The following is a 69,455-nucleotide window of genomic DNA, read 5'->3' as shown; positions in this document are numbered from 1 at the left end:
ATTCAATTAATGATTTTCATAATAAGGGTAGTAGTAGAAACTTCTGGATTAATTACTTACGGGATTTCGTCATATAATAGACCCCGATAACTTATCCAGCTTCATAACCACGTCAAACGTCAGATTGGAAGGACTCTATCTCGAGACTTCTCGTCATTGACATCATGAAATCACAATAGCCAACAACGAAAATGTCCGAAAGTCTGTTGAAAAGCTGACGCCAGGACAAGCTCAAATCATGATCCTCGACTAGCTCTTCGTATTCATTTAAAACAGGGAAACACTATGGCCGGCGAAAAGCCAACTGGGTTCCCACATCAGAGATTAGGCGAGGGCGTTAATTTATACAAATTTTCTTATGCTGCAACAACAAACAAGAATCTATCGAATAGGAGTGCAATTTACAGCTGTAAATTTGCTGCAGGATTACGTGGGTACAACCTCGCCAAGCGAGGGTGTTCCGTCATCATCAGGCTGAGGGGTTTTGGCCGCCTCTTGGTTCTTGCTGTCTTCTTCATCCTGGAACCCTTGCTTGAAGAGGTCGTAGTTAGTTGGCTCGGATGCCTTGAAAGGCCGTTCTCCTAATACCCTAACCAAATCGTCCTGGTGGAGGACCTCCTTCTCAAGCAGCATTTCAGCGATTTTGGCGACTTGCTCCTTGTGCTCAGTTATCAGTTCCACTGTTTTTTTGTACGCCTTGCCAACCCATTCCCTCACCTCATCGTCGATGATGGATGCTGTTTGGTTGCTGTAAGGTTTGGTCATTTCAAAGCCATCGTCCCTCTGAGGGAAGGACAGAAGCCCAACCTTTTCGCTGAAACCGTATACAGCAACCTGCGCATAGGTCATTTTGGTAACTTTCTCCAGGTCATTCTGAGCACCAGTGGAGATCCTTCCAATCAAAACCTGTAACAAGGCAATCAAAACATCTACATTAGGTATCATTCCACTGCCAACATTGTGAACGATTTGACAGCGTAATCATGGAAATATGGAATGAACAAATACCACAACCCAGCACTTGGATTGGCTTATTGTTATTTCATTATGTTATATGACAATAAGTAAAATGTATGGAAGAAGCTGAAAATAATGAGAGAGGACCGATGTTAAAGTAATCAAATGGCATGACGGCAATCCATGTCGAGTCTCGCCGTACATAAGCATATGGTCCAAGCAAAAAAAGAAAGTACCATGTTAAACATCAAAGAATTCATGCTAACCAACAGTGTAATATGAAGACACACAAACATCAATTTGCCTTTCTGGTTAGAGTCATAAATGGTTAGAAGTCTTGATGTAACCAAACCAACAAGAGTTTGACTACCAAATTGTGATAATATTACTCGTATTCACCAAGTCATCATAATTGAATGTGTAAACTGTAACCTAGTTAACCATTTTTTTTTAATTTTTTTACAGCTGTCAAATGCAGAAAAACCTTGTATTCGTTCTAGTCATAAAAACATAACACGCATGCTGTCATAAGAAGACTGAAAAGAAATGGTGTGTCAGCACTCAGCAGTAGGAATTTGAAAGATATATCCACAAAAGGTAGCTATTAACATAAATCAGTCATAAGACTGTAAAAGAATTAGTGTGTACCTCCTCTGCAGCTCGGCCACCTAATGTCATGCATGTCATATCAAAAAGCTGTTCTTTTGTCATCAAAAGATTTTCATTTGGAACATACTGTGCAAATCCTAAAGCAGCTGTTCCACGGGGAACAATTGTAACTTTCAGAAGAGGCTCTGCATGCTCTAAAAACCATCCAGCAACAGCATGACCAGATTCATGGTAAGCAACAGTGCGGCGCTCCAGTTTGCTGATGACCTGCAATTTGATTAACAGGCTAAGAGGTAAGAAAAATAAATGGGGAAACATGACTATCACATGTTGAGAACAAGTCATTTCATATAAAAGAAAGTTACTAAGTTACTAAGCATTGATCTGTGCATTACTCCCTTACTGAAAGTAGATATTTTATATATTTACTATGGAACAAGTTAAAGGTGAAAAAACAGTTATGGCTTGGGCATTCCAAAAGGGAAACATACTGCAGATATTGTGTGTGCAAAGCCACAAATTTCAGAAATCATTATTTTGCGTACACTTAAGTGACCATCCATTTCTGAGTAAGACCTAGAGTTTTTTATATTTGCATGTAGATCCACTACTTATTTTATATAGTTTACCTTGTTTACAGCACTCTCACCTAAACATTCATGCATGATCAACCATCTAGTGATCTACACGAACTATCATGCCACATTCACAAATCACTTAACTTAATTAAGGTCCACCTAGAACAGGAACTTAATGAATGCACTAGTCATTATGTACCGTTCTTTTGTTTTTGTTTTTTTAAAAAAACAAAACTTCCATAGTCATTAAACCAGCAAAAAATGTGTATCAAAATAGAGCATAACCGGTTCACATGAGAGCACTATACAGAACTACACAATGCTGGAGTAATGTGTAAATCAGGCACTAATCAGCTTTGCAGGTTGCATTTATTGCTTTAACAGTTTGGAGTAGATTATCTTCAAACTGGCACATAATCACATATTCACATTACCTTGTTTTTCTTCTCCAAACCACCAATAATTCTATCAATTGCAGATTCAAAATGTTGCATGGTAATCTGAGTTTCCTCACTTCTCGCAGCAATTAAAGCAGCTTCATTACAAACATTGGCAATGTCAGCTCCTGCAAATCCAGGTGTCAAAGCCGCTAGCCTTTGCGAATAAAATGATGGCTCATTGTCAAGTTTAAGTTTTTTAAGATATATGCGGAATATTTGATCACGGCCCTTTATATCTGGCTTGTCTATTGTTATTTGGCGATCAAATCTTCCAGGCCTTAGCAAGGCTTTATCTAAAATATCAGGCCTATTTGTACCAGCAAGAACAACAACACCAGAAGTTGTACCAAACCCATCCATCTCTACAAGCAGCTGGTTCAAAGTACTTTCACGCTCATCATTTGAACCAGAAAACCCTCCACGGCCTCTTGCACGACCAATCGCATCGATCTCATCAATAAATATAATACTGGGAGCACATTGCCGAGCTTCTTGGAATAAGTTCCGTACCCTGGATGGTCCAACCCCAACAAACATTTCCATGAAATCTGATCCAGAAATAGACAGGAAGGGCACACCAGACTCTCCTGCTGTAGCTTTGGCAAGCAGAGTCTTGCCTGTTCCAGGAGGACCCACAAGCAAGGCACCTTTTGGTATCTTAGCTCCTAACTCTTCATACTTCTTGGGATTCTTAAGGAAATGCACAAACTCCATTATTTCTTGCTTAGCTTCATCACAACCAGCTACATCCTTAAAAAACACCTGGACCAACAGAAAAGCTTGTCATTATACAGTTTTTATTGTAACTTAACAACGTTTAAGCAGTAGCTACTGCATTATTGAATAGGTGGAACTAGCAGAGCTTGAGAATCAATGTGCATGTATATATTTCATATTTGACAGTCGTTTCAAAGTAGAACAGAAGAAGAGAATGAACTAACCTTGTTTTTGGAATTTTTGTCCATCTTCGTCACCTGAGCTTTTCCAATATTAAAAATACCACGGCCACCCTTGCCAGGTCCACCTCCAATATTAAAACCACTCTGCATTCTTTTGCTCATCAAATATATTAGCCCAACAAGAAAGACTGTTGGGGCAAATCTCATTACTTCTTGGAACCAATTCACTTCAGCAACATAAGTTACTGGAACAAAATCATGTGGATCTACTCCCAAAGCTTCCTGGGCTTCCTCTAACTTTTCTTCAAAGGAATCAACACTTCCAATATTGAAGTAATACTTGTATCTGCTGGGAGTATGCTTGCTCGGAACATCATTGGTGGTAATGATGGCATCAGTGTTCTGACCTTGGCTGTTCGACTGTGGTGAACTCCTGACATAGACCTTTGCCACTGATTTATTTGAAACAACAATGCGGTCAACTAAACCAGGTTCTAGTAGCTTATTCTTGAATTCCTGGAAGCTTATCTGCAGAAATTTGAAGCAAAATATCTTGAGATTCCATTTAAGATCGAGAATAATTGTTCACCATAGATTTAAAAAGAATAAATATGCAACCACAAAATCAGTTGTCTGCTATATGTTGACTGGTGCAGGCATAAGGTGAAACCATCTAAAGAGGAGCGGCAGGTATTTTCTCTACCATTTGTCAGTTTAAGATAAAACTTCACGGTGAGAAGAATGTATTGCTGCCATCTGGATCTAGTACTGCTTGTATTGAACTATTTATTACAGAATGCTCAATAGCTGATTGCAGTAATTTGATTGGGGTAAGTACAACTTTTATAGTCCTTATAATCGCAACATAGTTTTCTTCCATCCACTTTTTTCTAGTATATAGGAAGAGATTCATGTGCATAGCAGAACAAGTGAATATAATCTGTCAGAACTCAGAAGGGAGTGAAAAATTACCTCCTTTTGGTCTGATGAGCTCGACGACAAGGACGAGAGCATCAGTCCAAGAAACAGTAGAGGTGCCAGAAAATTTTGCAATTGCTTTGAGGCAGTCTCCTGGAAATTCCATTGATCGTCTGTACTTGAATCTTCTGCATATCAAACCAGACATTAGCCCACACGCAATGATGCACTAAGAGTTTATTATTTTGTTGCCCTCAAAAGGACTCTTGGCATTCCAGCCACTAAAATCTAGGCTCCAATCTCCATCAAAACCCGTACTAATCTCCCAAAGAAATTATTAAGATGAAAGTGCTAGGTCAGCGGCACGTTTTAATTTCCAGAGAACTAACGATCTAGCAAAGACCAAAATCTGGAACTTTCTGTGCTACTGTGTTTATTTGGTTCAGCGGTTCAGCCTCTTAAGTTAGATAACCACTGAGGTTCTGAGTTTTTATACTAAATTACAGTGTATCCCTGCATTTTTTTAAAACTGAACAAGGATCTAGTTTGCATTCGTTTTTTAAGAACACTGACAAGTAAGTGGTTGTACACCATAGGCTCACAAGCCATCATTGGTTGCACTACACAAGCTATTTTTCCATTTGGCATCAGTCGACCAAGCACTTGCAGCGCAAGAAAAATAACATGTCCTGATTATTCACCTCGTTGGTTCAATGACAATCAGTACACCAGTTACATGCTATTGTATTAAAAGCTGTGCAGTGCATTCTATTAATTTCACAACATGATCACCATTCTCCACACAAACAAATGATGCAACCGAGAAAAAAAAGACGGCAACTTACGCTTCGAATCAGACTTGTTACTCCCATCCCCCTTCGGCGCCTCCTTCTTGCCCTTGGGGTAGTAGTTCTCGTAATCTAAAAATCATAAAAATACACACACACACACAAAAACACAACCACAAACTTTTAGCACCTAAAGCCATCCATCCGAACCGATCAAAAAAGGGCGGATGGGACTCACTCTTCTTGGACCCGTCAGAGAAGAGCCTCCGGAACTGCGGGTTCGCGAGGATGGACCTCCAGTCTGTCCCAGCCTTCACCGCGGCGGGCCTCCCCAGCGCCGCCGTCAGGTACCCGCGGACGAATCCCAATCCCAGCCCACCGCCCTCCCCGCCATGGAGCGATGGGAGCGGCGACGACGGCGGCGGCGGCGACCTGGTGGTCCCACCTAGCCCACCGAGGGAGAAACCCTAAAAAAAAGCCATCCACACAATCAGCCCCCCACCCAGACGCGGTGGCGGAAGATTCAGGGAAGATAAGAGGGAGAGGGCGGAGACTTGCCTGGCGCGCGCGGGAGGAGGAGGGCGCGGAGCGGCGGGAGAGCGCGCGGGCGAGCGAGGCGAGGCTCATGGCGGCGGCGGCGCCGTGGCGGCGAGCCGTCGGGGGATCCGAGCGCGCGGCGGCGGGGGGGCCGGGCCGAGATGCGTAGCTAGATTTTTTTTTTTCTTTTCGGTTTCTTTTCTCCGCGACTACTGCGTGGCCGCGTCCTGAGCAGGTGGAGGTGGAGGTGAAAGAGGGATCGCCGCGGCGGCGGAAGAGGAGGGGGAGAAGGCGTTTTACCGAGACGATTCGGACGAAGGCGACCGCGGTTTCGGTGGGGGGGCGCTCACGGGATTCCGATCCGAGCTCCGCTCTCTTGGGATGTCGTTGCGGCGGTTTGGGCCGTCGGATCGAAATTGTTGGACGGTGTGAGGTCGCCGAATCGTGTGTTGGGCTCTCTTTTTTTAACATTTTCCGTCCCATCAGCTAGGGTAACACCCTGGCTGCGTTGAAGCTCGGAGATTGAGGTTAGAAACTTCACCTTTTCGCACGTAAAACTGAATAATTTGATTAATTAAATATTAGTTAAAATAAAAAAAGGATTAATATAATTTTGAAGTAATTTTATATAAAATTATTTTTTTATAAAAACACATTGTTGAGCAGTTCAGGAAGCGTACATTTTATTTTTAGAATTACACAGTACGGTGTAGACACTCACAACGCACGCACACTCAGATAAAAAGTAACATTGTGTATAAATGATAAAAGTAACATTTTAAACTTTTTATATTGTGTAAAAAAAAGTTTAATCAAAGAGGGTTTTCGGTATAGTATTTGCAATGCCATGTTTTATTTAACACAAATTCTCCATGTGATAAACGGTATAGATCAATGATCAAGATAACACCATATGTTTAAATCAATGGTTAGATCTGAAAATCTAATAAATACTATATTTTCGTTACCAAATGTTTGACATCTACAGTTAAGGTAATTTAAACATTACTTATATATTTTGTATTTATATTAATTTGTTTAATATTATAAATAGTTTGTCAAAAATCAATAGCATCATGCATTTAAATACGAAGAAAAAATATGTAAAAATAGATAGCTTTGTAAATGAAAATTGATTATAACCACATCTCTCATGGTGCCACCAAATATATTGGAGGCTATGTAAGCTGAAGCGTGTAACCCCAACGTCCAATTGTTACAACTTACAACCTGAAAAGGCGATGGAATATATAGGCCGTCATTCATGAGGAAAAGCAGCTCATTTCAGGCTAGCTGCATATGAAAAGATATTGTACTGTGAATTCATTAATCATCGCTGCTAGTATCTCCGACGACCTTGTTTCCCAAGAAAGAACTTCACGCTGCTTAATTATAGTTTGGTTTTGGTTTTCTTTACTAGAAGAACAAGTCAAACAAGGAACGGCCGTTGCTAGGAAGGGTTTGGATAATATACTTGTTCGCCAGGGAAGCGAAGATAGCAGCAAAGCAGTGACGTCAGATGCGAGAGTGGAGGCTGGATTGCCTTCTTGTTTTGGTTTCAGTCCGTGCATCTGGGGTTGTCCTTGTCTTGTCTTGATTTTGCTAATGAACAATAATCTCAGGGGGCGGAGACAGGAGGGGCTTGGCCAGTTGGCCTCCCCAGGCTTCAAATTTTACACCGAATTTCCTATAACTCTAGCAAACATAGAAAAACTAACAATATTGGTCCCCTTGAACTAAATTCTTCTAGCGTTTCTAGCTCCGCCACTGAATAATCTTACTTTCAGGTTGACTGCTCGGGGTAATTTTGTTATCTTTTTATTTTGATCAATTTTGTCTGTATATAATTGATTGTCTGGTTTTCTTAACAAACTTGGGGGTACAAACTATTAAATTAACTATATTAAGAAACTTATATACATATAACTTTTCTTTAGGAAAAAAATAGCCATTTAAAAGTTCAGAAAACACTCTTGTAATAGTAATATATAATATGTAAGAGAAAAAAAGATGGGGCCTAACCAGGGGCGGGAAAGAAGCTCGGACTCATGAGCTTAGCTCGGTCTTGGCTCGAGCTCGCTTGGCTCGGCTCAGCTTAAATGCCAAACGAGCCAAGCCCAAGTCTCCATTTCAGCTCGTTGCTAAAATGAGTCAAGCCCGGGTTGGCTCGCGAGCCTAGGCTATTATGTAATTATATGAATGATTTTATTTTATAGTGAAGTTATTATTTGTCAATATGAAATTTTATTTGTCAATATGAAATTTATCATGTACTTTATATGGATGATTTTATTTTATTGTGAAGTTATTATTTGTCAATATGAAATTTATCATATCTAGATTTTGAAAAAATTAAATATATGGACTTATTTTAATTATATATGTCGATGATTTATTCTTGATTTTCTTAATGATTACAAATTATATATGAAGAGATGCTTCAATGGGAAGGCTCGCAAGCCAGCCCGATCTGGCTTGAGCCGAGCCGAGCCGAGCTCATATTTTAGCTCGTTTCTCTAACCAAGCCGAGCCAAGCCAAGCCTAGTTTGTTACAGGCCATTGCAAGCTGAGCCGGCTCGTTTCCACCCCTAGGCCTAACAGTTCTACAAGACTTATACTTGATTTCTCACTTGATTTGTGGAGTACAAACAAGTAAGGGCTTACTTATTTGAGTTTAATATTCAGGGAATTGATCTATAGTACTTTAAATGATACTAATGATGACATCTGAGTCCACCTCACATTTGAGCCTCCACAACACATGAATGGCCATAGAATTGATAATTCTATAATTTGTAAATGTTACATAAAAAAACCTTCAAATTCACCTGCCATCCATAGATGAATTATAAACGTCCAATCTTGTATTATTCGTTGTATGGCTTGTGAAATAGATGTAGAGAGAGAGAAAAAAAAAGAGGTGATCTAGCAACATATTTTAGTATTGATGCTTTTGTAGATGACATTATATGTTTAATCAACTAATTATACTATAAATTTATTTTTTTACTTTTGTTTTTATCTTTTATAAGATCCGCTGCAACGTATGGGTCTTTAGCTAGTACTATATCACAAACTGAGAGTGGACTAATGCCAGAAGGACATCAAAACATGATTTACCGAATTCAACGATAAAGGGCTCAGCTTGGGCCACTTCGTTGGCCCATCTTGTTCTCTGAAATGTTTCAGGACAATCATGCACGAACCACGTTCTTGTTTGGACCGGAAATCCTAATCGGCGATTGATCGCCTGGGACGGGGGTAGCGATCAATCCCCCTCCCCCTCCCTCCACCTGGTTTTCTTTTTTGGCACCGCATTACTTTTCTATTTTACTAAATTTATATACCTAAAGTTTATACACCTTAAGTTTACACATCTAAAGTTTATACACCTTAAGTTTATATATCTAAAGTTTAGAGACCAAAAGTTTATAAGTCAAAAGTTTTTATATCCGATTCAAATTTGAATTTGAATTCAATTTTTTTATATATAGTATTTCTATACATCTAAAGTTTATAAACCTAAAGTTTATAGACCCAAAGTTTATAAGTCAAAAGTTTACATACCCGATTCAAATTTGAATTTGAATTATATCTAATTTCAAATTTAAATTTGAATTCAAATATTTTCTATATATAGTATTTTTATGCATCTAAAGTTTATACACCTAAAGTTTATAAGTCAAAAGTTTACATAGCCGATTTGAATTCAAATTTGAATTCAAATTTGAATTTGAATTCAAATATTTTCTATATATAGTATTTCTATACATCTAAAGTTTATACACCTAAAGTTTATAAGTCAAAAGTTTACATACCCGATTCAAATTTAAATTTGAATTCAAATTTTTATATATAGTATTTTTATACATAAATTTTTCTAATTTTTTGTTTTTTTAAAAAATTCATGTGGTGTACTGTAGTAGGAAGAGAAGAAGGGGAGGAGGAAGAGGGGAGAGGAGGGAGGAGTATATGGAGTATAGGGGAGGGGGGCTGATCGCTTGGGCGATTGCCTGGCGATCGATCGCCCATTAGGCCCCCCATGTTTGGACAGATTGATGGACAAAGAAACCGAAAGTTTCCGGAAATGCTACTGAGCGAGGGATCGCCCTCGCTCGCCTATAGCGATCGGGTAACCCGCCCCCCCTCCTCCCCCTTCCTCCACCTGGTTTCCTTTTTTGGCACCGCATTACTTTCCTATTTTAGTAAATTTATGCACCTCAAGTTTATACACCTCAAGTTTACACATCTAAAGTTTAGAGACCAAAAGTTTATAAGTCAAAAGTTTATATATCCGATTCAAATTTGAATTTGATTTCAAATATTTTTTTATATATAGTATTTATATACATCTAAAGTTTATACACCTAAAGTTTATAGACCTAAAGTTTATATATCTTATTCAAATTTGAATTTGAATTATGTCCGATTCAAATTTGAATTTGAATTCAAATATTTTCTATATATAGTATTTCTATACATCTAAAGTTTATACACCTAAAGTTTATAGACCCAAAGTTTATAAGTCAAAAGTTTACATACTGTCACGCCCCGAACTAGCCCCGAACGGAACTAGTCCGTGACGCTCCAAATTAACCTGTCAATCGATACCAGTCCCAGGAAACAGTGCTGGTATCACAGGAAGACAGAATTTCACAGCAACAGAGGTCTCTTTATTGCAGAGTAGGAGTACAGTCATGTTGGGCTGCGGACAGATCCCGAGCTCACAACTGCATTACAAAAGGGAAAGCGAAAGCCAAGACTTGGACCATTCATCACAGGCGCGACTTGGGAACTAGGCCAAAACCCTAAAACTCATCGTAGCCGACTTGCTCCTGGAAGAACTCCTCGTTAGCGGGATCCACTTCATCTTCTTCAGCAACTGGGGGGAATTATTTATATAGAGCAAGGGTGAGTACAGGAGTACTCAGCAAGCCATGGGAATTAAGTATTTAATGCAGGCTTCAAAGGAAAGGCTGTTGTTTTTCTGCAATTGATTTTATTTAAACCCCTTTTTGAAACAACTAAGTGCTTCTCAAACGACACGGATGAGACAGTGCGTCTCGTCCGGTCGGAGTATGTGCGATGTATCAGTCTTTGAATTGATTCAAGGTTGGCACCCGGCCACCCGCTTTCAAACAGCCACCCGGGCCTAGCTGATCCCATCAGCCGCAGATTTTCCAAACATCGATCCCATTCCACAACAGCAATTTCACAAAGCAGTAGTCAAACAAAACTACGCTAGGAATCACCTCACGTCCGCCCATGACCGTGGGCACGGCTGTTCGAACAGTTTAATAACCTCTGCAGAGTGGGTACACTTTACCCACACGACATTACTAACCCGGATCACCCAGCCCGTGCAGAACGGCCACGTCTGGAGACCTTGAGGCTTTCATGACAAGGCATTTCGAAAGCCGACACAGGTTCACCATATGCCAACGAGAGGGGTCCCAGACCAACACCAGGTTAGGTCCCAGACCATACTGTGCCAGGAAACCCGGGGGTTCTCCCCGGCACCACCCCGTTGAATCCACATGTCTCTTGGCATCATGATTCCCCCGATTAGCTAATTACTCAGCCAAGGACGTCCCATTACACCCATGTGGTCGCACTTGTCTTATGTTCGGATAAAATTCCAAGGAAACGGTCCTTAAGTGCAAGAGCGGGAAACCGTACTCCCGGTACGTTTCCCGGTCCGCGATTTTGGAAATTCATTTAGTTCGCAAGCACCGACCCAGGTGTCGGGTTTTCCAAGTCTTTTTGTAAAACCCCAAGTTTTACCCATCGTTGGATTTTTTAAAATTTGAGGGGAGGTGTTCCGATGCGCGTGCCTGAGGGCCCGTGCATCGAAGCACAACAGGTGACAAAGGAGGTTTAAGTATTCAATAATTCAAGGAGGGTAATTGCAGCAATTAGGATTGGGGCCGGCAGGCTATCTCGCAAGCCGCGGCCGAAATACTCGTGATAATCCTATTTATGCAATATTTTTGTGCAAAAGAAATACTTAGATTTAAATTATAGGTGCAAGATGATCAAAGGTGACTTGCCTTGCTCGAGATCTTGAGCTTGATCCTCGAAATCCTCGCACTGCGGGTCTTTCGGGCTCCGAAACTACACGCGAAACGGAACAACTCAACAAACGGCGAAAACAAAGCCCTATTATTGACCTCTAAGCGTGCCAATAGATAGATCTCGAGATTTGGGGAATTTTGGAAGTCGAACGGAGTCAAACGGACACACGGTTGAGAAGATATTGAATTTCTAAGATTATTGGATTTTTGTCTAAAGGAAAAAGGATTTAATTAAACCCTTTTGGAAAAAGAAAAAGGAAGAGGGAGGAGGAATAGACTTCCCTCGGGCAGCTAAGGCGCGGCCCGAGAGAAAGGGGCGGCTCGGCCGAGCTTAATGGGCCGGCCGGCCCGAGAAGGCAGCCCAAGGGCACGCGGGAGGGGAGGAGAGAGGGAGCCGGTGGACCGGGCTCACCTCGCGTGGCCCCGAGTGGGACCCGCTTGTCGGTGACACGGTTCACCGTGCGGAGGGAGCACGTGGTGGCGTGCTAGGGTTCGGGGGAGGGACGCGGTGCACGCGCGCGGCTCACGGTGGGTGCGGATGTGGCGGGCCCACGCGTAGCCTCACGGCTCGCGGTGGACCGCGCGCGCGAGCGAGGCGGAGGGGAGCGGCGGACCGGGGTCAGCTTGACCCGGTCCTGGCCGAGGTGGCGCCTACGTGGCTGCCACGCGGGCCGGCGGGAGGTTGAAGAAGGCGTCGGCCGGAACGGACGGCGGACGGCGGCTGCGAACGGCGGGGCGAACCACGGCGATACAGGCGAAAGCGAGCACACTGGGAGGTAGCGCGGGACTAGAGGAGACGAGCTAACGGCTCAGATTCGCCGGAGGGAGTGCGACGGCGGCGGATTGCGGCGGCGGCAACTAGCGGCGAGAGAAGGGGAAAAGGGTGACGGCACGACGGGAGTTTGATTCCTTCGCACTAGAGCATCTACGCGACTCCGGGAATCCATTCCTTGCGCCGGAATAGGAGGAAACGCACCGAGGGAGGCCGGCGACGATGTAGGATCAAGGAGGCCGACTAGAGGGGGGTGAATAGGCGGTTTTAAAACTTAATGGCACTTAAACAAAACTAACCTAAGTTGCTAGGCAAGGTGAGGAGCAAGGTTAACTAAGCAACTAAGTTAAGTTTTGCAAACCTAAGTGATATGGGCTCAAATATGTCTCTATGAATGTAAATAGTACAAATGTAAATGCAACAAATAAATGAGACAAGAGACAAGGAATTTTTCACCGAGGTTCAAAAACTCGCCGGTTTCCTAATCCCTGTTAAGGCGAGCCCAACTTCACAGCTCAACCACGAAGCCACCGCACGCCCCCTTCGTCAAGGGGTGGGCAAGGCGGGAGCTGGCCCACGGAGAGGACTACCCAAGCCTCGATCACTCGGGGTAGTTCTTCCTTCACTCCAAAGGTGGTGAACTCCAAACCACTCACAAACGGTGCCGGGCCTCCTCCACAATCTCCTCGGAGAGGTCACCGGGCAACACCTCCACAAGCCGTCTAGGAGGCGACAACCTCCAAGAGTAACAAGTCTAGGATGCTTGCCGAGGATGATCAAGTGCCACACTAGCTATAACAATGAAGCAATGCACTTGGATTGGCTTAACTCACTCTCTAACACCTCACTAGATAAACTAAGTGCACAAGGGTGTGAGAGCTCTTGCAAGGGTTCAAGATAATGCAATGGAGTGCCAAAAACTTACCCTTGCTGGTGGGGAGTGGGTATATATACCCCCAACCACCAAAACTAGCCGTTGGAACCGAAATCCCCAACTTTGTGCTCTGCCGGTCAGACCGCCGTTGTGAGGCCAGTCAGACCGGACTACTTTGTAACGGCTAGAAAACTAGCCGTTATAGGGCAATCATTGAGCCCACTCAACCTGGCCGGTCTGACCGCAGTGTAGTAGCCGGTCAGACCGTCCACGACTCGGAACAGACCGCCGTCGGCTCGGTCTGACCGGTTGCGGCTCTGGCGGCTCTGTATCGCCACCAAAAACCAGACCAGTGCAACAGACCAGTGGGGCCGGTCAGACCAGCCTTACCACGCTAACAGACCCGGTCAGACCGGCCTAAGGCCCACGGTCAAACCGCAGGTCACTTTTAAGCTCAACCGACCGTTAGTAAAACGGTGATATCTCTTGACTCGGGTCTCGGAATTTGGCGTTCTTGGACTCTATGGAAAGCTTATTCAAAGGGCCATCCAACCCATGAAAAATCCATCCAAGAAACACAACTTAAGTCAAGGATAAAGGGCTCACACTCCAAAGGATATCCACCGGACATACCTACAAGATGTCACTCACTCCTATTGGACATGCCCACTTCTCTCTTGGTTTAGGACTTGAGAAAACTCATCACACTTGGTTAGACAAGCCCACAAAATGCACCTACATGCATATGAACTAATATGACACTAGATCATCCACAAGCTCGCTTCATAGACCCCTCTTGATAGTACAGCGCCTATCTAGCAAATCCGGTCTACACCAAACACCAAGACCGGGAAAAGACTAAGAAAACATTCTTAGCTACATTATACCTTTGCCTTGCACCATCCATCTTGGGGTCAAGCTTGAGCCGAGATCAACACTTGTGACCATCCGGTTGAACCATGTTTATGCCGAGGTCTTGTCCATCCTTTGTCAAGACTTTATTCTCATCACAAGCTTGACTTCATTCTTGCCAACATGACGATGTCCTTGGCTTGGTGACCACTAACCCATGGTGTCATTCATTAGCCTCATCGTAGTGGGACCTATTTCTTTTCACACCTCAAAGGAGAACATTAGTCTCAACAAATCGGTTGTCATCCTTCACTTGATGACCAACCGGTTGCATATGAAAGATATGGATATGTTTGTTGTGTATTCATTAACATCACAAGTGTCATATACTCGTATGCAAGCTCAAGTGCAAAGATCCGATATAAATAATAGGTGAACAACATAGATCTAGAACATGCACAATAAATGTATAGGATTTGCTCCCCCTAAATATATGCATACAAATAAATATACAAGAGATGCAAGTGTATGCATAATTATAGAATGACCAATGGGGGTTTATTCTATACATATAGAGAAGGCATATGTAGTAATGATGTAGACCAACATAAAACATATACCTTCATGATCTCCATGTTCTCAATGTAAATGAGACTAAATAAGATAACATTCGAGTAAACATTAGTCTCACACTTATATATCAATAACATGGAAATCATATATATGAACCTATCAAAAAGTAGGAGATAAGAAGTGGTACATATCGTTTTATCTCCATGCATTTCATCCTTGTCATGATTAAGGTCCATCACAAAAGAATGCATGTCTTCCACATCTCATTATCGGGAAATAACCTAGTAGACAACTTATGCAAAAGAGAGGTTAATCCCATAAACATCGGTTTATCATCTATCACCAAAGTAACAATTACACAAATTGTTTAATCCAAGATATTTCAATCTTTTCTCTCTTTGGTGATGGATAATAACCCGATATAAACAATATAGAGAGATGAGATGAAAAATGATTTCAAATCAAGATAGAAATCTTATAATAAACAAAATATAGAATAAGCTCCCCCTCAAGATGTGCATACATATGGATATGAAGGAACGCATATGCACATAATCAATAAAGATCAAATAGGAAGCTCACACTATATTTTAGATCCACAAGAGAGACCAAGTTAGAATATGTGAAGTTTAATACATACCTCTCATCATTTTTACTTCCATATCCAAATGAGACTAGTCAAAGAAAGGCTCATAAAAACGTTAGTCTCATATAATTAGATTTATCATTAATCACCGAAACCAAATTAAGGCACTTGAACTTACAGATGAGAGGCGCTACCGAGCTCGGGCAGCGACGGCGGCGAGCACACAGCGGGCGGCGGCAAGGCTTGGGGCGGCGCCAGCTGACTACGGGGAATCTACTCGTGCTACTACCCGAGTCTAAGGGGAGGAGATGGAGCGAGGAGGGAGAACGGAGGAAGGCAGTACCGTGACGGGGTGAAGGGGCGCAGTGACGATGGCCGACAGCGCGGGGCGTGATCGCTCCGGCCTCGGGCCGGGGAAGAGAAAGGAGAGGGTGCGCCCGGAGTCCACGTCATGCGTCCTCGCTCGTGCCGGCTCCTCCGACACGCGCGACGACGAACGGCGACGGAGAACAGGGCATGGCTGCAATGGCGCGGCGGCTCGGAGCGAAACGGGGGGATCGAGCGAGAGGGGGAGGGGCGGCTTTTAAGGGGTGGCTATGTCGGTTCGGGAACCGACCTCGGAGCAGTGCTGGGGCGAGGGAGCTTCGAGGAGAAGGGCTCACGGGCGCGGGGTCAAACGGCATGGGCGACGGCTGGCGCGGCGCGGCTGCTCCTCTGCGTCCAGGCGCTGGAATCGAGCGAGGGAACGGAGGGAGGGCGAGGCGTCGGTCCGAGAGAGGAAGGCGGGAAACGGGAGGGGAGAAATGAGGTGCGCACCATGCCAATTTGGGGAGGGAGAGGGATGGGAGCGGGAGCTCTGTCTCCGGGTTTTGGACGGACGAGGGCGGCGCGGCTCGGGCACGCGCGCTGGCTCGCGGGTCCGAGCGGCAGCGCGGCCACTGGTGCGGCAGAGCCGCAGGGCTAGGCGGCGCAGGCGCGGCTCGGGCGGCGACCGCGTGGGCGCGCGCGCGTGAGGCAACGGCGCGCGGAGAGCTTGCCGGGGATGGAGGCGGGGAGAAGAGAGAGAGCTAGAGAACGAGAGGGAGAGAGAGAGGGTGCTCGGCTCGGCGTCGGCTCACGCGCACGCACGCGCGCGTGCGGCGCACGAGCAGAGCGAGGGAGGGGAGAGCTGAGGGAGAGAGAGATAGAGAGAGAGAGATGGGCCGAGAGGGAAATCAGCCCACCGAACCTGAGGGAGGCAAACTAAACTTTTTCAGAGGGGATGGAATTTGGGAGATTTGGATTTGGGATTTGAATTTGGCGGAGGATCGGGGATTCGAGATTAGAGATTGGCACGGAGACTGACAACAAGCAAAGAAATGGATTTCACAATTAGGGTTTTTAGAATTTAATTTTCCCGCTAGGCGCCACGACGGAACGGGCGCTACACATACCTGATTCAAATTTGAATTTAAATTCAAATATTAGTTTATAGACCCAAAGTTTATAGGTCAAAAGTTTACATACCCGTTTCAAATTTAAATTTGAATTCAAATATTAGTTTATAGACCCAAAGTTTATAAGTAAAAAGTTTACATGCCTATTTCAAATTTAAATTTTAATTCAAATTTATATGGTGTAGTAGTAAGAGAAGAAAGGGAGGTAAAATAGTAAGGGGAGGGGCGGGTTATCGCTTGGGAGGGGAGGGAGCAATCACCCGTCCATTAGGAGTACCGAAAGTTTCTGCCCACCCGAAGGAATTGGCCATATTCCCTCCATAAACAAACAAACCCCAAGTGAGTGATCTGTGTCACTAGTCGCGGTCACAGTAATTTCTTCAGATAGCAAAGCCTCGCTCTCTTGCCAGATGTACTAGCAGTGAACTGATGATCATACGTGTACGGATGTCCATCCGTTTCAAAATATTTGACACCGTTGACTTTTTAACATACGTTTGACTATTTGTCTTATTAAAAAAATTTGTGAAATATGTAAAACTATATGTGTATAAAAATATATTTAACAATGAATCAAATGATATAAAAAGAATAAATAATTACTTAATTTTTTTAATAAGACGAACGGTCAAACACGTACTAAAAAGTTAACGGTGTCAAACATTTTGAAACGGAGGGAGTACCTTTCTGCTGCAGGAGGTATGCAGTGCTGCACTTGCTGTACAGGGTCCAAGAAAGAACACACGAAGGCTGTGTTTTTATACTGAAGTTTGGAAGTTTTGTTGAAATTGGAACGATGTGACTGAAAAGTTGTGTGCGTATGAAAGGTTTGATGTGATGAAAAGTTGTAAGTTTAGAAAAAAAACTCGTAACTAAACAGGGCCGAAAATTTAAGACAGGTTCAGAGTTCAGACTTCAGAATTCAGAATTCAGAGATCCTATGAATAATCCAGGACGGTCACCATTTGGGCAGCCTTGCTGGCAGTTTGGTACGGTTGGTGCCTGCAGAACTCCAGCCAGCACCTGGTAGCTATAGATACCATAGCTACCTCTCCCGTCACATCTCGTAATGCTGCTTCACTATTCCTGAAACAAACATACTGTTCCGTTAACTAGTGTTGGATTGGCCAGGCGTCCATATCCGAACTTCCAAAGCTTGCCGGTTTTTCATCACAACAGTCTATTTGATCACTTGCCAAACCAGGATCAGCACAAGTTCATGCAAGTGTGTGTAACGAGCTGGAAACGTTTCAGTTTGCAACTGTCAGAGACGTACACCCGTTCACCAAGAACTGCACTAGAGCACAATAAAGTTAATTATATCATTCCGTCTCGAACCTGATCATGCTCGCAAGTCGCAAATGAGGTTTGTAAGTGTAACCATCCATGTTTCGCCGGCCGGCCGGTCGCGAGTAGTTTTCCCGACTGAGAATGATGATGAGAAACCTGACTCGAGCACTCTGCACTACTCATCAATCTGAAGATCGAGAGGAGGGCGATACTTGGACAGCAACTCAAGACTGACCAAATCGCAGTTTAATACTGCTGCTCGTCTCGATCGACCAGCCAGCCGGCCGTAAGCTTGGCTCTGACGCCTCACGAGTCACGAGATCGAGTGAGAATTTCGTGGGTTCGTTGGATCCAACGGAAACGGATGCAACCACTGTCTCCATGAAGCCAAACGCCCAGACTACGAGATCGCTAGCTAGGGAGAACGGTGAAAGACTGAAAGAAGTTTAGCATGGTAATGCTTCACCTTGAAGCCAGATAGTCGCAGATGAATCAACCGGCCGTTTGCGTCGCAACTAAATTGGCTGTAATACTTTTTTTTTGTCACATCGCCAACCAACAGCTAAATCTTGCTGATTTACGTGCAGATGGTGGTGCAAATCAACCGCTATTTTTATTTCCCTGAATTGCCTACCTGGTTAAGCTGATCCTTTAACACCAAGCGTATATCTTAATCTTGGACTAAACTGGACTAAACATTCCTGTATTCTTTTTGCCCTTTATTGTTAAGTGCAATGACACCTAAATGGCTAAATCGATCATACAACATTGTTTCCTTTATCTTCTCTTTGCATTTTTCTTGTGGGTTATGAAACCTAACATCAAACTAAATTTATTGCAAGAGCAGATCTTCTGCATAAAAAAATAACAATAGCAAATCTTTTAGGGCTTCTTTAAAACAATGCGTTGAAAAAAGAGAGGAATAGGAAAAACACATATTTTTAACAAGAATACAAGTGTAAAACAGATAATTGCAAAACACAAAAAAAAATAGAAATAGAAACATTGCAATGGGATAAGAGAGATAGACTCGTAGGGAATTTTCTAAGAGGTTTGAGCTCTTGTTAACTTTCCATCAAATTCTATAGGATTGTCAATTTCATAGGAATTTCAAAGGAAAGAATAGGATAGTTTCAAATGTATTCATAGGATTTTTTTTCTACAAGATTAAAATCCTTCAATTTTCCTATATTTTTTCTACAAATGAAAGGGCATTAGTTTCTTTTTTAAATCAATAGCCATACCATTGAAGAAAGAGATGGATTACTGTGTCACCGGTAGTATCTCTTCTAAACTACAGTATGGAATACTTCTTTTCAAAAAAAAAACAGTATGGAATACAAATATATGCATTTAAAGTGGTTCTCTCGCCTTAAAGCATGAGATTTAAGTGTGTTATTCAGATATGTACTAGTTGTTGGTTCCCTAACCTCCATAGCCTCCCTTTGTTACTAAGACAGACATAATGAGACACTTTAACTGGGTCCCAACCGACAGATCATATCAGATCACAAGGTAGCATACACATCCAATCTGCCCAAAGCAACAAGCTCCACTGCAACAACCCCACAGCTCTAAGCAACACACCGAGAACCATACACACCTCGTGCTTCAATTTATTTATTTTTCTTCCCTAACAGTATCATTTCAATTTTGGTATCCTGGGAAAGAAAAAATGGCAAAAAAAAAGTTTTAAAAGATCATGAATTGACGTTGGGGTCCATAGTTTACTTGAGAAGTTCACAAAGGAACTCGCATTCTTCTGCAGAGTTGATGAAGCAGGATAGTATTATCTAGCACTCGTCTATGGAAAAGAAAAATGAGTAAAACCAGCCTTAAAAAGGTTAGAGAGTTTTGGCACTCACAGTTAAGGTCCCATGCATAATGCTTTCAGAAGGTGATATATCACCTTATTGGATTATTACTAGGGGCAAGATTATGAGATTATCATGTGTGTTCCAATGATTAATGGCACACAACAGGGTAAGCTCCGAAACAGTTTGTCCATATATTCAGACAGGGAAAACTCTTCAGTAACCCCACCAGCCCACCTTTCCGGTCCAACCTCTGCATGCATACAACTATATTAATCACCCAAGTCGATCCATAGTTCCATACATGCTAGGGACAGAAAATGTTGAATCAATCGATCGATAAGCTCTGTTCAACTTATCATCAGAAACAACAAGTTTAATTTCTGCATAATTACAGTTCATCTGAGGTTATTTCTTACTCAACAGGGAGACAAATACACCCTTTTGTGAAAACGAAAGTGATATTTCGAACACACGCCTGCATGCGCTTTGGTGCACCATCACGCACAGAGTGCTTGAGTATAAGCTTAACTAATAAGCGAATCAAGACAAAGCTGGCTAATAAAATCAACAGAGTGCTTAACTAAACATTCCTACAAGCATTTTTTTTCTCAGGTTTATAAATTCCTACATCGATAGAGACGGCAGCCGCAGAAGAGGAAAAAAAAAGGAGCGGAGAGGGAGCAAAGAGTCGGCCCGGGCGCGAATTTTTTATGAACGTCCACCAACTCAAGCCAACCACTATCACTCTGTGACCTCCTACCATGCACGACACCGGGCACGGCCGTTTAAATAGCCGCTCACTTCCCTCCAAGATCATATCGATCGAACACCCGGCCAGCCACACACACACAGAAACAGCTCGAGATCGATCAATCGATCGATCAAGCAGCTAGCTAGCTTGATTACAGCTGCTGCAGGAGAAGATCGATCACAATGGGTAGTAGTACGGGTCGTCATCTCCTTTGTTTGGCCTCCCCTGCATGCCTCCTCTTCGCCGCCGCCGTCCTCCTCGCTATGCCGGGCCTCACCGCCGCCCGCACCCGCCGCTACTCCTTCAATGTAAAAATACATAATATGCCGTGTCTTGCATTTGCTCGGGCGATGTAAAACCCATGCTCGTCGCAGTGTCACGTTTGCTTACGATGATCTTTGGCTGCTGCTACAATATGTAATGGCAGGTGACAATGGCGACGGTGACGCGGCTGTGCGTGACGAAGAGCGTCCCCACGGTGAACGGCCAGTTCCCGGGGCCGAAGCTCGTCGTGCGGGAGGGCGACACCCTCGTGATCAGGGTCACCAACAACATCAACAACAACGTCACCTTCCACTGGTACGTACGCAGCTACGCGCGCCGCCATGTCACAACGATCGTATCGCTGATTGATTAACCGAGCGGGCGCGTGCGCGTGTGCGTGCAGGCACGGGATTCGGCAGGTGCGGAGCGGGTGGGCGGACGGGCCGGCGTACATCACGCAGTGTCCGATCCGCTCCGGGGGAAGCTACGTGTACAGGTTCACCGTGACGGGGCAGCGGGGGACGCTGTGGTGGCACGCGCACTTCTCCTGGCTCCGCGCCACGCTCTACGGCCCGCTCGTCATCCTCCCGCCCCGCGGCGTCGCCTACCCGTTCCCCAAGCCCCATCGCGAGGTGCCCCTCCTGCTCGGTACGTGCGTTTCTCGTTACGTTTTTTTTTTGGTTTTTCCCCGACCGATCTGACGTTTTGATATGGGATGGGAAACGCGACCGAACGGCAGGTGAGTGGTTCAACGCCGACCCGGAGGCCGTGATCAAGCAGGCCCTGCAGACGGGAGGAGGGCCCAACGTCTCCGACGCCTACACGTTCAACGGCCTCCCTGGCCCAACCTACAACTGCTCCTCCTCCAACGGTAACACGCCACGGCCCGTATTGATCGACGTCCCAGTACTGTGACACTGTACGAACGACTCGTGGTTAATTTTTCTCGTTGCGCAGACACGTTCAAGCTGAGGGTGAGGCCCGGGAAGACGTACCTGCTGCGGCTGATCAACGCGGCGCTCAACGACGAGCTCTTCTTCGGGGTGGCCAACCACACGCTGATGGTGGTGCAGGCGGACGCCAGCTACGTCAAGCCGTTCGCCGCCACGGCGCTCGTCATCTCGCCGGGGCAGACCATGGACGTGCTCCTCACTGCGGCGGCCAACAACCCGCCGTCCCGCTCCTTCGCCATCGCCGTCGCGCCGTACACCAACACCGTCGGCACGTTCGACAACACCACCGCCGTCGCCGTGCTCGAGTACTACGGCGCCGCGACGTCCGCCGCCGCGCTCCGGAGCCTCCCGCTGCCGTCCCTCCCGGCGTACAACGACACCGGCGCGGTGGCCAACTTCTCGGCGAGCTTCCGGAGCCTCGCGAGCGCGCAGTACCCGGCGCGGGTGCCGCGGACGGTGGACAGGCACTTCTTCTTCGCCGTCGGGCTCGGCGCCGACCCGTGCCAGAGCCCGGTGAACGGGACGTGCCAGGGGCCCAACAACACCAGGTTCGCGGCGTCCATGAACAACGTGTCGTTCGTGATGCCCAGGACGTCGCTCCTCCAGGCGCACTACCAGCGGCGGTACAACGGTGTGCTCGCGGCCAACTTCCCGGCGGCGCCGCGGACGCCGTTCAACTACACCGGCACGCCGCCGAACAACACGTTCGTGACCCACGGCACCAGGGTGGTGCCGCTCAGTTTCAACACAACCGTGGAGGTGGTGCTGCAGGACACCAGCATCCTCGGCGCCGAGAGCCACCCGCTGCACCTGCACGGCTACGACTTCTACGTCGTCGGCACCGGGTTCGGCAACTACGACGCCAGCAATGACACCGCCAAGTACAACCTCGTCGACCCCGTGCAGCGGAACACCATCAGCGTGCCCACCGCCGGCTGGGTCGCCATCCGCTTCGTCGCCGACAACCCCGGTTGGTTACCCGCTCTATACTTATACCTTCATTTAAAAAGGGAATTTTTATGATCGAGAAAACATCTTAAGATAACTAAATTTTACACTAATTTTTTTAATATATCTAATACCTAGCGATATTAAATTTTATATAAAACTAGAAAAAAATACCCGTGCGTTGCAACGGGTAAATATATTTTTTCAATGAAACAACAACTATTAAGAGCTAAGTCATTGGAATCATTATACACTATAATTAAAAAAGTAAATGATTTTTTTTCTTGGTTTTAGACCGAAAGCACAATCTTTTTTTCTTTGTTAGTCCTAGTCCTAGCCCAGTCCGCTACCTCCCTCCATTCGCCCTGTCTTTCTTCGGTCATCAACCTCCAAAAGGTAGTCCCTTGCTTGTACAATGCCAAATTTGGTCAAATTATTCTCGATCTTCCAAAATTAAATTGGTTGAGGACTTTTTGATCCACCCAATCTCCTCTTCTCTTTTTTCCCCCAAAATCGAATCGAATAAAAGCTTATCGACCTGCCATGATCAACGACTTTTAAATAGAGATTAAATTCAGTAAATTAAAGTCCAGGAAATCATGGGAAAATGATGATGGAGGAATGTGAAATCGATTTTTACAATCAGTTAGAGTAGAAAACATACAGGAGGTACATCGAACGTGGCAGCAACGCTAGGGTTTGGCTTAGACCAGACGAGATCGAAAAAAGAAAAAAACGCACTTACCGTGTGCGAAGAAACAAACCATATGAAAAGAAGCGACAAAAAAAAACCGCACGGACCAACGAAAGCGGAAGCTTGGCGGCTGAGGCGGGGCTCGCTAAGCGCGTGCAGATCGGATCAAAGATCAGGGAAAATGGAAAAAAAAGAAAAAGAAAAAAAAGGGACTTACCGCATACGTGGAAAAAAACCGTTTCGTGTAGGACCAAGAAAACCGGAAGATCGGTGGCTGAGGCGGGACGCGCTATGCGCATGCAGATAAGACCAGAGAACGAAAAAAAGACAAAAAAGAAAAGGCTTACCCTGCGCGGGAAAAAAAAAAGTTCCGCGTGAAGAAAAAATGGCGACAAAAATATAAACCAGACGAACCAAACTAAAACCGGATACTTTTTTATTTGATCATAGGCAAAAACCTAGGTAGGTAAAATAGACTTATTCCTTCCCCTTAAGTTGACAGCCCATATTGTTAGTTGGGCCAGCTTTCTACAGCCCAATTAGATTTGCATACGTCAAGCAAAAAAAGAATCCTCGTCTTCGTATCGCTCGATTCAATTTTCATATTCAGTCCGAGCGAGCAAACGGCGGCTGAATTGAAACCGATACGATAATGGAAACGGACAACGTACGAAACTTTTAGACAAAAACACCTTTAATTTTTTATAATATTAGAGAAATATGGTACCTCCCAATTTATTCTTAACGAAGGTAAAAATTATCTTTTAAAAAAAATACATTTCTGACTATGCATCCGTACAGGGGGCATTACCTTCTTTGTTCTCTTGGTTCTATTCGTTGACTAGGATTAATTTGCGTTGTCTATGCCATAAACTGTTGGCTTTGTCATGTGTGTCAGGTGTTTGGATCATGCATTGCCATTTAGACGTGCACCTGAGCTGGGGCCTGTCCATGGCGTGGCTCGTCAACGACGGGCCGCTGCCGAATCAGAAGCTGCCGCCGCCGCCGTCCGATATCCCCATGTGCTCGTAGTCTACGGTGCGGATTGATCAGCGGTGTTTTTGGTCAGTGGGTGCTTGTACAAGTTCGTGGCGTGTGGAGAGGTATATCGACTCTCGATCGGTTTGGGATGAAAATCGTGTACCCATCTTGTGCCTGTTGGTTTGTGCTCTGATTTGTCTCTCAAACTAAGCTAGAGGTAGGGACAAGATCGATGTAACCTCACATTGGATGGTGTTGTGCAATTCATGTTTTTATTCTTTTATTCTACTTGCCCCCCCCCCCCCTCTCTCTCTCTCTCATCCTGTATATATATGCTTCTTTTTTATTTCCTTGTCGGCATGAAATTTGTGGATAGCGTTTTCAACTCCAGCACAGGACCAGCTAATGATTTAATTATTTAGCATGCAAGTGCGTTTGCCATGCCTACTTTGATCCTTTCCGCGTACAATGGTTCCTCAACTTGCGTGTATTATTCAACCATTAGATTAGCTTTCATGTCTGGTTCTGGTTTCGATCTTCCAATTGAAAACGACGATTTATCCCCTCGTTTGAGTTGAAATCAGCCGCATTCAGTCTCTCGCACTGTCGTAAATTCTTGCACAAACAGCCACAAAATGCACGATGGTACAACACTTGGGTTCATGTCTCCCGTCTCTCCATCCACTATAGTTAGATCATGCTAAGTGTGGGTATATATGCTCAGTATGTGTATATTCTCTTTAATTTCTTCTTATAAATTTCATCCCTTTCTTGTACATAGTTTCATCTATAACGGGTAATCTACTTTTTACCCAGATTCTGATAATTCAGAAAAGGAAAATGAACTAAAAGTCACAACCTGAAAAATCTAGCCTTTTCAATTTCACACTAACTGACTAATTAATTATCAATTGCTTTTTAGAGTACCTAGCTCCTCCACACAATGAATAATCATAAAATAGAACAAAGAACTGAGAAAACAAAAGCCATCAGACATATAATTAATGCTCCATGTATCCATATCTACTCCTATACTTATTATATGCTTGGAGTATATTTTATACTAATTGGTATTCTGAGGAAAATTTTACATTAATCTATCTCAGAGAAATACTGAATATATCTATCATCCATCAACACTGGATGGAGTTATAACTAATATATATTATATATTCCATGCCAACTCAATAGCTATTAATATTGAATTGTATATTTATTAAATTAACAAATATTAAATAATATCACAAAAGAATACAACCCTGATACTCCAAAATTTAAAATTTTCAATTCCTCGTTATGAAATTATGAAATAAAAATAGAAAAAAAAATCTAGAAAGTATGTATACGATAGATTCTAAATTTTTGTAATTGCTAATTCTGAATTTTAAATGTATTATTGAAATTTAATTGTTTTATTCTTGAGTCCATTACATGTTACTTCAATAATATTATGGTACAAAGCGTATAATATAAATAGAAAATAATATGTGTGATGGTGAAATTTCCACCACATATTTTTCCTGGTTGCGTGGCTCTATTCACCAAGGTTTTCAATTCAGAGTGTCCGTAATGCAAGGTTTGAGTAGGAAGGCAGTGGGGTCAAAGGTTTTATGTGTAGGTGTGTGTTACGAAGAACACCGTAGAGTGCATGGTGTGGTATGTGTGAGCACGCGTATCTTCTATATAATTAAAAAGAACTTTGCTAGTTTTCAAGCACCTGCAATTTTGTAAATCTTCAATCACCTAAAGTTACATACTGATAAACATAGTTTTACAGTGCTATAAAATGACCAATCATTTAACTCTAATTTTGTTGTTTTATATGGTTTTACTTTTATTTTTTTATCTATATATGTTTGAATTGTTTTGATCTAATTATTTAAAATTTCATGAGCTATAAATTTATTTCATGTAATTTTATAAATATTCGTAGGTTACAATAATTTATCATTCAACGTTTTTTTTTACATGGGAGTAACTAGAATCATTGTATTGCCATCTAAAGAACAGGATTTTTCTTTTTGAAAATTTCAGGCGCTTGTGATGTCTAGATACTTCCAACTAAAAAAAGGTAGTACTCGCACGTGTACAAACTAGTACTACAATACATACTGATACAATTACAAAAGGCCCCGGCCGGTGGGACATATACCAAAGGTCCTGCACTGCACGCGATGCGTGCAACACCACACACCTCCACTCCGCGATGATCTCCGTGATATATAAGATTGGCAAAATTGGTTATATAGCATCGAAAGTTCACGTTTTTTGTTTTATAGCACCGAAAATTACCGGTTCACTTTAATAGCATCCAAAGTTCACCATGTTTCTATTTTTAGCACTTCTGTCAATTTTTCCGCCGTCTTGATTGTTATTGATCCAGCCACACACATGATATGACATTTCTACCCCTCATTGACATGCATTATACTTGTACTTGTGAGGGGTAGAAACGTCATATCGTGTGTGTGGTTGGATCAAGACGGACGGAAAACGATTGAGAATTGACGGAAGTGTTAAAAATGGGAACATGGTGAACTTTGGGTGCTATTAAAGTGAACCGGTAACTTTCGGTGCTATAAAATAAAAAAACGTAAACTTTCGATGCTATATAACCAATTTTGCCAAGATAAACTCACGATGCAGAGCTCGCTATAGCTATAGCTAGCTAGCTACAAGTCGCTTCCTTGCCGAGAGCTAGGTAGCATTGCCAGTTTGCCACCCATCTCGCCGCGAGCTATTTATAGCTGATCGATCGCTTGATTTCACCCGCGGCGCTCTCCACTGATCACAACACTAACTGAGCTCACGCGCACCAAGCAGAAGGCCGCGCGCGCGCGCGCGTTTGGTCTCGTCCATGGAGGCGATGGAGTCGCGGGCGGAGGATCAGGGCGTCAAGCGCAGGGAGCCGTGCAAGAAGAGGATCGGGAGAACCGCGGGCGCCGGCTCGGAAGCCGGCAATGGCAGCAGGCATCAGGCATCCTGCTCGCCGCCGCCGCCGCCGTCGTCGTCGTTCCCGCGACGGTGCGCGCGTCTCGTGAAGGAGCAGCGCGCGCGGCTCTACATCGTGCGCCGATGCATCACCATGCTCGCGTGCTGGCGCGACGTCGACTACCTCTGACCGTACATTTTTTACAAGCTTAAGCCGGTCTCTCTTCTGCTTAATTCTCTTCACGTTCCGATCGAGAGAAATGCAACCACGTCCGTAGCACAGGGGAGCTCTATATATGTATTGCTAAATGGAGTTCGAAAAAAAAGTGTATTGCATTGCTAGATGGAAAATGTAAGGGACGAAATATGTGAAACTACGTACTCCTCATATACATTCTCTGTAATTATATATATGCCTCGTTCTCTCGGTTCGTATTTGTACATTTTCTTTCTAGTTCTTCTTGACGTTACAGAAACGAAATGAAATCACGCAGGTTTCAATTCACAACTTGTGAGAGGCCGGCCAAGAGCAGATCGAGCGCCGTTGCTTTACTGTTCTGATCAGGCCAGCTATGGCTCTGCATGCTGCAGCTGAGCGTCTGCACTGTTGAGCACAGCACAGTCGTCGTCGTCGTGAATCGTCAATCGTCGCACCCTAAACGACACGTCCGTACCTGAGCAACCTGTTGCCATCGGCAGCAACTTGCCAGCCCAGCCATCACAGTCCACAGACTAGCTTCTTCGGACAGTAGGACAAGATAAGAAAAAGGTGTACTTTTACAACCTTAGCCTGCTCCTCTGTTTAAAAAAAAAGAAAAATACTTATGAATTTGAACATAGCCTATATAGAGGTTCAAAGCCCAAACTTTTTCTTTTTGGACGGCAGGTATATCTGCGGGGGCGGGGGCAAAGCCACGTTAACCTTAGTACACAGGACAGGTGTTATCACTGCAAATTACTCCACCTCTAATGCCTATTATACAGGCTTGTTCACTTTGCTAACATTTTCAACCTTACCTTTTTTTTTGGGTAAAGTTATAAAAAAGTGGCTACATTTAGTTTGTTGCCAAATTTTAGTAAATACATATAAAATCTTACTAAAATTTGCAACTTTGCCAAAATTTTGACAACCTTACCAAAATTTGATAATGCTAAAACTTGGTAATGTTGAGAATGTTAGCAAAGTGAACAAGCCCTACATGTTAAGTATGCGTATAGATACCTGATAATTTTTGTTCTAGATTCACCATTTTACCGTTATACCTGGCCACTGTTATATATTTCCTCAGTCCCAAAATAAGTGCACCTAGGTATCTAGATAAGAATGTAACTATTCTAAGACGATCCAGATTTGTAGTCTTATTTTGGATAGAGAGTAGTAAACTGCACTGTACATTCTATCCAAATCGTCTTACGCACGGGAAAAGAAGTTCAGGCCTTTGTCTAGCAACTTAGACTGTGTTTAGTTCTTTCTAAAGTTGAAAGTTTGGGTTAAAATTGATACGATGTGACTGAAAAGTTATGTATATATGACAGATTGATGTGATGGAAAAAGTTAGTAAACACAGCCTTAGCAAGACGTCAAATACCTGCCCGTACCCATGGACAGGCCAAAAGTTCAGTTCAGTTTCATTGCACACCTCTCAAGATGGGCCGTGAATTTAGCCCTTAGGAGTTAGGTCGCGAACTTCCATAGTGGGCCGTGTCTCACTACTCAAGGCCCCAAAGCCCATACGAATATTCCCACCCGTACTTTCTCCCATGGCCCACCACTCAGCAGGCATCATCACTGCTCGAGTCGAGAGTCGAGTGTCGAGACATCCACCGCTACGGGGAGGCATCCCATTCGCATCACTATCTTCCCAATCTCGCGAATAATCGAGAGAGAGAGAGAGAGAGAGAGAGAGAGGCGACGAGACGGCGATTGCTCGGTTCTCCCGCGGGCGGCGGCGAGCCGGCGAGGGCTTCTCCGGTGGGGGGCGGCGAGCTATCCTAGCGCCCGCCTTGGGAGCGCTCTCGCGGTACGTGTCTGCTGTTGCCCCCCAGCTGGCTCGATTGGCTCTTTTCGATTCGGGCGTGTTCCAATCTGGTGTACCTTGAACAGTTCGATTTCGCGAGCGATCTTCCGTGAGGGTATATGCCGCGAGACCCCCGCTGTTTGGTCTATCCGGCTTGTTTTACTGCCCCGAATGATGCCCAATGGAACTTTGCAACGAGGGATTCGCGGTTCTGTATCATGATAACACGCATGGAATGCTAGAAGGTGTAGGTCTGTATTAGGCTTGTTGGTTGGGGAGGAGCAGCAACGTCTGATCACACGTCCACAGCAGTGGCAACCTTTTGGTTGCATCAATGCAGTCCCAGTTAGGCGATAGTTGGATTGGGTGTATTTAGGAGAGACTGGGATTGGTCTATGTGTTTTCCTTCAGAAAAGGAAAGTGACATACCTGATTATGCTGCTGTGGGGAGTGCAGAATGAGTGTCATGCTTGATTACCAACGTTTGGTTAGGATATTTCCACAGCTGTCCCTCTTCAAGTTAAAGGTCATTAGCTGTGGTGTCCTCTTCTGTGGAATTCTGGAACGCTAAGGTTCAACTTGAAAGTACGGGGCACCTTTATATTGGCTTGAAATTGTGAAAGCAGTGAATTTAAATAAGTGGAGAAAGTGATTTTTCCCCCAATTTTCTAGATGCCTGTACTTTATGATTTGATGAAGATTGGATCTGTTATAATACATACTCTAATACTATGATGAATAATCACCCAGGATCTCCTTTGGAGCTTTGATAGCATAGCAAGGTCATGGCAGAGGTTGCAGATTTAACTGGGGATGGAGGTGTTCTTAAGACGGTGGTCAGAAAAGCAAAGGATGATGCTATAGCTCCAACTGATAGTCTTCCCTTGGTTGATGGTACTGCAGTTCATATATTTATTTCTCAATCCAATCATTTCCATGAAATTCCTTCTGCTTGATTAGCAATCTCTAGGCAGTTGAGTTACATTTATAAGTTGGTTAATTGGTCCTAAATCCTAATAATTTCTCATTCAGCCGTGTTTCCACTCTTTTTATCAGTGACAGTACCACACAGTGAATGCCTGTGTTTCGTTTGTCATGTCGATGTGTAAAACTATTTATGTATATTACTAGTAATTGAGTATGTGCATAATACAAGACATAACACAATACTTAGCCCACTTACATTTATATCCTTTCACAGTTCATTATGAAGGCACACTCGCTGAAAATGGTGAAGTTTTCGACACCACTCATGAAGACAACTCTATTTTCTCATTTGAAATTGGGCAAGGAGCTGTCATTAAAGCATGGGATATAGCTTTAAGAACTATGAAGGTATAAAACTTCTAAATTCTTATTGCTAGCTCGTTCTGATTCTTTCAAAGATTTTGCTGATATGGAGTGACATATTGGAATATTGAAGGTTGGTGAAGTTGCAAAAATAACATGCAAGCCAGAATACGCATACGGAAGTGCAGGGTCGCCGCCAGAGATTCCACCCAAGTCTGTTGCTATTTCTCCTATGCGATGCAAATTTGAGTTCCTGGTGTCTATAATTGAATCAGCTTTGTCTTTGCAGTGCAACACTCATTTTTGAGGTGGAGTTAGTGGCTTGTAGGCCTAGGAAAGGTTCAAGCCTGGGCAGTGTTTCTGATGAGAAAGCCAGGCTAGAGTAAGATGTTTTCAAATGTCTTCTTGTTATGATTACAATATGAAGTTCCCAGTTATTATGTTAAATAGCACAGCTGTACAAGATACAGAAAACTGGTTAATATATCACGTGCATCATAATTTAGTCAAAACTATAATGCTGGAGAGGTAGGAGTTAGGAGGAATGCAGTAATCACTTTATGGAATCAACTGTTATGCTGATTGCCTGTGAAATTATCTCGAGATAATTGCTTATTTTCTACCTTCTTGAGCTATGAAGACTAATATCTGCGGAATACATGAATTTCCTTAGGGAACTAAAGAAGCAGCGAGAGCTAGCTGCTGCCACCAAGGAGGAAGAGAAAAAGAAGAGGGAAGAAGCGAAGGCTGCTGCAGCAGCTCGTGTCCAAGCCAAACTTGACGCGAAGAAGGGGAAGGGAAAAGGAAAGGGAAAATAGATGACTAGTATTTGCTTCTGACTACTGTAACCTAGAAATAATCCGCAACAAATCATCATCTGCAAGATTGCTTGTTGGCTACTGTTCATCAGATGCTGCGTTGTTGCTCCTGTTTGACACCATGGCTGTACTGATAGAACAAAATTGTAGTTAACGTTTTCACAAATCATCACATGCAATCATTGACCGGTTATTGGTTAATGATTGCATCTTCATATCTGATGATATACCGCGTCTCTGTAAGTTAATGCTCAACTTACACGATTTTATCGGATATTGAGGAGTTGCCCTTTAAACAATGCTGCATAGTAACAGAATTTACTGGCTAGGCTACGCATCAACCTCGAAAAAGGTGTTGCAGTTTGACATGCGCCATTTTCACACAGGAAGACTATAGCCATGCAAGAGTGATGAACCACAATATGCATTATTGTGCACCTTATACGGTGACTGCTTATGCGATCTAACATACAATGCAGAAGAATTTGAACCAGAGCTTTGAAGAAGTAGAATCATCCAAACATTACCCAAACATCGTATCATCGTGTTAATATTAACAAGCATATGTCAGCAGTGTATACACAAAGAAACTGCGTCGATGTATGACAAATAAATATAAGTTCTGTTCTTAATAAACATGTATGCGAACAATCTCAGATGATTCCTATCGTGGCCTTTCGCTGCCATAAGTGGCTCTTTAAGAGAACAAAGTATGGATGTTGGATTTACAGCAGCCCCCCATTTTTTCCTGCCGGGGAGATCTACAACAGAATTGACTACATTCAAATCTCCTAATAAACGCAATCAGAGACTACACTAAATTACAGGCGAGGCAGCATGTTCTGCCTCATCAAGTATGTAAAATAACCACCACGAAAACAAAGGAGCAGCCTAGCCCATGTCCTAACTTGGAGCCGTGGGGAGGTCCTGTACGTTACACTTATAGCACATTTCATAAAGGAGCTTCAAGACCTTGACAGATTATCTGTACTGCTCCAAAACACAATGCTTCAGTAAAAAAAAAAAGAGGCACATATGGGCAATCTAATAGGAAGCCAGAGGTCTATGTTCAGATTAGCAACTACCTAATGAATAAATAAATAACAGTATCTCGTGTTAATCACATCGATGGTGTAGATAATGGAATATCATGTGATGTACGGAAACGGAGGCCATTTCCCGTATTAGTCGATACTGGACAAAGCCAGCAGAATATGTTAGGTCCCAGCACCTGTATAAAATAATGACAATAGTTGGGACATCAATAACAAGCAATACCTCCCCTTGGTCAGGAAGCATGAATATTAATGCACCGAAATATGCAACCAATTTTGAATTACTGAGACAAATGCAATGTTAAAGCAAGTACCAGAAGGCTGCATAAGATGACTACGCTGAAATTTAATGGATTGACATTCTCATGTTCTGTTTCCTTTCTGTTTCTACTGGATGAATGGGTAGTGGCAAAAGCTTTGATGTCTTATACAGAGGAAAAGGGGACAATCTTCGACATTGTTTCTCAAAAGTCAAGTATTCGGTTGTTCCCTTATTGCCTTCTATTAGGATATGTAGAATGTTTATGCTCTGAAAGAAGATACAAATAGCAACGAACAAAATAGTTCTTACTGAAATAAGATTCTCGTAGACACCAAGATGATACGGATGATGATAAAGATTTCCACCCTTTTCTGCTAACCACATTGCTCTCACACCTTCATGATACTGCAAATTATATTAACGACAGCCACTGTTAAAAGCAATCCTCCATCTTTAAATAGAGGTTGAGATTGATTTTGCACAATTAACTTCTCAAACTTTGACAACTAATATATGTATAAAAATCATATAGGTTAACTTCACAAAAATAATCGTTGAATTTGCCTTGCAAAATACTTCCATGATATGCAATATTTATTATTAATTTTAGCATATATTGATAAATATTTTATTCAAATATTGCACAGACGGAAAAGTGAAAAAAGCAACCTAATTTGTGAATTGAGGGAGTAAATACCAACCTCAATTGTAGTTTTATTCTGTAATATGAGGTAGATATGCCAACCAAAGAGCACTGTCAAAGCCAAAGTCAGCGGGCATAGAATGATCCCACAAATGATCTGTCAATTTGAAAAATCCTTCAAAGTTTACAACAATCCTAGTGATGGTTCAGAAAAATAGGGAATATCATAGTACGGACTAACTCAAAATTACACTCCCAGCACACTTACAATCGATGTCCTAGAAGAATCATTGCTTGAATGTTCATCTACAGGAACACTGTACATGGCGCTCCCTATGATAAGAATCTGAAATAAACATGAAACTTTCTCAGTGCTCTATACCCAGACAATCATGGTTGCAAAGGTAAATCAAAGAAACTTAAGTATACCATAGCATAGAAGCATGCAGTTACAGCATACAATACAAAGATAAAAAATATTTTGTAGTTCTCATGTCCAACACAGTTATTAATCCATATACAGTGATGGTCCTGCACATAAGAAGTTGCTGAAAAAGTGTAAGTGGGTAATTAACAGAAGATACAAGACAGATTAGTACTGATCAGCACCATTTTTAGAACACATCTTTTGCAAGCATGGCAATGGTGTGCACGAGGGGGTTTATAGTGGCCACATTTCTGGCAATATCTCAAGTCCCCACCCTGAAAAAAAAAAGTATAGATACAAAATGTTTTGTCAGCAACATCAAGAATATAACAAAGGTCGATGCGTACAGCATGAGTGATCAGTTGTTCACCCTCTTTCAGCTTACTATCTTTTTGTCCCCATTCCATAGCACATACACTTAAAAATTACAAGACCGCAAAGGTCAATTACCCTAAAGAACTGTAATGGTCTAATAGGCACTATCCACTATCAGAAAGGAGCAATTCTCTCAATCAGATTCTGAAGTCAGAGTCGTTGGTTTAGTTCTAGCTTATTTTTTGCCAGGCCAGCGGCGAAGTGCCCCGACTAATTTTATTAAGATTGGAGAAGTTTAAAATATTTGGACAACAAACATGGTTGTTGTTTTACAACCCCAGCCCCTAGGGGTTGGGAAAACTACGGACTCCACACCGTCCTACACTCGTTGAGCATTAAACACATTGCCCCAACACAGAGGTTATTAGTGATCACTCGGTAATTCTTCTATCACCACGCCTCCTAGGTTAGCTGCACGCCAAGCCCACCATTCTTCAACAATTGCCCAGGAAACTTCAGAGGTGCTCTAGCTGATTCCGTCAAAAACCGGTGAATTCCGCTCTTTCCAAATAGTTTTAGCTTACTACTAGTTTTTGTAATGAACGTATTTTGAAACTGTTCATCTCAAACGCACAGAAAATCCATGTTGGTGTGGCCAAGGCACCATCAATCGACAAAACCTTAATATTCAGGTTAGATCCACTCATACTGTGGATGCACTTGATTACTCAGATCTTAAATTGCCTGTCGGCGTGTCAGCGACAGTGCGAGACAGTCCCTCCTCCAAATGCTTCAAATTTCACGAACTAGATTGCATATTTGGCTATTTGCCGCATTTCTCAATAGAAATGCGAAGATATATAAAGCAGAGATGTCCCAATGTAACTCCTGAGTCAAACAATGGCCATAACCGAGCAAACCTTCTACTCCAGAAATCCAAATCCTATAATAGGCAAGCCTACCGATGGGACAGCGCGAACGCACCTTGCGCTTGATCTCGTGGAGGGGGCTCTCGGCGTCCTCGACGTCGGGCGCGAAGGAGGGCGGGACGCGGCCCGGGTCCCGGCACACGGCGACGGCGTAGGTGGCGACGCAGGCGGCGGCGAGGGCGGTGATCGCCGCGGCGTTCGCGGCCCCGGCCGCCGTGGCGAGCCCCAGCCACCGGGCCACGGCGACGAACACCGTGGTGTAGTAGACGTACCCGATGGCCGCGAGCACCGAGAGGATTGGCAGCGTCAGGTAACCCGGCCGCCCCATCGCCGAAGCCGGAGGCAGCCGCAGGTGGGCACGCGCCTCCTTAGGGTTCCGGCCGGTGGCGGGAGGTGAGGGAGCGCATCCCTTGTGCGGCCGGCGCAGGCGGGTCCGGGCGAGCGGAAGCGGAGGCGGAGGCGGCGGGCCTGCGTTCGGTGACGTCACTTTATTTCGCGGGGAGAAACAGCGTCGCGAGGGAGAGAACGGTGTCAAAGAAAAAAAAAGCCAAAAATGCATGTGTAGACTTATAAATCAGTTTATTATAAGGTAAAAAAACTAAGCTTAAACAATCAAACAGTTTTTTCGTTCTGTTTTTTATGCCATAAGTCATTCTAGCTCTATTAAACCAAAGATTAGATTGGATAATATTTTTGACTTATATGAGGTGAAGGTATGACTCTACTATTAAATTTAGACATTAAATTCATCGGCTTATAGATCATATAGGGAATCATATAAGCCAATAAATTAACTTATAACTATATATAAACCAATAAATCTAAGCCTAAACAAAGAGGTCCTAACAAGTTTGTTTGTTTGAAGGTACTACAAGTTCGTTTGTTAAAAAAAAAAAGTATAGATGCGCTTACAACATACACTCACACCTATAAACGTGCATACACACATTCTATTTCTTTTGAACATCTCAGTAAGACTGGTTTGGTATATCTTGAAGTTGATTAAATCACCACGGATGTCTTGCTGTTGACGGGTATATCATCTACGAATGAAAGAATAATTAGCTATAAATACAATCACCTTATTAAAAGTTTAGAACTCGAACTGTACTGGTATCTTTCATCACTCTATAACGGATATGGTTGGTGTAATTAGTAGCTTCGTTAATGGTGTGTCTCAATGTACTACCTCCATCCCAAAATAAGTATATAGATGGGTATTTGTGTCTAACGTTTAACTATCCGTCTTATTTCAAAAATTTATAAAAAAAATAAAAATAATAAGTTACACATAAAGTATTGTTCATGTTTTATTATCTAATAACAACAAAAATAATAATTATAAAATAATTTAAATAAGACGAACGGTCCAAATCCAATGTTAGATATGAATAGTATAGAACTGTATTTATTTTAGGACGGAGAGAATATCTTTGGTGAATCTTTAACCATTGCCGTGTTGTATACGATTAAGAGATATTTTTTAAGATAATGATATGATTATAAGATATTGATAGTAGGGGTGTTAGTGTGTAAACAATCTTTGGCTTGGAATGTCCGTGGAGGAGGTTGGTTATAGCTACGTCGACTATGGTTTCGTGCAAACCGGCAAGGTTTGATTAAACAAACGCGGTGACTGGCTCAAGCGTGGACAACGATCGAGTGATTAATTGTTGATAATACTCAATCACGCATGGCTGTTGAACCCGGTGAGTGGTGATGGCGTTGGTGCAAGTAGGTGGTCTACTATGATGTAATCTTGTTTCACGATAATTAAGGAACTAATGGAAACAACGGTTGAACTTGCTTGGAAGTAAAATGGCTTTCAAGGGGTCTCCCGTTTGCTTCACACATTTTTATCAGACGTGTCCGCAGAGATTTGCGTCCCAAATTTGATTCGGGGTTAGCACGGTGCCTACGCAGAAATTGCCCGTGTCATGTTCCCATGATTAAGTTAATTGTATTTAAATGTTAAGTGTTCGATTCCTGATGTGGGTCAAGATGGCCGAGTTGGTCTAAGGCGCCAGTTTCAGGTACTGGTCCGAAAGGGCATGGGTTCGAATCCCATTCTTGACATTTAATTTTTTTTAATTTTCCAGATAATATTTGGTGATTTTATTTATTTATCTTCTAGACATTTACTTTTTAAATTTCCCAATTAATATTTGGTGATTTTATTTACTTTTCCCATTCTTGACATTTATTTTTTTAATTTTCCAATTAATATTTGGTGATTTTATTTATTTATCTTCTAGACATTTACCAATTAATATTTGGTGATTTTATTTACTTTTCCCATTCTTGACATTTATTTTTTTAATTTTCCCATTAATATTTTGTGATTTTATTTATTTATCTTCTAGACATTTACTTTTAAATTTCCCAATTAATATTTGGTGATTTTATTTACTTTTCCCATTCTTGACATTTACTTTTTGAATTTTCCAGCTAATATTTGGTGATTTTATTTATTTATCTTTTAATTTTCCAATGAATATTTGGTAATTTTATTTATTTATCTTCTAGTTACTATTTTCCCATTCTTGACATTTACTTTTTTAATTTTCCAATTAATATTTGGTGATTTTATTTATTTATCTTCTAGACATTTACTTTTAAATTTATATTTGGTGATTTTATTTACTTTTCCCATTCTTGACATTTACTTTTTGAATTTTCCAGCTAATATTTGGTGATTTTATTTATTTATATTTTAATTTTCCAATGAATATGTGGTGATTTTATTTATTTATCTTCTAGTTACTATTTGGTCTTTTTAATTTTACAATTAATATTTGGTGATTTTATTTATTTATTTTCTAGATACTCCATTCGTCCCTAAATATAAGGAATTTTGGTTGGATGTGATACATCCTAACACAATGAAAAGGAATAAATGTCAAGAATGGGAAAAGAAATTAAGGTAATAGTTGGTGATTTTTCTCGCTAAACAAAATAAATCAATTTGGTATTCCTCGCAATAGAAAATGAGTTAATGTGATTTTCCTCACAAAAGAAAATGGATATTTGGTGATTTTCCTCACAAAGGAAACAAATTGTTGTGATTTTTCATTATTATTTGGAATTTTATTTTATTTTTATTACATGGTAGACGTACATGCACACACATCAGTAACACATATCTGCGAATGTCTTGCTTAACACATGCTCAAAGATATAGAAATTAGCGATACATCTCTAATCTTATTAAATTATTATCGAGAACCCACTTAAAAAGGAATACTTGTGATTTTCCTCGTAAAAGAAAAGAAATACTATTTGACAATGTATACGCCTGTGGCACCGTGCACCCAGCAGGTCACTCGCAGCAATAAAACCAAAACTTGATTCATGTCCTTTTTGCCTCCTTAGTATTTAATACTATCACAAATGTTATTCTGTTCTATTCACATGGGTGCTTACTCAAACACAGTAAAATGATGTGCTTCCGAAAATTCAGGCATATATGCGTGGCTTTCATATTAGGGCCGGGAACGTACGTGGCCTTTGCTAAGTCCATAAACCACCGCAAATTCTTAATCAGTCTCACGTCTATTAACGTACGGTTTTTATGATAAGTACGTGTTGCCGACGCTAAACGCATATGAACGAGGGAGGGCGATCCTTTTTCAAAAGGCAAATACGATCTTAATTGCAGCTTACCGTCCTGCTGATAATTAAGTTTCGTACATGACCAGCTGAACATATTATCCCAAATTAGTTGACCTTAAAAAGGAGTCATCTCATGCATGTCGCGTGTTTTGATAACCTCAGAAATTAAAATTCAGTTCTGTTTAGGTGGATCAGAACGGCCAACCCATAGATCAGTTAACTATTTGAGTATAATGATATAATTCATTCGACTATTTTTAACACAACGAAATTAAAAGGGTTTTAGATCAAGGGTTAGGGTTGACAATCCACATCATAGAGGTTTACAGCCATAATTGAGGTGCTGACTTTATTTTTACTAATGGAATAAATTTTTCGGCCTCTGCAAACACAGCCAATAAATTGAGGCGTTGAGTAAGGTCTTAATTATCAAAGCGGTAAATCGCGAACTTTCATTTGTCATGTCAAAGGAACAAATTGGAAAAGACTCTGCGTGCAAAACAAGCTGGTTTTCCAAAGAATCAGTCGCTATTTTTCGTAGGAAGAATTTGCTCACCTAATAACTACTGCCTCCGTTTCGAAATGTTTGACGCCGCTGACTTTTTATCACATGTTTGACCGTTCGTCTTATTCAAAAAATTTAAGTAATTATTAATTCTTTTCCTATCATTTGATTCATTGTTAAATATATTTTTATGTAGGCATATAATTTTACATATCTTACAAAAGTTTTTAAATAAGACGAACGGTCAAACATTTGCTAAAAAGTCAACGGTATAAAATATTTCGAAACGGAGCAAGTACCTGTTAATCAATGAACTCTGTTGTATAAGATAAAAAAAATGGAATTAATAGGCACTAGCTAGGGAGGACTGATCAACAACTAGACCAACACAAAATCTACGTATGAGTAAAATAGATTGAGCATGCAACTTGTGATAATGGATGTGTAAATATATATATACAGCAGTATAGTTTGATTACAACAAAAATAAAATCAAATGAATCATGAACAAATTTCGTAAGAAAAAGCAAGGAAAAGCAACCGTAGGTGTAGGTTTGATATCTAATGGTGGCTGCTGTCTTCATTTACATTTCTTTGCGTACATACATGCACACGCATGTAAATTAAAACTCGCAATTTTTTTGGGGGGTATCGCAATTAAAATTCGTCAAATTAATCTTGTGAGCAGAGCACTTTGGCCACGAAAGTATTGTGAATTTGTGATCGATTAGTGGAGCAAGAAGCCGAGAACCTCCTTGAGGCGGCGCTGCCACGGCGCCGGATCCGCCGCCGCCGGCGGCTTGACGTTGACGATGCCGTCGTTGCCGGCGAGCACGCGGTACTTGTCCTTGCGCGTGAAGGTGGTGCACTCGAACCCGAGCTTGGCGGCGAGTATCCTCTGCACGTAGTTGGCGACGTCGACGGCGCTCTTGCCGGCGGCGCACGTCTCCTCGGCGGGGAGCTGGTTGAGGAAGGTCACCTCGTACACCGGCCTCGGGTTCATGAAGAAGAAGATGGGGTCCATGGCCTTCCACCCCCTCGCCGTCGTCGGGTGGAAGAGCCCGACGCGGTAGTTCATCGCCACCGGCACGATCCGGTCGCTGAGCTCGGCGAACAGCGCGGAGAAGCGGAGCAGGAAGGGCTCCCGGCACGTCGTCCCCTCGGGGCACACCGCGACGTCGCCGCGCGACAGCTCGGCGCGCATCTGCGCCGCGTCCACGCCGCGGTCGCGCGTCAGCCGCACCGTCGGGATCGGCGAGAGGACCTCCGAGAGGCGGGAGATGGAGTACGTCACGGCGGCCACGCGGCGGCCGAGCACGGTGGCGAGCACCACCGGGTCCATCAGCGTCCGGTGCGTGCACACGAAGAGGACGCCGGACGCCGGCCCGCTGGCGGCGGCGGGCGGCGGGGCGCCGTGCACGACGACGGCGCCGCCGAAGTAGGGCGCGATGCGGGGGATGATCTGGATGGGCACGGAGATGCCGACGGCGATGCGGACGAAGGCGACGAGCGCGCCAAGCGGAAGCCACAGGAGGATGACGAGCGACATGAGCGGCGTGGGCCGGCACACGAGGCGGCCGTCGTGGAAGATGACTGGCCGGAACGGAGGGCATTTGTGCTGCTCGCCGGCGGCGGCGACGTCGTCGCCGTCGTCCTCACAGAACGGCGGCCGGAGTTGCTTCTGCATGCACGTAATCAAATTACAGGTTTAATTCGCGGTTTCTCGCCATGTTGGTCCCAACAAAACTATAGCATGATAATTAACACCTGAACGAGCCACGATTTAACATAATTATTGGAGAAAAGTGATGCGTATTTGGCCACAAATTAAAACCACAATAGCGATGCGCATTTCAATTTTCAAACAGAGTTATTCAGATGAAAGCTATGGCTTAGCGCGCACACACAGAGACACACACTTCTACATGTAAGGTTCACGTGATCACTCACTATGTACGAGTATACGTACATAGTAATTTCTACAGTCAAATTTAAATTTTGTGACACGAGTACTAAACTACTAATTTATTCGTCTAAATTTGTCCCGACAACTTGGGTTATTTTTTAAAGAACTTTTGCCGACTATCATGACATCCTTTCATGTGCACCGAGTTGCATGTTGTGGAGTATATCGAACACAGATTTGGAGATGCATCATGGATTGATGGGTTAAGTTTGACTCTTGTGGCTGTGGCGGTCACATGCGTAAACGACTTTCAGAATTAATCTAGCTAGGCATTTAGTTGTGGTATGGTTCATCCTCGTCCATGCATGCATATGCCCAAATTCCATGCACATATTAGACGGGAACATGTACCGACGCGCATGCTTATGGGCAAGCACCTCTAAAGCTCTACTCCTAGGAAAATATACACATTATTTTTTCTTCCTAGGAAAATGGCGCACATTAATTGCTCCATCGATCAAGTGCGTGTTCTAGTATACTACTACTCCCTCCATTGACACTTTTAAATCACTGTCAAATTTATGAAAAAAAATTGCTGACTATAATCAAATTCAGTAGTTTTTTGCTATATGATGCAGATTAATTAGTGGTTTGGACGAGTTCCGGGAGTGTTCGTGCACGGTGTGTACGTGGTAGTACCTTGCAGAAGGGCAAGAAGGATCGCGTCGCCGACTCGGACCGCGCGATCCCGACGTCCGGCCGGTCGCCATCGGCGAAGAGCGCGCGCACGCGTTCGGCGACCGCGCGCTCGCCGCCGCCGCCGCCCCTGACGAAGCCGGTGGACCGCCTGAGGCGGCTGTACTCGAGGTCGCAGCCGACCACCTCGTGCGCGCCGAGGTGCTCCCTGGCGAACCGCTCCACCATGACCCGGGGCATGCGTGTCACCACGACGCGCCGCCCGCCGCAGGACCCGAACGCCGCCCACGCCGCCGGGTCGACGTCGTCGGCCATGAACTTGGGCAGCACGGCGCGCGCCACGGCCTCCACCTCCGCGCGCGGCACGCCCGCTGTCGCCACGAACGCCGCGGCGCGCAGCGCCAGGTCGCCCCGCCCCAGCGCCCGCTCCAGCGCCCACAGCAGCGGCCACAGCGCCAGCAGCGCCGCGAACCGCGGCAGCCCGGACGCCTCGAACGCCACCAGCATGAAGTACGGGAACGTCGCCGCGTCGCGCAGCAGCGCCCCCTCCAGCTCCGCCACCACCGACCGCCTCTCCCGTCGACTCTTCGCCTCCGCCGACGCCGACATGGTCACCATCGATGACACAAAACACAGTTCACCACCACTTCAAAGTACGTGAAGCGAGAGATGCAGATTAATGAACACGACTACTACTTGATGAAGCGAAGAGAAAGAGGAAGAGAGTATGTGTTATATGGGAGGCGATCGCAGTGGGCAGGGTTTGGCTTGACCGGCAACTGGGGGGTTCTGGGTTCAGGTAAGCGGCTCGCAACCACCAAGAAATCCTAAAAACAAAGAGAGAAATCCTACGCTTTGCATGCGAAAAAGTGGCGTGATCCAGCGAGAGATGATCGATGGCCAACCTCGCACCCAACAGCTACCGAGGTTTAACCTAAGCGATCGAGTTTCACCAAACTTAAAAAACCAGCGGAATCGAGGAGACGTGTCGCGTCGGGTTTCCCCTTCCCTCTCCCGTATTTATGCCTCGCGTTGGAAATAACCGGGCGAGGTGTGATGTGAACCGGTTGTAGTAGTAATACACCGATGGCTACGTGCGGGGGGGTTTCGTGGTGGACGCGCGCGCCGCCCGCGCTAGCTAGCTGTGGATTGCGCGTGCGTGAGGGGGGAGGGAAGCCGAGAACGTTCTCACCGAACGCTCACCAACACCGCACACACCGGCGAGTCGGCGACGGCCACCTTTGTGCCGCGCGCGGCAGCGATGGTGTTGTTGAGTGGCGATGTGGACGGTCGTGATAGACTAATATAGCCGGTCAATAGTGTAACGCAGCAGCTTAATTTGCTCCGGTTCCGTCGTCCTAGCTAGTTGTACTTGATGTTATGAAGTTCTTTACGCTGGTTTTTTCAACGGTAGACGATTCAGGCCCTGTTTCTTTTAGTTTGGAATTATTATAATCTAAATTATTGAGTCATATTACTATAAGCTAGATTGTTATAATTTGTAGTAGAATAAACGGTTAGCTGTTTCTTTCCTAGATTATTAGAGCCTAGATTATTGAGTTTGCAAGTCTAAATAGAGAGTGGGGGTGGCATGGTGGGTAATTTTTCACCCAATAATCTAGAAAAAACTCACCTAAATGAGCTTATCAAATTATAATAAGTTGGGCTCCAAATTATAATAAGCTACTTCAATAAGTTATCTGTTTCTTTCAGCTTACTCCCAATAATCTGGATTATAATAATCCCAAGCTGAAAGAAATAGAGCCTAAGAAGTTATGACTTTGTGGATATCGAAAGTTAACTCACCTTTGTCTATCTTTTGGCTTGCCCTGTAAATATTTCCCTATCTGATTTTGTTTTGTTTTTTCTCTATCTCTATTAATATACGAGGCAAAGCTTTTGCCCTCCTTTAAAAAAAACTCACCTTTGTCTAAGTATAAGCACTTTTGGATACATTATCAAAGAGACTTAATTAGGGTCTATTTTGTTTGTAACTAAATTTGTCACATCTGACATTAGTCGTTAGGGGTAAAAACGGTATGAAAACTTTTCAGATCATAAAGCTATTTTCGAAAACGGAATATATCGGTCGGATTTTTTCAGAAACGGAATTGAATTTGAAAATATTTTCTCCGAAACAGAATCGAATGATAAGAGCGGTTTCGTCGGAACTCGAAATCGATTGGAAACTTCTGGAAATTTTCTCGGAATTTCCAGACCCATAGCATAGCCCATACAACACAATAATAGCCTGACCTAAATTTCTGTATTAGGATTTATCAATATGATTCCTATCTTAAACATAGATCATTTATTTCATAGATTATGTTTTGTCATATACTGTTGAGACTGATATGATTGTGTTTTATGATGAATTGTTGACTTTTGGGATTTGAGAATTGGACTTGATAAAGTTTGAAGTTCAGTTTGAGGGTTTTTTTTATTCCAATAAATTTTCGTTACCGTATCCGCAGCAGTTCACTTTCGCTATGTTTTCGGTTTTAATAATATCCGATTCCATTTCTGTATCTGGGGTTTCCGATTTCGAAAAAAAATGATTTACAATATCATCACGGTCATAATAGAGGATAGTACTCCCTCCGCCCCTAAATATTTGACGTCGTTGACTTTTTTAAACATATTTGACTGTTCGTCTTATTGAATTTTTTTTTGAAATATGTAAAACTATATGTATATATAAAAGTATATTTAACAATGAATCAAACGATAGAAAAAGAATTAATAATTACTTAAATTTTTTAAATAAGACGAACGGTCAAACATGTTTAGAAAAGTCAACGGCGTCAAATATTTAGGGACGGAGGGAGGCTATATTAGCTAAGTAGATGGTGAGACTTGAGAGGATATTTATACAAGAAGTAAAGATGTAGCATCGCAACAATCTGTGTCAGGTCCCCTCCTGTGCTGATGGTCTTATACTCTTATTACAATCTGATTTTTCTTCTCTTGGCTTTGGACTAGCATTCTGACTTTAGGACAGTTGACCAAGTCACATATGGCCTGATCAACGTATCTCTCTCTAGCCTTTATGTAGATTGATTATTGATGCAGCATCTGGGAAGCTGCAAATGCAATTAGCCGACACGACAGGAACAATCACGAGTAAAGGGTCGTTTGTGTTCGTCCATGCATAGTATCTGATGGAGGGTCCGATCAACAAACAGTTAACATGACTCAGCGTACTAAAGAACAGTATCCAACATAGAGAGGGGGGAAATAGATCGGTCATCGAGACAACAAGCCGCATACTTTGCTCATTCTCATAAAAAACGTATAGACTGGATATAACACATCCTAATACAATGAATCTGAACAGAGATTTCTGTTCAGAGTATTACATTGATTTTTATGGAACGAAGATAGCATCTTTAAAAAAACACGAATATTAAAAAATAACCTAATATAAATAATTAGAAGATGTGAGGCTTTGAACCCAAATCGTCTTACTACCTTACGGAGGAGTAGCACTGCGCGTTTCTCCGAGTATCTCATAAGAGCACCCGCAATGGTAAAGTAAGGTGCTCTCTATAAAACATGTACATCTCAGCTCAATTGTATGTCTACATGGGTATCTATAGCTCTCTAATCCATTGCCTCGTTTTTTTCTATAGACTATCTTCGGGTTAGTAGATAGCTTTAGTCTATCTCTTCATTTAATCTCTTCTAAGAAAAATATGCTGACATGGATCTTTTATAGAGAGCCTATAGATAACCATTATGGGTGCCCTAAGCAACTAACGGTTTCAAATAATTCAAATAGTGATATTAGCAAGCATTTGCAGCACCCCCCAAAACCCCGGCCAAGTCTGCGAGTCTCCACGGAAATTAATTAAATGCAGTTAGCCGATCTAATCTGGAACACGAATTCTCCGTTTCTTTTTCAAACATCTTCGATCGATCGCTCTCGAATTTACTCTCTCTCTCTCTCTCTCTCTCTCTCTCTCTTAACCAGTCTTTACTTAACAGACAAGTTTCAAGCAATTAGGGCAAGCTTTATAGTAGAGATGACTACCCCATCCAATTTCTACATGATATACACTATTAATTAAGAGGTAACATGTATTAGATCAATCTCAACTCAAGACACTACACATAGTTTCTATAAACTTCACGTCATAAAAAAATAGTACTATACACTACTCTTTCAATGCAAACACCACTCTTTCATACTTAAATTTAATGCTACTTATCTCACATGATGCATTGTATGTTGTGTAGAAATCATGTCTCATGCAAGATCTGGTTTCCTTCTCTTTCTTCATTTATTCACTTGCCACATCATTTTTTATTTTAAGTGCAGTGACATCATTGTAGTCATTGGGTTGGGAATGACCTGAGGTTATCTCTACCACACAATCTCTAATATCTCTAGCACTCTTACATATTTATTGTAGTTTATGTAGGGGTAGCCCCTTACATGAGAGATGACTATCTCCCTCCCATCTTTCTTCTCTCCACCTCATCGTTTAGTCACTCCTGCATTGCTAGAATTTGATTGCTCTGAAAACAACCTGCTGGATCAGATCAGCGTCGCGGTTTGATTTGCCACACAGCTTCCGACGATCTCGGGAAGGATGACGCAGCTACCCACGTGGCGCGTGACGTGCCATCTGAAAGCGGAAGCGCCAAGCTGCTGCCTCTCCACATCATTTTCCCGGTGGTAATAATTCTGGTCAGCTGGGTCAGATCGATGAGACAATTCGTGCCTCTGAGATTTTTAACCCATGACGTCGTCGACTTTGCCGATCACGCGTATTATTTAAAAATTTTATATAAATATATAAGATATAAATTATATTTTAAATATTAAATAAAATAAATTATAGTTATATATCTTTTTAATAAAACGAATAGTTAAACGAATGACGTCATCTATTAAAAGATTAAAAGGTAATACTCCATATCGATCGGTAGCCAGATAATTTCAATTCAGGACTTTTTTCGCTTATGATTTTCTGGGTTTGGAGATATTAATTACCAGCACTGTTGACTTACACACAGGCTTAAGCTCTTGATTATATGTCATTGTTGCTGGAGTGGTCGAGTGCGACATGTTTGGTGTCTGATGGTAACTGATATCTGTACGTATGGCTGCTATAACTGTCCAGTGTATAGTGTTCCATAAAATCCTTAACGAAAAGAAAACTAAGAAGACGCTCACTCTCACTTAATCGCATTATCAAGCTAATCTTTCAAAGGTTCTGTTTGATAAGTTTATGTCAACCATCTCTTTTGAGTCTTGACAACTTAATTTGCATGCGTGCACATGAGCTTAAATATTCCGGTTTCGACATATGGCATTTATAGCATCTAAATCTTGATGACACACCATAATTATTAGGGTTCATCTCCCTTAATCTCACGTCAATCTCCCCCCTTCTACTGCTGAACAGTATTTGCAATATTTGTACGGCAGGGATTCTACAAGTTTCTATAGTAATTCAGTTAGAAGCTGGTTGGTACAATTTGGATTATTAACCGGAGGAGATGAGTAAAAACACAAGAGAAGTTGGATACTAACTCATGCATAAGCATAATGTTCATTGTCGATACTAAGAATATGAAATATGAAAAGCGATACCACACGAGAGCTAAAATAGATGGGTTGTGACAAGAGGTTTAGACAGATTTAAGCCCTTTCGACGAGAGGTAATACTCTATTTCTATTTGGGAATTATAATATGCCAGGTATTGTATCGATTTGACGATCTTGGATGTGGTTATGTCCTCGAGAGGACTCCTACCCGCTTTACATGGATAACTTATCAACTAAAACCCTGATGAAATCTTTATTGGCAATTAAAAAGCAAGCTAGAAATTATGGTTCTAAGCACGACTTAGTAGATCAAACTTAACTGATGCATCACTGACAATCAAACATTTGACTGATTTTCAGGGTTGTGGATATCTTAGTTAATCTAATCTAACAAGTAATTTAGCCGATACCAGCATAAACCCTAAAACGAATTCTATCCGATGTTATCAAATTAATATGCTAAGCTAGATTAACTAAGATATATGATAACCAGAGGCTGTAGAAGATAGATTAGAACATCTAAAACGATGCCCTAATCCACCAATGCAAACCGCTAAAACAAGTCATACCTCTTGTCAGAAGATCGAAGCTGATGCCTAACTCGAAGCAAGAACTCGTCGAAAAAGTAGAAATGTAAAAGGTGGCGATATGCCGAAGTTGTATTTATCGAGGATATTTTACAATAACCCCGGGTGTATATATTTATACCCATGGGTAAATACTAGTCTTTATTGGACATGATATAAACTTTCCTAAAGATAAAAAGAAAAACATAGGCCTTATCGAATGCTAAACACACTTCCCTAAAGATGAAACGAAACTAATAGACTCTTCCTAATTAATATATAAACTGTCGTGCCGCATCCTTGATAAACTTACTTTAATTGATTAATTTCCTTAACCAAATTTACCAAGAATCCAACTATTGAAGACTTGATAATTTCCATTGGATGATTCCAAGACGCTAAAGCCGATAGTGACTGTAAGCTGATGATAACTCTGGGGCTTGCTAAATTTTGACGTTAACAGTACTGTATGCGATATATCACTATTCTGAAGCTAGACTGCAACTACGTGCAACTTGTGTTGTCTGAGTTTGACTTCCTAAAAATGCTCTGTAGAAAAATCAGGCTTAGTTAATTTTCTTGGAAGTCATTATCGAGAATTAAGAGATTGGTTGTACTGTAAATCATCACCACCAAGGATGGTCATGGTAAGTTCATTATTGGAGACGGCACAATGCATGGAATTAAAGACGGAGTCCCCGCGATGGGTGCACTTGCTGGAGTCAAGAAACTATTTACTGTTCGATTTTCTTGTCATCTGTTCATTTCAGCCGTTTTATGAACAGCACCATCTGAAGGAATCGACTTCAGACAACACTTGCTGCGTTTAAAAATACCTGTTTATTTTAAGGATAAGATAATTAATCCCCACTTGATACTACACGGGCTGTTTGGAAGCAATTGATACTTCAAGGAACGGAATATATTTGTTTATCATCAGTTTATCTTTCAAGAACAAATTTGTATGGACTTCTATAAATGGTGTGTTCGGACCAGCAAGCAAAAAATTATGTAGGAGAGTTGCAGCGCTGCGGTTGTACACCCACAACCCAGTTGAACTGAACGGCCTCAATATATCTGTGTGTATCTTTATTTAAACTAGACTTGTGATATTAACATATATTAACATATGACACATGTATATTTCTAACGCACACTTTTCCATACTGAAATTTTCTATAAAGGTTTTTAGATAAAAGTCCTCACCATAAAAGTGTTGGGACATAATTAAGGAAGATATCGTCATGGCAGTAAATCAGGTTGCTAATCACGACACTCATAGTCTATGGCTATTAAACTCAGCCTACATTGCCCTTCTACCAAAAAAGACTGATGCTCTAAGGGTAGGTGATTACAGGCCAATCAGCCTCATACATGCCTTCGGAAAGCTCTTCTCCAAGTTACTAGCAAACAGATTGGCCCCAAAATTGCAACAGATGGTCTCAACAAATCAAAGTGCCTTCATAAAAGGCAGAAACATCCAAGACAACTTTCTATTCGTAAACAACATGGTGCGTGAGTTCCAATCGTCCAAAATCCTCGCGATTCTGCTAAAACTCGACATTGCAAAAGCTTTCGACTCGATCAGCTGGCCTTATCTCCTAGACAGACTCAGATATTGGGATTCGGAGACAGATGGATTGGATGGATTATTTCCATTCTAGCAACATCCTCATCAAAGATCCTCCTAAATGGGAAGGCAGGAAACATCTTCTTGCATGGACGAGGATTACGTCAGGGAGACCCTCTATCACCCATGCTCTTCATTCTAGCGATTGATCCTCTGCAAAAACTCCTTGCCGCAGCACAGGAAGCAGGTCTCCTCCAACCGCTCCACAGGCCGACTGCTCGTTTCAATATGGCCTTATATGCAGATGACGTTGTAGTGTTCCTTAGACCAGATAAACAGGAATTCCAAACGGTCCAAATGATTCTTCAAAATTTCGGCCTCGCGACAGGCATGGTGACCAATTTATCCAAAAGCGAAGTCTATGCCATTAGATGTGGCACCCTCAACTTACAGGATATTCTCTCCCCCTTCCCGGCACAGATGAAACACTTCCCTTGTACCTATCTAGGACTTCCACTCCACATCAGAAAACTCAGAAAATCAGATGTTCAACCTCTCATCGATAGGTTCTCGGCTAGGCTCCCAACATGGAAAGGAAAGTTACTAAACAAGACTGGCTGGACGGTTCTGATAAAGTCTACCCTCTCTGCCCTCCCGACCTATCACCTCACTGTTTTCCCCCTTAAAAAATGGGTTGAAAAAAAGATCGACAAAATTCGTAGGGGCTTCCTCTGGACAGGGTCAGAATAGGCACAGGGGGGACACTGCCTAGTTAACTGGAGGAGGGTCTGTAGACCAAAAAACATGGGAGGCCTTGGTATAACAAACCTCGAACTTTTTGGTCGCTCTTTAAGACTCCGCTGGCTTTGGCAGGAATGGACCGCCGTCAACAAGCCTTGGCAGGGATCGAGTCTTCTTTGTGATGAAACAGACAAGCAGCTGTTCAGAGTTTCGACCACGATAACCCTTGGAAATGGCAACAAATCAAAATTCTGGCATGACAGATGGTTGAACGGATCACCCCTGAAAGAACTTTACCGTTCCCTCTATCAGTTAGCCACGAGAAAGAACAGATCAGTGGCACAGGAGATACAAGGGAACAACTGGTTGAAAAAGATGAGACAAATGAATACCACAACACAGGTTAGGGAATTCATCCTTCTATGGCACCAAATCCAATAGGTGGAGTTGCAGGAAGGCATAGACGATGCGATAGCTTGGAGATGGACTCCAAATGGACCATATTAAGCAAACTCCGCCTACAGGATCCAGTTCGTTGGAGGCATACAAGACAATATGTCTGATTTCTTCTAGAAGGCGAAGGTAGAAAACAAATCCAAATTCTTTGGTTGGCTCATGATCCATAGAAAGATCCTCACAGCCGACAAACTCCAGCTTCGTGGATGGGACAACAGCCACATTTGTCCTCTGTGTGGAGTAGAACCGGAGACAACAACGCACCTCCTCATGGAATGCGCCTTTGCTAAACAGGTATGGAGACACACCTGGCAAAAGGCGGGCTCCACATGCATGTGGCTTCCACCTTCGATGGAGATATGCTACGATGGTGGTCAGCCTGCAGAAGAGAGATGGCCAAAGAACAAAGAAGAAATTTTTATGACCTCTTCATCTACATAGCTTGGGGCATTTGGCTACAGCGCAACGCAAGAGTCTTCAATGGCATTTATAGTACAGTGATGCAAGTGGTTGATTCAATTATCGCTATGTGCAAAGCCTACGTTGAAGCACATGTTCTAGATGAGTAGTGCCCGTACTCTCCTTCTAGTTGCTTCTCATTTTCTTAAAATTTTAGCCCCTTATCTCCCCGGTTTGCCTTGATAGAAGAATACTTGGGATCCTTTGTAATCTAGGTTTGTAAAAAACCTTTGTTGCTTTTTCTCTACTCTCCTTAATGAAATTGGCAGAGCTCCTGCCATTTACCCCTAAAAAAAGGGTTTAGAAGTAGAGATTTTATAGTTCTTGAAGAGGTACCATAAGATAATATAAAATTTGATACCTCACATTATCTAGGTATCAAGAGATACCAAAAAATGGTACCTCATCGTATCTACTCAACGACTGTAGTATATGCGCTAGGGAATAGGGATCCGCAAATTCGTGCCTACAAGGCCTGTGGATTCAGTAAAAGGGCCCATGGGCCGTGGCACGGGTGCTTTGAACACGTGGACCCTGCCACTCTTCTGGACTTCTCCTACGGCTTGTTCGGTAACTTGTGAGGGAAGGGGATTGGGAGTTTACACAAGGGAATTTATGATGAGATTAAGATAGAAATTTGATTTTTAATCCTAATATCATGTTTGGTTGGGTTGATGGAAATTGATAGGGAGTTTAGTTGGAGATTAGGTCATTAATAAAAACAGATGACTGAGATTTGCTTAGACAAAGTAAAGGAGGAATTCCCTCCCAATTACCTGCCCCTACCAAGGTATTAAAAAGGAGGGAGTTCCTTTCTCAATTCTCCATCCCCATCTCACCAAAATTCTCTCCCAACCAATCAAAACACTTAATAGTCTCTTCCCTCTAACCTCCCAATCCCTGCTAGAAACTCCCTCCAACCAAACGAGCCGCTAGCCTCCTAGGCACTTCTTCCCCTCGGCTCTCGCCGCTTAACTCCTCCCTCCTCAAGCGGCGACTCGCGGCGGCCGGCGGCGGCGCAGGCGCAGGCGCAGCCATGAACCCGATCCGATCGGCCCTCGCGAGGGCGCTCCTCTCCCCGAAGCCCCGCCCGCCGCGCGCCCGCCACTACGCAACCTCCTCCACCGGCGGCGCGACGCAGCCGGAGAGCGTGGCGGCGGAGATGGTCCGCTACGCCCTCGGCGGAGCCAGGCCCGGTAGCTCGCCAGGTTGTCCCCCCATTGCTGCGTGGTGCCGCTGAGCGCTAGGGTTTTTTAGCCTCACTCGGTCGCTCCGTCGTGTGAGCTGAATTGCTGTTGCTGTTGTGCCAGATGAGGCGATGCGGATACTGGAGCAGGGGGCCTCGAACCTGCAGGGAGGCGGCGAGGGGTGCGGTGAGGCCGTCGGGATGCTCATGCTCGCGATGTCTACGCTGCTCTATCGGAGGTCCGGTGCTAGACATCTGGATTTTGTAATCCAAACACTTTATATTGAGCAGTTTGGGTCGTTTCTATCTAATCTGCTCGTAAATTTGCCCTTTAATAGGATTCAATTTGGTCCCTGATCTGCATAGCTGGTTTTAGCCACTCGTTTTTTACCTATATGTTGACATTTAGGAAGGATTTAGACATAACAAGCATTACAGAAAGGAAAAGAGGATTGTGCATATAGATAATCTTGCGAAACGTAATACACTACACCTCAGAATCCTATGCTAGCTAGCAGGATTGGTATCACTTGTGGGAAATTAATATCCATTTCCTTTAGATAATGATGTTTAACTGCCCACAACTCCCATTTTATACTGGATTTAACTTTTCTAATTTTACCTTCCCAGTTGAGTAGTTTGAGTAACATCATGTTAGTTTCTCGGTACAGTGGAAGACGCCAAGAAGCAATGGAAAAACTCAAGGCAACCAACCAAGTTGCTCCTGCAGCTTTCAGAGGTGCTTTTATAGTCCTTTCTGTAAATACTAAAGTTTACTAAGTAGCATTCTGTATTGGGAGCAGGCTGAAATACTAGCTATGTGAACTTCTCAAACAAATGGGTCTCCCAAGTCTCATATTTATCTTGTGATTTTAGCAGCCACCAGAGACAAGGAAAAACTACAGATATTTGGAACTTATCATTTGATGATCTGATGGTTATTCAATTATTGTAGCCTAGACCCAATAGAAAAATTGCCGCTCGGGAGCACATTTTAGTGCCACATTGTTAATTGAGTAGATAATACCAACATACTAAGTTATGAACACACGGACAAATGCATGTCTACCATTGTGTTAGCCCTTCTATATGAAGTGGAAGGGTGTTGGTGTGTGTAATTTGTCTAGCACTCAGTTAAACGGTGATATATCTTTGATCTGGAACATTACAAGCTTACAATTATCTTTTGTCGAGTAAGAATGTAAATCATCATTTGATATGGAAAGAGTTGAGGAGAGGGAAGCTTTTGATCTTAACTGATGTTATATATTTTGGTAAATAATGTGCAGTTGCAGCATGGGAAGCAACAATGGGGCTGTGCATGGAAGCGGGCCAGGTTTTCCACAGCACTCAAGCACATTTAGCCTTGTATGGTTTTAGGTGAATTATTTTCATGATTACCTTAAACACAGGTTATCAACACCTCAGTGTCCCCAGATGATTTGGTCGATCTATCAATCAAGGATGATAATATCAAATGGTCAGATCAGGGCCATCTGAAATGTCGGGTTAATGCTATCAAAGGGCTTATTGCACTTCTAAATGGAGAGACGGAATCAGGTTATTTTTATTTACAATGGCCTATCTCTTGTAGATCATAGGTAAGGCATTTTGTCCAAAATGATTTACAGCTGTTCTTACCAGCCCAGCTGTTCTTCGACGGGTGCAAGGACCTATGTGCTGGAGTAGGCAATAAACAAACTGGTATGGAAGTCTCTGAGACAATTTGGCCTTTCACATTCTTCCCTGCAATTATTTCATACACAATAGTGATGTTCCTTACAGAAAATGCTGTACTTTCATATTGTGAATATCTGCACTGTGTTGGGGATTTTCCTTTGGCTACTCAAATGTATGAAAGGGTTCTGGAGGCATTAACCATGGAAGACATGTCTGGAAATTTTTTAGCCACATGTAACATGGTTCCTGAGGAGGTTTCTCTTGGGGCCACCTGTTCATATGGCCAGCTTTTATCACATTCAGGGTAAGATGACAATTTCTGAATCTTTTATGTTGTCCTTTTTAGTCCTAATGTTTGCTTGATAAACTTGGGAGCATTTGGCTTTTGAAATGTAGCAATTCTGTGTTCCCCCTTCCCTTTTGTTCCATCTTCCAACTGAGAGCACTTGCCTTTTCCTTTCAAACCAGGAAGTTCAGTGAGGCAGAGGATTATCTCACAAGGGCGCTAAAGAAGGCTGAAGATCAATTTGGTTTGTCAAGCTAATTTATTAAATAATATAATAATAAATAATGGCAGAATCAATTGCCTATAAGTTACCAATACTGCAAGCTTTTAATCCATGCAGGGGCAAATCACCCAAAGGTTGGCATTGTATTGACTTGTGTAGCTAGAATGTACAAACTGAAAGCAAAAGCAGAAGGTTCTAGCTCAATAATGGTTCAGGAGGTCAGTAAATATCTCATTCCTGTTCTGCTTGCCCTGTTGTCCATCAGTAGAAACTATAATGGCCTTGTTCCTTTGATCTTTAGTTTTAATGATGAGACAATTCATGTACTTTCTCGAACGAGTTTGCTCGCAGTTATAATTATCACTGCTCTACAGACTACAGAGTACAGATGCTGTGAGTAAACTTTTTTCAGTCTGGGTGGGTTGGGACTTTGAGCTTATCAAACCAGCTGTGTATTACAGGGGTTATACAGGAAGGCCCTAGAAGTATTAAGAGCCCCTGCCATTAACTCTGAGGGTAAAACAATAATCTCTTATGATATGGCTCGTTTTAACCACTTGAGGATTTTATTATTTTATTTTATTTTTTAGGTGTGAGCAAGCAGATGGATTGGAGGGACATCATCTCCCTTGCTAGAGGTTACACTCTGAACTATCGCTCCTATTAATCCCTTCTTTAATTTATTGCACCAAACTCTTAAATAAGATCATTACATCAAATGCAACTTTTAAAGAACTAGTTGTGTGGTGCATCCAGGATTATGGCATATATATAGTTTAAAATTGAGAAAATTGTCACCATGATTGATTGACAGCTAACTTCACTATAACCTAACAATATGGCATCCAAATCTGCCCTGCCTGTTTGTTTAGTAAAGTAGGATTTCGTGATATATTACTTCTGTTGGAGCTCATCAAGGGATGTGTCATGTGTGAACACAAATTTCTAATAATTTTTGTATCGGGGAAAACAATTCTTAGATTTGACAAACAGGCGTAGTGCCTTCTTGCGCACAAATGCTAGACCGAGCTGCGATTTTCTAAGCCCCAACAAATATAACATTTTTTTATATAGTCGATTGGACGCAATCATATGCTGATTGTTGTTTTAAACTGGCAGCAATCAAATAATCAGCAATTTTTTTTCAACTCATTGATTTCTATGTTGATGTTGCTTGTATGGATGCTTCTACTCCCATAGTCCCATTCTAGTTGAGGCCATACTGAATTTGTCTTTACATGTTCAACTTTCAGGAGAGTATGCAGAATTGTTGCTTATTCAGTCAAATAGAAGAGCCGAAGGTGAACGGATGAAAGAATGGGCAGAACATGCTTGGAGGAATAGTAGATTAACATTAGCTGAAGCCTTGGAATTTTCAGGACCTTCAAAACCAACAGTTGTTGATACCCGGATCGGCAGGGTCATGTAGCCTCCACAATCTAACGAATGGTACTATGCAATAATCTGCGGTTGTAAGCCTGTAAATGCACCAATATATATATGAATTTCTCCTTCAGAATTTTGCGCCTAACTGTTTTTAGAAGAATTTAACATGCACGGACCCTAATTGCATAAATGAGATTTATTGCTCTAGAGCATGTACAACAGTGCTTAACGGACTTTCTCCGTTGCCATGCAAAATAAATTTGAATAAATTTGGTAACATGGATGAGAGAAAGGGGAGGAAAGAAAAATATGGTTGCTACGCATGAAAATGGCTCAGTGGTGACTTTTAGCATTTATTAAAGAAAAAAATTATTGCATGGGGTGGATAAAAGGAAAAAAAAGTAATAAAAAAATTCATGGGCATTAATGGTTTAGAGCTTTTATTGTCTTAGCTATTGCAGAAAAATAGTATGTATTAACTAAGGATGTGTTTGGTTCACGGTCATGCATGATGGGATATGGCCATCCATATTTTGTTGGATATGGCGATCTAATTTTTTGTTAGATTTGTATGGATATGGCGATCTAATTTCTTGTTTGTTTAGATGGATATAGTATGGATGGGAGAAGCCATAAGTTAGTGGGATCCATTTGTCGTATATATATTTTAATCATAATATAATCATTCGAGATCTTGTTTTAAAAATTTAATTGTAACAAATATAATGGTGTAATCAAACCATAAATTAGATAAACGGTTTAGTAGAAAAAATCATTTAAAGCTTGCTTAACAGAAAATCAAACCAACCACAGCCAATTAGAATATGACACATCACCCAGACTAAAACTGGATGGCTTCATCCAACCAAATAGGCCGGATGCACTCATCCAGCATATTGAGGGAATATTCCCTATTCTGGGCCGCCCCATCCACCCTGCCCTCCAACCAAACACCACAAAAATTCGGACGGCCATCTCCCATCCAGGCTCATCCACCCAACCAAACACACCCTAAGAGCTCGTATCAGACTTAACGTTTGTACATGCACTTAACGTTTGTACATGCCACAATAACTGGCTGCGTTCGTTCATTGGGTGATTGGAGAGAAAGACATTGTTTTCCATGCGCATGTTTCCCAAACTACTCAACGGTACGTTTTTTAAAAAAATTTCTATAGAAAGGTTACTTTAAAAGATCATATTAATCCATTTTTTAAATTTAAAATAATTAATACTCAATTAATCGTGTGGTAATGGCTCATATCGTTTTGCATATCTTCTCTGTCTCCTCCTTCTCCTCGAACTCAGCCATAGTTTTTTATTTGTTTCACACATTTGTAAATGACAGCAGGTGATTGAAATGTTGAACTAATTATGAAGATAGCCATGGGTAGATTTTGCTTTTAGAACTATTTTCGGTAAGTGAATCAGCGAATTTGGTGAAAATGTATGTCGCCTTTTGTAACTAGCAAATGGAGTGTGTTTGGTAATGAATTATTTTAAAATATAGATAATGTTAAGCTCTATTATTTGCGTAGAACATCACCCGCTAGGCCGCTACTTCCATTGAGCGACCAAATGGAGCTGACACTTATCATTTCTATATCATTTCTAGATTTACTCCTTTCGTCCCATAAAAAACGAATTTAGTACCAGATATGATATATTTTAGTACGATAAATTTGAAAACAGCTAGAATATGTCACATCCGGTATTAGATTGTTTTTTATAGGATGGAGGAAGTAGAGATAAAACTATAGAGGCAGTAAGTTTTACTCAAATTACTCGTAATAGTAATATCGACCCTGAAGAAAGCAGCAATGAGCAAACAGTTAAACGGCCGCTACCCAGTGCTGACGAGAACTAGAGAGAGATGCTTGTGAACGCGTCGACTTCGAAGTGGCCATCAACGAAGTGCTCGGACTGAGAAGTGGGAACAGCCTAAAAAGTCCAGCAGGCAAGGCGGGACACAATTTCGTGGTGTTACTCTTGGAACTCGTATATGAACAGATTATTATACAAAGAATCGAATTAAAAAAAATACTAGTATTTTACAAAGAATCGGTCCCATTTGGGGCAAACTAGTTCTTCTAAATTTTTTCACCGTTCCATGCACGTACCTACGTGCCGTTGCCGGTGCTGCGCCGTTGCGGCGAGGCCACCGGCGTGGAAGCCAAAGAGGCGGCTAGCTCAGAAACGGAGCGACGCGACCCGCCGCCGCTCGTCGTACCAGCCGACGCAGCTGAGCGCGACGAGCACCTCCACCACCGCCGCCTCCGCCTTCTCCGCGTCGGCCCACCGCAGCGTCTGCAGCGCCCACGCCCGCGCGCTGCCGCCGCCGCCGCCGCCCACCTCGAACCGCCGCTGCCTGTCCAGGCTCCGCTCCGCGTGCCACCGCGCCGTGTCCCGCGCCATCGGCGCCAGCCACGCCAGGATGCGCCCCGCCGCCGACCTCCACCCCTCCGCGAGCCCCGCGTCCAGCTCCACCGCCACCGCCGCCGCGGCGCCGCGCTCCCTCCACCATCCACGCAGCTTCGCCCGCACGGCCGCACGCAGCTTCGACGGCAGCATCGCGTACAGCTCGGCGCGCGCCTCCTCGTGGCGCTGCCGCCCCTCGGCGTGGTCCGTCTCCAGCAGCAGCCGCTCCGCGGTGGTGATCACGTTCGCGTACTGCAGGTCCAGCCCCGCGCCGCCCACCGTGCCCGGCGGCGGCTCGAGGAGCTTCCTCCAGTCGACGCCCGGCGGCGACGTCTGCCATGGCTGCTGGCAATGCGAGCGTATGATCGGGCACGAGTTGCTGCTCATCTCGATGCGCAGCGGCACGTCTCGACGTTGGATGGGCCCTGACAACGACCTGGGCTGCGCCGCCGCCGACATTGGGTGGAGCAGAAGCTTGGAGAGGCGGCTGTGGACGGCTTCGGCGGGAGGGAGCGGCGGGGGCAGGCCGGGGACGTGGGCGCCGAAGACGACGCAGACGCGGACGAACACCGCGCAGGCGGCGCGGGCCATGAGGATGACGGCCTTCTCGTAGCTCTGGCTCCAGAGCGATTCCTCCTTGAGCCGCCGCACTCTGGCGCGCTGCGCCCTGATACCCAGCCGGAGCGAGTCGGAGCCCACCGCGTCGACGGCGGCGGCGGCCGGCGAGGGGATCGGCACGCTGAGGCGGCCCCACCCACGTCGGGCGAGCTTCTGCTCCGCCGCCTCGAGCTTGTCGAGCGCCTCCATCTCGGCGCAGAGCTTCGCCGTGGCGGCGACGAGCCGCTCCATCCTCTTGGCCTTCACCTTGAGCCCCTTCGCCACGAACTGGTCCAGCCGCGCGTCGGGCGCGCCGGCCTTGAGGCTCGCGTACGGCCCGGCGAAGTCGAGCCCGCACCGCGCGCCGAGCCGCGCGACCGCCGCCGCCGCGGCGTCCAGCGCCGCCACCGCCTCGGCGCAGGCCAGCCGGAGCAGGAACGCCTGGTCGGTCGAGCTAAGGTACTCCACGCCGGCCGCCCGCATGGTGTTCGACCGCAGCCTCGCCACCTCCTTCTCCGACAGCGACCGGTGCAGCGACAGGAGCTTCGTCATCGTGGACGCCGCCTCGAACGCCAGGATGCCGAGCGACGGCGAACGCCTCCCGGCGCCCGGCAGCCGGAGATCGTCGTCGTCGTCGCCTTCGCCGCCGTCGTCTGCCCACCGCATCTTGGTAACCACCATGGACACACCTCACCTCGGCTCGATCGCCGCCCGACCGATTCACGCGCGCACGTAGGAGGAGATCTCCACGAACGATCTCCACTAGGCCATGGCGACGCGGCGCATCTGGTCTCCGGAGTAGCGGGAGGAGAGGAGAGGAGAGGGGAGGGGAGGAGGAAGATGAGGGTGGGAACGTTCGATCTGGGAAGGTAGGCGTCAAGAGAGATTCTTGCGGCGTTCGCCTCGCACTGATCTCGCTGTTGGATTCCACGGTGTAGACGTAAGACGTGTGTAGTGGTTACATGGAGTCTTGGAGATGCGATAGTACGGTTCCTTTTAGATTATGGATTAGATAAACCTGGCCAGTGAAAGTAGTACATTTTACAATCTTTTTTAGATACACTAAGGGAAATTGACTGGATAAAGCACAGGGCTAGACCATTGCTGTGTTTAGTTCCTAAAAAAAATTAGAAGTTTGGGGAAAATTATAAGCTTGGAAAAAAAGCTGGAAGTGTGTGTAGAAAAGTTTTGGATGTGATGTAATATGATAGAAAATTAGAAGTTTGGGGTAGTTGGAAGCACGGTCCATATAAGGTCTTGTTTGTTTAATCCCCAAGAGAGGGGGAACTGAGGCGAATAATTTCACACTATTTTTTTTCAGATCCCCTTCAAGGCCAGGATTAACTTAGGTGGGTGATAAAGTATAGCTAACAGCACCCCGAAGTGAAACCTAATTCTAAATTATATTTTGTTTTAACAAGTTGCTCCAAATTTTCTCTTATAGATGTGTGGGGATGGAATGAATGATTTCTGTTTTTTATCTGTTACTATGGTGGGTTCACTTTTTATTATTGGGAGTTAACTTTAAGATGTCTGTTGGAGATAAAAATAATAATTTACACCTTAAAATCAAACCAGGAATTTCCAAAGACAATATTTTAGAGATGGATTTTAGGTATTTGTTGGGTATGCTCTTAATAATGAGAAGATATATATTTGGTTGCTAATCTTAATAACGAGTACTAACCTAGGATTGGATGGTAGATTTATATGAAGTAATTTGTATCTATGTGCAAATGCAACTAACAAGGTCCTTCAATTTGAGACATGTGAACGTGATCTTTCTTTCTAGTATCCGCATGAATGCAACTAACAAGCTGTTTGTGTTGACATATAAGGGGTCTAATTTGGATCTTACTTCTACAAATATAGCTTTTGGCACATGAATACTATCCTCATGCATATTCTATCACCTTTTTTTAAAAAAAAGCAATGATACTCGTTGTTTTAAACAAGATGTATGCCCAAAAAAAAATATGTTTCTGGTATACATTGCTAACATGAGCCCAATCAAGTTGTGTTTTGGCACGGGTTTAAATTGCTGTCGTTGTTTTATGCTTCCCAACGTAGTCGGAGACGTGTGATGGTGATGATGTTGGGTTGTGGCCGGGGTGTGGGGAGTTTTCTTGTTCCTTCAGCTTGGTTGTGTCTTGCTTCCATGTTGGTAGTTATTAGCTTAGTTGGTTGTTGTTTTAGTTATGGTTTTCACTCAATTTTTTTTAATTAATGACTCTATCTCGTTTCTTCTAAGATAAGGTAATTTTTTACGAGGAATTTTATAGTACTTAAAAAAAGTAAATTAAGGTATCTAAATTTTACATTAAAATTTTTAATACCTTGAGATAATTAATACTCAGAGGTATCAAATTTTACACTATAAAATATGTTACCTCCAAATAACTCTTAAGGATATAAAATTATCCTATTGCTATATAAAAATGCTGAAAATGGTCAGCTCAGTATATACATTGCAAACTGTGCCTTTTAGAAATTTGTGTTGACCGCCGGCCATTTTCCATGGGGCTGGTCCATTTAGGGCCGTGATCTGACAAAGTTTCGATCGTTAAATCGTCGAGCCCTGTTTTGATAGTTAAATCGTCGAGCCCTGTTTACGTTAAGCTGTGTAAACGAAAAGGCAAATGTCAGCCAACATTTATGAGTTTAGACCACGTACAAACAAGCAGGCGAGATGAATACTGGAGTATTCCGGGTTCCAATTCGAAGTCTACAGTCCACTCTCCCCACCTCACTAATTAATGCCTTCCGGCTTTTGCTGCCCTGTCAATGCAACTAGACGAATAGTCAATCATCGTACTCCCTCCGTTCTAGATTTTCAGTTTTTCTTGGAACGTTTGACCACTTGTCTTATTTAAATTTTTTTTACAAATATAAAAAAACGAAAAGTTGTGCTTAAAATACTGTAGATAATAAAGTAAGTCATAAATAAAATAATTAATAATTTTAAAATTTTTTTGAATAAGACGAGTGGTCAAATGTTGCAAGTAAAATCTTAAAATCACTATTATAGGATGGAGTTATAGGATGGAGGGAGTAGGTTACTGCTGGGTGCTGGCTGATCATTTGCATTAATCTGTCAATGTATGATTGAGCCTTTACTTCGTCATTGCCGATTAGATAATTCGCAGCGTCTATTTTGTTCATATCAGTTTGGATCCAGATGGCTATTTAATAGCCCTCCGAAATCTTGTTATTTAGGTGTATTAAACGTAAATTACTGACAAAACCCATTCCATAACCCCTAGGCTATTTTGTGAGACGAATCTAACGAGGTATATTAATCCATGATTTGCTACAGTGATGCTACAGTAATCATTCGCTAATCATAGATTAATATACCTCGTTAAATTCGTCTCGCAAAATAGCCTAGGGGTTATGGAATGGTTTTTATCAATAATCTACGTTTAATACTCCTAAATAGCAAGATTCCGGAGGGATATTTAATAGCCCGAAGGATCCAAACAAGCCCCAAGGGTGACCCATTTCACACAATTGTTCAGACTTGTTTCTGTAGTACTCCCCGTTTCCTAGATATTTAATATTTAGAATATAATTCGGTTAGCCTTTCAAAATTCCGATCATCAATAGCTCCTCAAATGCTTAGTTTTAAAATAAAAGAAATTATACACATTGACTTGTAAACTTTTGATTTTATATATGTATTCTATTATATAAAATTGATGTTTGAAATTTTAAAAGTTTAATTTAATTTTATTCTAAACATCAAGTATTTATGACAGTAGAGAGATAACCGTATATACTTGGGCTGCATTCGGCAGCTTGTGCTCTCAACCACACCACGTTTCGTTTTCCGTGCGCATGCTTTCCAAACTTCTAAACGGTGTTTTTTTAAAAAAAATATATACGAAAGTTGCTTTAAAAATATATATTAATCTATTTTTTAAAAAAATTAGCTAATACTTAATTAATCGCGTACTGATGAACCACCTCGTTTTACGTATTTGCGTGTTTGGAGTAAAGTCTCATGTGTAACGTGGTCGATATGGACAAATGAGAATCGTTCAGTTCCGATCATATGCGTTTCTGGCTTTCTACTGCTATTATTGACGTGTGCCCTGCTAGTCCATTTTACAGCCAAATCTGAAGACTTCTAGTCTAGGGATCACTTCGTTTGTCAGAACGCGAGAGCAAGAACAGTTTATCTTTCTCGATTAAAGAACAACAGTTCAGGCGTTGGGGGTTCTGAATAATTAAATCTCCGTGTGGAACTAGGATTTTATGTATGATTAGGGTGACACGGTTTTAATAATCAGGGAGTTGGATTGCTGCGAAATGAATTGATGATTGGTTGCTCCTCCGCTTGTTTGGAAGGAGGACTGGAGCTAGATAAGCGTGTTGACCACCCCCAACCGCTTCAGTCGAGTTGAGTCGGCATCGGACGCCTCCGCGGGATGAACAGCGAACCCGGTTGTTCGATTTCGTTGGGTGGAATGTCAACTGTTCATAGCAAAATTGCACCCGTACTGTGTCAAAGATGTTGCTCTTTCGGCATGCATGGGGCATGCGATATTTCTGGTCCTCACGTAGTGTAGATTCTCTTTATATCATATATATACTCTACTTTATCCGATTAAATAATTTTGCAAATAATATTTTTCAAAGAAACACAACATTATATTAGACGCTTCCATATGTATGCGCATTCACCACTATAAATTCAAACGTATACTCTAGCCATATAAACATCTTCGAAAGACCGTGTTAGCTTGTTAAAAGTCATATTACCGTAAGATCATTTCGGATATCAGAAATAGAAATGGGTAATGTTTCCCTCTCTGGCACAAGGAAAACAGAATTATTTGTTGGTAGCATAAGCAAAAGAAAAAGCCTCGTACGTGATCAGTTGATCACAACCGGAAGTACTATCGATTTACCATTGCCATTGATCCACACACTTTTCCCCCTCACAGACAGGCCCAGATCACACCGAATGTTTTTTACCTGAGGAAGTGCCGTACTGCCGTCTGACTGACGGGGACTAGAACGGTTGCATTGACACGAGCCGCGGCCGAATCGACGAGGAGGCAGGCTCACATTCTGTCGTCGCCGTCGTTCTCTGCACCGCTCTGCACGGAGTCTGCACGTACGTCGTCTTACTCCCTCCGAATGCGACGGCGTCCCCGTGCATTGACGCACGGTGCCATACTTCCATGCACCTCAAGCGAGCGATCCGTGTCATCGGGATCCAACGAACACATGTGACACTGACAGTATGACACATCGATCGTGACGGTATATATGTTCACACCGACCGAACAACCGATATATGTGGTTGTAATTGCCTTTTTAAGCTTTTTTTTAGATTATAAGTTGTTTTGAATTTGGTTAAAGTTAAACTATTGTAGAAAAAAGAAATAAAAAAATTTCAACCCAAGACAAATGTATTATAAAAATATATTTAATTACTAATTTAATGAAACTAATTTGGTGTTTGTGTTGTAAATTTAGAGTAGTTTAACTTTGACCAAAGTCAAAACGACTTATGATATAGTATTTCGAAATGACCGTCTATTGCAGATGTACTCTTTTTCTCTTCATATACTGAATTGATGGAAAACTTCCGCGCTAGCTTTTTTGCGTTTGAAAAAAAAAAGTTCACTTTAGGTCCCTTAGCTTGACAGCGAGTTCGATTTTCGTACTTCAACCGCAATATCAGATATAACGGGTCCCTCAACTATTAAAATCAGTGCAATATAAGTCCCAAGGCGGTTTGGATGGCGGTTTCAGCTGACGTGGCGTCTACGTGGCTAATTTGATTTGGTCTTCATCTTACGTGGTATTGACATGGCACATTAAGCAAAATTTAATAATTTAAAAATTAAAACAAAATATATGGACCCATATGTCAATCAAACAATAGTGGGAGCCACGTGCTAGTGGGTAGCGTCAGCTGAAACCACCATCCAAACCGTCTTAGGACCTATATTGTACTTGTTTTAATAGTTGAGGCACCCGTTGTATCTGGTATTGCGGTTGAAGGACAAAATCGAACTCGCTGTCAAGTTGAGGGATCTAAAGTGAACTTAATAAAAAAAAATCACTGCTTCCATCATGGAAAAACCACATGGAATAAGTTCATCTGAGGTCCCTTAACTTGTCAACGAATCCGATTTTCGTCCTTCAACCGCAAAACCAGATACAACGGGTCTCTCAACTATCAAAACCAGTGTAGATGAGGTCCCTCGGCGGTTTTGACGGTGGTTTTGGCTAACGTGGCGCCTACGTGGCAAATTTGACTTGGTCTTCATCTGATGTGGCATTGACGTGGCGCATACGTAGCAATTTGATCCGGAAAAATAATAAACTTCGTGGGACCCACATGTCAGTCTCACACATAAATCAATAAAAGAATGGTGGGGCCCACGTGGGCCCCACAAGTCCCTCTCAACTCTCGTTTCTCTTCCTCTTCGCTCTCCCTCGTCCTTGCGGGGAGCGGCGGCGAGGCGGAGGGGCGGGCGGAGCGGCGGCAGGCCGCGGGTGACGGAGGTTGCCGGAGGAGGAAGAGGTAGAGGAGGAGGTCGCCGGCGAGCGCGCCAGCTACACTCCGTCGGCCGCTCCGCCCGCAATGCCCAGCCGGACGGCGCCACCCCTCCTCGCTCGGTAGCCGCACGCGCCACCTCCCTCCTCGCCCGGCCACCTCCGCCGACGTCCTCGATTGTCACATCCGGGTCGGAGCTACCCTTTGTCGCCCGGCCGCCGAGTGCCGCCTCTCTCCTCGCCCGACCGCCGCGCGTCGCCTCTCCTCGCCCGGCCGCTGTGCGCCGCCTCTCCTCGCCGGGCCGCCGAGCGCCGCCTCCCTCCTAGCCGGGCCGCCGAGCGCCGCCTCCCTCCTCGCCCGGCAGCCGTGCGCTGCCTCTCCTCGCCGGGCCGCCGAGCGCCGCCTCCCTCCTAGCCGGGCCGCCGAGCGCCGCCTCCCTCCTCGCCCGGCAGCCGTGCGCTGCCTCTCCTCGCCAGGCCGCCGAGCGCCGCCTCCCTCCTCGCCGGGCCACCGAGCACCGCCTCCCTCCTTGCCGGGCCACCGCGTGTCGCCTCCCTCTCCTGGCCGCCGCGCGCCGCCTCTCCTCGCCAGGCCGCCGAGCGCCGCCTCCCTCCTCGCCAGGCCACGGCGCGTCGCCTCTCCTCGCCCGGCCGCCTCGCGCCGCCTCCCTTCTCTCCCGGCCGCCGCGAGCTGCCATCCCTCACCCGGACACCGCCCGCCGCCTCGGGGATGGGAGAAGGGGGAGAGAGGAGGAGGAAGAGGGGCTCTAGTTGAAGAGAGGGAGATGCTGAGAATGACATGTGGGGCCCATGCGGGCCCACCATTTTTATATTAATTTATGTGTGAGACTGACGTGTGGGTCCCACGAAGTTAATTATTCTTCCAGATCGAATTGCCACATCAATGCCACATCAGATGAAGACCAAGTCAAATTTGCCACGTAGTCGCCACGTCAGCCAAAAACACCCTCGAAACCGCCGAGGGACCTCATCTGCACTGGTTTTGATAGTTGAGGGACCCGTTGTATCTGGTTTTTCGGTTGAAGGTCGAAAATCGGATTCGTTAATAAGTTAAGGGACCTCAGATGAACTTATTCCAAACCACATTGGGCATGGCTACGCGGCCCGTGTATTTCCGGCCTGGGATCTCATGCACGGGCCGTTTGGATTATGGGCTGAGCTTGCAGGCTGGCCTGGACGGATATCTGGGCCGCTGTCGAGTTCAACTCAGAAGGGTCACGTACACCCTAATTATGGTACGTGTTGATCGTGCCACTTCTTCCTCTCTTTCCCTTTTCTAATTCCTTTTGGAACTCTCGGGTTTCGTAGCGGTCGAGTTTCGTACGCGCTATATAAATTGAGATGACCACGAACACTACCGAAAATCTCCAGTCACCACCACCAGTCGATCGAGGAGGCGAGAGGCAAGATGCAGATCTTCGTGTGATCACCCTGGAGGTCGAGAGCAGCGACACCATAGACAACGTCAAGGCCAAGATCCAAGACAAGGAAGGTATACTAACATACAATATATCGAAAATGCTGCCGCTCGGTCGCCCGGGGGAGGGGGAGAAAATCGGGCGCTCCTCCCCTCCCCCCCTCCACAACGTGTTCATGTGCTTCTATTAGGACCCCACCATGTGTCCCTACTATTTGCCACGTATCTTCACCATATACTCTATTGCAACAAAAAAATCACATATTTTGAAACCTCCTATTAAGGGAATTCTGTTTATTTTTTATTCCAAAAAAAAAGTTTTATCTAGTGTACCCACAATGTTTCACTATGTATAAATCTAATGTTACAGTGAACTGAAATACTCCATTGCAACAAAAAAAAACCCCACATATTTTGGAAACCCCCTATTAAGGGAATTCGTTTTATTTTTTGTTCTACCGAAAAATGTTTCACCTAGTGTACTTATAATGTCTCACTATGTATAGATCAAATGTTGCAGTGAACTGAAACATTGTTTTTATATAAGGTGAAACAACACCCGATTTAAACGAGTGAAACATTTTCGATTTACTTAGTGAAACAATTCCGATATACCCGGTGGAACATCGTGCAACATTTAAAAATAATTCAATAATAAGCTAAAAAAATTTCGTCGGAATATATCCATGTGTGGTCTTGTTTTGAAGATTTAATTGCAACGAATTTAATGGTGCAATCAGATCATGATTTGGATAAGTAATTTAAGAGAAAAATCAGTTTAAAGTAGTTTTTGCACGTAAATCGGACGCTGACGTTAGCATGACGTCAGCGCCCGATTTTTCCCCCAAAGCATCGGGCGCCGGAAGCGTAGGGCCTTCCACAATATATACATAGTTACATAGGGCTTCCTCCGTTTCAGATTATAAGATGTTTTGACTTTGGTTAAAATCAAACTATTTAAAATTGAAAAAATAGTAATATTTCGACCTAAAATAAACTTATTATGAAAATATATTTAATTATTAATTTAATAAAACTAATTTAGCAATGTAAATATTACTATATTTTTCTATAAACTTTGTTAAAATTGAAGCAGTTTGACTTTAAGCACATCTTATAATCTGAAACGGAGTAAGTATAACTCTAGCAGTAGTAGAGCATTGGAGCATCGTTCGATCCTCTTATCGTGTTCTTTCGGTAATTCAGTTGATCATCATCTCAATCCACTGTCTGGAACTCAAATTTTTGCAGGGATCCCGCCGGATCAGCAGCGGCTCATCTTCGCGGGGAAGCAGCTGGAAGACGGCTGCACGCTGGCCGACTACAACATCCAGAAGGAGTCGACGCTTCACCTGGTGCTCCGCCTCCGCGGCGGCGGCAGAGGCGGCTACCCCCCATGATCGAGCCCAGACTCCAGAACCTAGCCCTCAAGTACAACGAGAAGAAGATGATCTGCCGCAAGTACGCACGGTTTCCCATTATTGCCTTTCTTCAATTGACCGATCTGCCGATGATTTCACCATACAGACTCGAATATTGATGCATACTTAATACAATTGTGTGGCGTACTGGCGTTCGTTTGCACTTTCAAGTTTCAAATTAACATGGCCTGAATTTGCGTTTGGTAATGCAGGTGCTATGCACGCCTTCCTCTCAGGGCTACCAACTGCCGCAAAAAGAAGTGCGGCCACAGCAATGAGGTGATAGAGAGCCATATATAAGTTCTTCTCATCGATCTCAATTCATGCATCAAAAGTGTTTTATTCCCCTTTTCTTTATGTCCATGCATGTTCTTGGCTTTAGTTGCAACTTAAGGCTTTCAAAATTAACATATAAAAAGAGAAAGATAAAGTTTAATTATATACCGTCAGATTATACATCATTTATGGGCATATGTTATAATTATTTTTGATATGAAGATGTGTGGCAGCTGATAGCCTGATATGATTCTTTCATTCTATTATATCTGATCCGTTCTTTTTTTTTTCCCAGCTGAGGCCGAAGAAAAAGTTTATATCCAAGTTTACAATGTGAGCCATTGAAGACGTTACCATACATCACTCGAAACAACTGTGGCGCTGTGTTTATGTTTATTTCCCTGTGAATTAAATCGCACAGAGCATGCGTGTCAGTGTGTGGCAATTTTTGCTTAAAATGAAATTAAGTTTTCTGTTGGATGTTAAGTTCTATCGCTCTTTCTGAATAAAAAAAAATATTCGCTAAATCTTCTAGCTTCGCTTTACTTTCTGCTTATTTATATGCTCAACTTGTCTCGGTTGGTGTTGGTTAGACTCAACGAAAAGAAAAACACATGGTCGTATGGATCACGGAAGAGGATCATCTGATGTTACTATTCACCGTGCCTGACATATGGACCC

At 43.3% G+C, this 69,455-nt stretch overlaps 8 protein-coding genes, 1 non-coding gene and 1 pseudogene across 11 annotated transcripts; 6 read left to right on the top strand and 4 right to left on the bottom strand.

Annotated features, from left to right (window-relative positions):
• Window positions 1–178: 178 nt before the first annotated feature.
• On the bottom strand, window positions 179–5,992 carry LOC4339002 (ATP-dependent zinc metalloprotease FTSH 8, mitochondrial-like). The gene is made up of 8 exons (NM_001420523.1): window positions 5,748–5,992; window positions 5,428–5,656; window positions 5,247–5,321; window positions 4,456–4,589; window positions 3,526–4,011; window positions 2,579–3,346; window positions 1,606–1,833; window positions 179–906 (listed from the first exon to the last, which is right to left on the bottom strand). Exons 1-8 carry the CDS (start codon window positions 5,814–5,816, stop codon window positions 427–429), a joined length of 2,469 nt encoding a protein of 822 aa, NP_001407452.1. The 5' UTR covers window positions 5,817–5,992; the 3' UTR covers window positions 179–426.
• A 14,829-nt stretch (window positions 5,993–20,821) lies between these two features.
• Window positions 20,822–24,874, top strand: LOC4339001 (putative laccase-11). Its single transcript, XM_015782870.3, has 6 exons — window positions 20,822–21,059; window positions 21,179–21,330; window positions 21,419–21,663; window positions 21,755–21,886; window positions 21,973–22,938; window positions 24,509–24,874. The coding sequence occupies exons 1-6, from the start codon at window positions 20,934–20,936 to the stop codon at window positions 24,640–24,642; spliced, it is 1,755 nt and encodes a 584-aa protein (XP_015638356.1). The 5' UTR covers window positions 20,822–20,933; the 3' UTR covers window positions 24,643–24,874.
• A 2,473-nt stretch (window positions 24,875–27,347) lies between these two features.
• On the top strand, window positions 27,348–27,956 carry LOC107278465 (small polypeptide DEVIL 11). Its single transcript, XM_015783563.3, has one exon. It carries the CDS (start codon window positions 27,449–27,451, stop codon window positions 27,710–27,712), a length of 264 nt encoding a protein of 87 aa, XP_015639049.1. The 5' UTR covers window positions 27,348–27,448; the 3' UTR covers window positions 27,713–27,956.
• A 1,414-nt stretch (window positions 27,957–29,370) lies between these two features.
• LOC4339000 (peptidyl-prolyl cis-trans isomerase FKBP20-1) lies at window positions 29,371–31,875 on the top strand. Its single transcript, XM_015782300.3, has 6 exons — window positions 29,371–29,543; window positions 30,291–30,434; window positions 30,742–30,875; window positions 30,964–31,043; window positions 31,120–31,212; window positions 31,504–31,875. Exons 2-6 carry the CDS (start codon window positions 30,326–30,328, stop codon window positions 31,646–31,648), a joined length of 561 nt encoding a protein of 186 aa, XP_015637786.1. The 5' UTR covers window positions 29,371–29,543; window positions 30,291–30,325; the 3' UTR covers window positions 31,649–31,875.
• Window positions 31,876–32,171: 296 nt separating this feature from the next.
• LOC4338999 (probable protein S-acyltransferase 16) lies at window positions 32,172–35,812 on the bottom strand. 3 transcript variants are annotated; one of them, XM_015782364.3, is made up of 8 exons: window positions 35,335–35,812; window positions 34,218–34,310; window positions 34,038–34,139; window positions 33,877–33,954; window positions 33,667–33,765; window positions 33,275–33,370; window positions 32,734–32,879; window positions 32,172–32,638 (listed from the first exon to the last, which is right to left on the bottom strand). In XM_015782364.3, exons 1-7 carry the CDS (start codon window positions 35,605–35,607, stop codon window positions 32,769–32,771), a joined length of 852 nt encoding a protein of 283 aa, XP_015637850.1. In that variant the 5' UTR covers window positions 35,608–35,812; the 3' UTR covers window positions 32,172–32,638; window positions 32,734–32,768. The 3 variants fall into 3 exon arrangements, with proteins under 3 accessions (XP_015637850.1, XP_015637851.1, XP_015637848.1); XM_015782365.3 differs by having other exon boundaries at window positions 32,172–32,633; XM_015782362.3 differs by having other exon boundaries at window positions 32,172–32,879.
• A 1,462-nt stretch (window positions 35,813–37,274) lies between these two features.
• TRNAL-CAG (transfer RNA leucine (anticodon CAG)) lies at window positions 37,275–37,355 on the top strand. Its single transcript has one exon. It is a non-coding gene; the product is annotated as a tRNA-Leu (tRNA).
• A 2,469-nt stretch (window positions 37,356–39,824) lies between these two features.
• Window positions 39,825–42,993, bottom strand: LOC4338997 (glycerol-3-phosphate acyltransferase 5). The gene is made up of 2 exons (XM_015782410.3): window positions 42,002–42,993; window positions 39,825–41,077 (listed from the first exon to the last, which is right to left on the bottom strand). Exons 1-2 carry the CDS (start codon window positions 42,614–42,616, stop codon window positions 40,124–40,126), a joined length of 1,569 nt encoding a protein of 522 aa, XP_015637896.1. The 5' UTR covers window positions 42,617–42,993; the 3' UTR covers window positions 39,825–40,123.
• A 9,288-nt stretch (window positions 42,994–52,281) lies between these two features.
• On the top strand, window positions 52,282–56,241 carry LOC4338996 (uncharacterized). Its single transcript, XM_015782197.3, has 12 exons — window positions 52,282–52,555; window positions 52,658–52,772; window positions 53,205–53,272; window positions 53,823–53,869; window positions 53,946–54,093; window positions 54,178–54,237; window positions 54,319–54,517; window positions 54,682–54,743; window positions 54,840–54,940; window positions 55,184–55,238; window positions 55,313–55,360; window positions 55,976–56,241. The coding sequence occupies exons 1-12, from the start codon at window positions 52,384–52,386 to the stop codon at window positions 56,149–56,151; spliced, it is 1,251 nt and encodes a 416-aa protein (XP_015637683.1). The 5' UTR covers window positions 52,282–52,383; the 3' UTR covers window positions 56,152–56,241.
• A 1,832-nt stretch (window positions 56,242–58,073) lies between these two features.
• On the bottom strand, window positions 58,074–60,085 carry LOC107277688 (protein PSK SIMULATOR 1). Its single transcript, XM_015783284.3, has one exon. It carries the CDS (start codon window positions 59,802–59,804, stop codon window positions 58,299–58,301), a length of 1,506 nt encoding a protein of 501 aa, XP_015638770.1. The 5' UTR covers window positions 59,805–60,085; the 3' UTR covers window positions 58,074–58,298.
• A 6,916-nt stretch (window positions 60,086–67,001) lies between these two features.
• Window positions 67,002–69,238, top strand: LOC9266345 (ubiquitin-ribosomal protein eL40A fusion protein-like; annotated as a pseudogene).
• The last annotated feature ends 217 nt before the right edge of the window (window positions 69,239–69,455 follow it).

Source organism: Oryza sativa, chromosome 5 (genome assembly GCF_034140825.1).
Source record: "Oryza sativa Japonica Group chromosome 5, ASM3414082v1".
Classification (NCBI taxonomy): Eukaryota; Viridiplantae; Streptophyta; class Magnoliopsida; order Poales; family Poaceae; genus Oryza; species Oryza sativa.
The sequence above is the reverse complement of the archived record's forward strand: the minus strand, read 5'-3'. Positions and strand labels throughout refer to the sequence as shown.

Coding starts and splice junctions, on each gene's coding strand:
- LOC4338997 (XM_015782410.3), bottom strand. CDS start 42,616: ATGGTGACCATGTCGGCGTCGGCGGAGGCGAAGAGTCGACGGGAGAGG. Junction 41,078..42,001: donor CCTTCTTGCCCTTCTGCAAG/GTACTACCACGT, acceptor ACGTGCATGCAG/AAGCAACTCCGGCCGCCGTT.
- LOC4339000 (XM_015782300.3), top strand. CDS start 30,326: ATGGCAGAGGTTGCAGATTTAACTGGGGATGGAGGTGTTCTTAAGACG. Junction 30,435..30,741: donor TAGTCTTCCCTTGGTTGATG/GTACTGCAGTTC, acceptor ATCCTTTCACAG/TTCATTATGAAGGCACACTC. Junction 31,213..31,503: donor GATGAGAAAGCCAGGCTAGA/GTAAGATGTTTT, acceptor GAATTTCCTTAG/GGAACTAAAGAAGCAGCGAG.
- LOC4338999 (XM_015782362.3), bottom strand. CDS start 35,607: ATGGGGCGGCCGGGTTACCTGACGCTGCCAATCCTCTCGGTGCTCGCG. Junction 33,766..33,876: donor ATTCTTCTAGGACATCGATT/GTAAGTGTGCTG, acceptor TCAAATTGACAG/ATCATTTGTGGGATCATTCT. Junction 33,371..33,666: donor AGAATAAAACTACAATTGAG/GTTGGTATTTAC, acceptor TATAATTTGCAG/TATCATGAAGGTGTGAGAGC.
- LOC4338996 (XM_015782197.3), top strand. CDS start 52,384: ATGAACCCGATCCGATCGGCCCTCGCGAGGGCGCTCCTCTCCCCGAAG. Junction 54,518..54,681: donor CAGCTTTTATCACATTCAGG/GTAAGATGACAA, acceptor CTTTCAAACCAG/GAAGTTCAGTGAGGCAGAGG. Junction 54,744..54,839: donor GAAGGCTGAAGATCAATTTG/GTTTGTCAAGCT, acceptor TAATCCATGCAG/GGGCAAATCACCCAAAGGTT.
- LOC107277688 (XM_015783284.3), bottom strand. CDS start 59,804: ATGGTGGTTACCAAGATGCGGTGGGCAGACGACGGCGGCGAAGGCGAC.
- LOC107278465 (XM_015783563.3), top strand. CDS start 27,449: ATGGAGGCGATGGAGTCGCGGGCGGAGGATCAGGGCGTCAAGCGCAGG.
- LOC4339001 (XM_015782870.3), top strand. CDS start 20,934: ATGGGTAGTAGTACGGGTCGTCATCTCCTTTGTTTGGCCTCCCCTGCA. Junction 21,060..21,178: donor CCCGCCGCTACTCCTTCAAT/GTAAAAATACAT, acceptor ATGTAATGGCAG/GTGACAATGGCGACGGTGAC. Junction 22,939..24,508: donor CTTCGTCGCCGACAACCCCG/GTTGGTTACCCG, acceptor CATGTGTGTCAG/GTGTTTGGATCATGCATTGC.
- LOC4339002 (NM_001420523.1), bottom strand. CDS start 5,816: ATGAGCCTCGCCTCGCTCGCCCGCGCGCTCTCCCGCCGCTCCGCGCCC. Junction 3,347..3,525: donor ACAAAAATTCCAAAAACAAG/GTTAGTTCATTC, acceptor CTGTTGGTCCAG/GTGTTTTTTAAGGATGTAGC. Junction 907..1,605: donor GTGGCCGAGCTGCAGAGGAG/GTACACACTAAT, acceptor GCCTTGTTACAG/GTTTTGATTGGAAGGATCTC.